The sequence below is a fragment of the Acanthochromis polyacanthus genome, chromosome 2 (genome assembly GCF_021347895.1).
Source record: "Acanthochromis polyacanthus isolate Apoly-LR-REF ecotype Palm Island chromosome 2, KAUST_Apoly_ChrSc, whole genome shotgun sequence".
Taxonomy (NCBI): Eukaryota; Metazoa; Chordata; class Actinopteri; family Pomacentridae; genus Acanthochromis; species Acanthochromis polyacanthus.
In genome coordinates, this window is record NC_067114.1 from 47,723,728 (window position 1) to 47,794,196 (window position 70,469).

At 42.4% G+C, this 70,469-nt stretch overlaps 2 protein-coding genes and 1 long non-coding RNA gene across 11 annotated transcripts; 2 read left to right on the forward strand and 1 right to left on the reverse strand.

The window, feature by feature from the left end:
• The first annotated feature begins 34,783 nt into the window (after positions 1 to 34,783).
• Positions 34,784 to 36,642, forward strand: LOC127531342 (uncharacterized). Of its 9 annotated transcripts, XR_007938408.1 has the most exons (5): positions 34,810 to 34,874; positions 34,943 to 35,010; positions 35,045 to 35,180; positions 35,215 to 35,350; positions 36,450 to 36,642. It is a non-coding gene; the product is annotated as an uncharacterized LOC127531342 (long non-coding RNA). The 9 variants fall into 9 exon arrangements; XR_007938405.1 differs by lacking the exon at positions 34,943 to 35,010 and having other exon boundaries at positions 34,784 to 34,874; XR_007938412.1 differs by lacking the exon at positions 34,943 to 35,010 and having other exon boundaries at positions 34,784 to 34,874; positions 35,249 to 35,350.
• A 3,859-nt stretch (positions 36,643 to 40,501) lies between these two features.
• Positions 40,502 to 42,590, reverse strand: cebpa (CCAAT enhancer binding protein alpha). The gene has a single exon (XM_022207634.2). The coding sequence runs from the start codon at positions 42,436 to 42,438 to the stop codon at positions 41,515 to 41,517; it is 924 nt and encodes a 307-aa protein (XP_022063326.1). The 5' UTR covers positions 42,439 to 42,590; the 3' UTR covers positions 40,502 to 41,514.
• Positions 42,591 to 47,685: 5,095 nt separating this feature from the next.
• cebpg (CCAAT enhancer binding protein gamma) lies at positions 47,686 to 55,065 on the forward strand. Its single transcript, XM_022207633.2, has 2 exons — positions 47,686 to 47,857; positions 50,889 to 55,065. Exon 2 carries the CDS (start codon positions 50,983 to 50,985, stop codon positions 51,469 to 51,471), a length of 489 nt encoding a protein of 162 aa, XP_022063325.1. The 5' UTR covers positions 47,686 to 47,857; positions 50,889 to 50,982; the 3' UTR covers positions 51,472 to 55,065.
• The last annotated feature ends 15,404 nt before the right edge of the window (positions 55,066 to 70,469 follow it).

Consider the following 70,469-nt stretch of genomic DNA (forward strand, 5'->3'; position numbering starts at 1 on the left):
GATGGAGACATTAGAAGAAGAACTGAAGAAAAGCATTTTGGTGGATTTATTTTTCACTGTAATGAAGTGGAGACAGAACAACCATAAGTATAGTACAAGTACAAGAGACACAAAGGAGACAACGTCCAAAACAACAGCTGACCACAGAGACACAGAACTTTACCAAGATGAGAACAATGAGGCCCAGAACAACAGAGAGCAGATAAACCTGCCTCAGAGCTAGTAGAAATGTAAATAGATAAACATCTACAGGATGTTCCCAGAGCTGCAAACACCTGTGGAGACTTTTGCAGAACCAGTTTTCTAACTTATAATTTGCTGCAATATGCATATTATGGAAAAAATAAAAGTGATGTAAGTAGTGTCTGTAATGAAATGTAGCTGTTTGACAGCACTGAGCTGTTCAGGTGTTTCTCTGTGGGCGGAGCTTTCTGCTAAAACCACCTGAAGCTCTGTTACTGTCAGAATAATTTCACATTTAGTTCAGTTTAAAAGGAAATGTGTTTAAAATGGTTTGACTGTTTGTGTCATCGTCCTCATCCGTCCTCCTTATGACTCTGATCACTTGACTTCACACTAGAGCGGCGTTTTAAATGCAGAAAATGTGCTGTAAACAGTCAAACTGCCTCAGTCTGACTGAATGTCTGTTTCTGCCTTCGTCCTCCTCCTGACTCTCCACACTCCCAGTCATGGATGGAAACTGGTCCGGTTCAGCCTCAGGACGTTCTGACAGCATGTGGTTTCTTTGTCAGCCACAAACACTGCAGAGACGTGAAGCAGCTCAGCGGGTCACATGACACGAGTGTTTGTGGTCAACATCTCCGTCCTGATTGGTCACAGCCAACAGAAACTGGTCTGGTTTACATTGCTGCTGCTGACCTCTGACCTGCTGACAACCACACCTGAGATGTCAGGTGCAGCAGGTGGAGTCTGAAGCTGCTGGTCTCTAACCGAGTGGACCAGTTCAGAGTAACACGGTGCAGGACAAAGACAAGACAAAGACAGGCCAAAGACAGGACAATGACAAGACAAAGACGGGACAATGACAAGACAAAGACAGGACAAAGACGGGACAAAGACAAGACAAAGACAGGACAAAGACGGGACAAAGACAGGCCAAAGACAGGACAAAGACGGGCCAAAGACAGGCCAAAGACAAGACAAAGATGGGACAAAGACAAGACAAAGACGGGACAAAGGCGGGACAAAGACAAGACAAAGACGGGACAAAGACGGGCCAAAGACAAGACAAAGATGGGACAAAGACAAGACAAAGGCGGGACAAAGACAAGACAAAGACGGGACAAAGACGGGACAAAGGCAGGACAAAGACGGGACAAAGACAAGGCAAAGACAGGACAAAGAGGGGACAAAGGCGGGACAAAGACTGGACAAAGACGGGACAAAGACGAGACAAAGACAAGACAAAGACAGATCAAAGATGGGACAAAGGCGGGACAAACACAAGACAAAGACGGGACAAAGACGATACAAAGACAAGACAAAGACAGATCAAAGACGGGACAAAGGCGGGACAAAGACAAGACAAAGACGGGACAAAGACGCGACAAAGACAGAGAAAGACAAGACAAAGATGGGAAAAAAGACGGGACAAAGACGGGAAAAAAGACGGAACAAAGACAGGCCAAAGATGGGCCAAAGACAAGACAAAGATGGACAAAGAGAGGACAAAGACAAGAAAAAGACGGGACAAAGACGGGACAAAGGCGGGACAAAGACAGGCCAAAGACAGGACAAAGACAGGACAAAGACAAGACAAAGACAGGCCAAAGACAGGACAATGACAAGAGAAAGACGGGCCAAAGACAGGAGAAAGACGGGCCAAAGACTGGCCAAAGATTAAGCTCACACATAAAGCAAGTCTGTAGGACTTCCTTTTTTCACCTGCGTAATATTGTAAAAATCAGGAACATTCTGTCTCAGAGTGATGCAGAAAAATTAGTTCATGCTTTTGTTACTTCCAGGCTTGACTATTGCAATTCCTTATTATCGGGTTGTCCAAATAGCTCTCTCAAACATCTACAGTTGATCCAAAACGCTGCTGCGAGAGTACTGACAGGAGTTAGCAAAAGAGATCATATTTCCCCTATACTTGCTTCTCTTCACTGGCTTCCTGTTAAATCCAGAATAGAATTTAAAATCCTTCTTCTGACATATAAAGCTCTTAATAACCAATCTCCATCATATCTTAAAGATCTGATAGTACCTTATTATCCTAGTAGAACTCTTCGCTCTCAAACTGCAGGCTTACTTGTTGTTCCTAGAATTTCTAAAAGTAGAATGGGAGGCAGAGCCTTCAGTTATCAGGCGCCTCTCCTGTGGAACCTGCTCCCAGTTTGGGTTCGGGAGGCAGACACCCTCTCTATTTTTAAGACCAGGCTTAAAGCGTTCCTTTTTGACAAATCTTATAGTTGGGGCTGACTGGGTGACCCACAGAGGTTCGGCTTGTGTCTTCATTGTACAGCTGACTCCTTCTTGGACGTCCCTTCGTTCTGCCCCTAGTCATGCTGCTATAGGCCTAGGCTGCTGGGGGACTTTTCTTGACGCACTGAGCCCTTCTCTATCTACCTTTACATTTAATATGTATACCGTTATTGCAGTACATTCACTCTGTTTCCCCCTGTGCTATTTCTCCGAGTGTCCCTGGTCCCAGAGCTGGATGCTTCAGATCTGCGGTCGATGTTCCACCAGCTGGTCCAGTCTCCACCATGTCCACTGTGGGATGCTGCTACTGACCTTCCACCAGCCCTCTGCTTCCAATTCCCTTTTTCCACGAGTCAACTCTGCATCGCCTTCAATATACTGTTATGCTAACTTACATACTGTTTGAATTTTACTGCTAGCTATATAAGGAGTATGTTTAATGTCAGAGCCGTACATCATAAGAGTAAACTATGAGTCAGTTTTCAATGTTAGCTTATACTTTGTCTGTGTCACATATCCTGTCATGCATGTATTCAAATGTGTGTTGTGTTTTCCTTGCTTTCTCACCCCTCCCTCTTCTCCCATCCCTCCCCCTTGCCCTCTTCTGTCCTTCTCAACCCGCCCGGCCAGCAGGCAGATGGGTCCCCCCTATTTAGAGCCGGGTTCTGCTCGAGGTTTCTTCCCTGTTAAAAGGGTGTTTTTCCTTGCCACTGTCGCCTTTGGGCTTGCTCTGGGGGTCAGGCATATGGGTTCTGTAAAGCGTCTTGAGACGATTTGACTGTAATTGACGCTATATAAATAAAATTGAATTGAATTGAATTGAATTCAAAGACAGGACAAAGACTGGACAAAGACGGGAGAAAGATGGGCCAAAGACTGGCCAAAGACAGGACAAAGACTGGACAAAGACGGGACAAAGACGGGACAAATAACTTAAAAACAAGGGCCTTCTTTTGCAAAGAGGAGACATTTTTGAACTAGTGAGGACTTTGTTTGAAAAGTGAGGATATTCTTGGAAAATAGGTACATTATTTGGGAATTATGGACAGTTGTGGCAAATTTACTCTTTTAGAGGGTGTGGGCACAGAATATGGGGACATTTCTGCCTGGCCAGCCTTGTGGATAGACAATGTTGGTCCTCACTGGGGGTCCTCACTTAGGGACAAATACAGGGGTCCTTCGTTGGATGTCATACACCATGGGTCCTTACATGGAGGCAAACATTGGGGGTCCTCACTCAAAAACAGACCATAGGGGTCCTCACTTGGATATCATACCATGTGGTTCCTCACATGGGACAGATACTTGGGGCCCAAACTCTAAAACAGAAAGTCAGGGTCTTCATTTGGATATCATTCTATATGTGTCCCCACTTGAGGACATATACTGGGGGTTTTCACATGATGAAAGACACTACCAGGGGTCCTCACTTGGGACAAACATTGGGGGTCCATACATGATGAAAGACACTACTAGGGGTCCTCACTTCGGAGAAAACCTTTAAGGTTCTCACTTGTTGACAGATGCCGGGGATCCTCACTCAAAAACAGACTGAAGGGGTCCTCACATGGAGACAAATGCTGGCATCCTCACTTGGTAGCAAACACTAGTGGTGCTCACTTACTTACAATATTATGGCCCCACATGGCGAAAGACACTGGGGTCCTCATATGGTGGAAGACACTACTGGGGGTCCTCACTTGGACATCGTACAATGTGGGTCCTCAGTTGGGATAAACACTGGGTTTGAACACTTTCTATAATATTGGGGGTGCTCACATTGGGACAAACACTGGGGGTCCTCACTTGGGGCAAACACTGCGGGTCCTCACTTGGATATCATACAGTGTGGGTCCTTACTTGGGACAGATGTTGGGGTCCTTAAATGGGGACAGTATTGAGGGTTCTCACTCAAGAACAGACTGTGGGGGTTCTCAATTGGGAGAGATGTAGGAGGTCCTTCCTTGGACATCATACATTCTGGGTCTTCACTAGAGGTCCTCACATGGTAACAGAGACTAGAGGTCCTCACATGGGGACATAAAGTGGGGTCCTTGTTGGGTTTCAGGGTCCTGATAATCCTCTCATCGGTGGTGGTCCTCCCACAGATGGCACTACAAAGACCTGAATGTTTGTGACTCTCTCTGTAGGAATGTAAATGTGGTGTGTGAAGGTGTGTTCACGCCCCCGTCCCTTAGCCCCGCCCACCTCTCAGGTACCAGGTAATACTTAGAGGATGACACACAGTGTGGAGTGTTTTCATTCAGTCATTCAGAGGCATGTGAGGAATGTTTGTGCGTGTGTGTGTGTGTGTGTGTGTGTGTGTGTGTGTGTGTGTGTGTGTGTGTGTGTGTGTGTGTGTGTGTGTGTGTGTGTGTTGTGTGTGTGTTAACACTAATTGACCAACTCCCCTCATTATCTGTCTGGAACTGATCCTCACTAATACCCCGATACCTCCACCACTCCAATATTTACTCCACTAATGCCCTGATACCTCCACCACCAGATTAATTACCCCCCAGACTCCTCACACCTTCCGCTGTTGGATAAATATGCATGAATGCTGGTATTGATTACATTCTGCTGTATTGATTATCAGCTGTCCAATCAGTGGCACAGACATAAACAAAGCATTCAGTCAACTAGCAGTAATGGAAAGTAATTTATTCAAGTATATTACTTCATCACAGTTCTGAATTATTTATACGTAACAGCATTTCATAATAATAATATAAAACTAGTTTTATGATAGCTTTACTTTCTTCATTGTGCTACTTTATATTTCTCCGTTTTTCACAGTTTAAAAGGGAATTCTTGTATTTCTTAATGTTCATTTGACAGATACAACTTTTTCAAGATTTAAAAGTAACATTAAGATTTGTGTTGTTTAGATTGTGAGTTTCTTTGTGTCATTTTATCTCTTGGTAGTTGTTTTGTTTCTTTGTAGTTGTTTTGTTTCTTTGTAGTTGTTTTGTTTCTTTGTAGTTGTTTCTTTGTAGTTGTTTGTTTCTTTGTAGTTGTTTGTTTCTTTGTAGTTGTTTTGTTTCTTTGTAGTTGTTTTGTTTCTTTGTAGTTGTTTCTTTGTAGTTGTTTGTTTCTTTGTAGTTGTTTGTTTCTTTGTAGTTGTTTTGTTTCTTTGTAGTTGTTTGTTTCTTTGTAGTTGTTTGTTTCTTTGCCGTAGTTTTTCAGTGCTTTAGTAGAAGGTAAATGAACTCATTCTGTTTCTTTTCATCCACACACAGTAACAGCGGTGGTGTGTGTTCTGTGTTGCTGTCTTTGTGATTTGCTGATTGCGTTGTTTCCTAAATCGTGTAAATACTGTAGTTTTATGGCACCTTAAGACTTTAAACATGCTGATTATCTTGTGGATCCAGAGCTTCAGATGAATGTTTACACGTTTATTCAGCAGAAGATTTGTGTCTCTTTGCGTCTATTTGAGGTTGTTTTGTGTTTGTAGTTATTTTGTGTCTGTAAGTGGTGGTTTTGTGTCTCGTTGTGGTTTGGAGTCTCGTTGTGGTCATCTTTTAGTCTCTCTGTTTCTCTTTCAGACACATTTTGCTGCTAAATTTCTGTTTTATTTCTGTGCAATAAGCTGGATTTGACCCGTCGGGCCCTCAGTGTTCTGCTGATGATCTCATGTTGTGCGACTTAAACAGAAGTGTGATAACAACAAACATGCAGCTGATATTATTGTTGTGATGGGTGTGAGTCAGCAGCCCTGTTGTTGGCTGCGATGCTCAGGTGTTGTCTGATTGTGTGTTTTTGTAAACACTGAGTATGTTGAAAGGTGAGTCTGTCAGCAGCAGATCCTGTCCTGTCATGCAGCAGTGTGTGGGTGTGTGATGAATGAAGCTGTGGTGTGTGGTTAGTTCCACATTATTACAGTGACGCTGCATCTGTGTGTGTGTGTGCATCTACACAACATTCAGAGAAACATTCCTGCTCACAGTCACATGTTCCAGCTTCATATCTGACATCTTCCTGCTGTTTCAGGGCTTTTTTCTTCTGTCACATTTTCAGTGGATTGTTGCTCTGCAGCCTCGGTTTGTGTCGGCTCACATTCAGACCACAGAGGTGACAAACCTGAACAACAGACGAGTTTTTTTTAGCGTAGTGGATCATAGTAGAGGAAAAGTGATGCTGCAGACACCAGAGGCCCTGAGCCAACAGCCGCTGCAGGAAGGGGCTTCATAATGTGTTTAAAAGTCACAGAGCCGCGTTAAAAACACGTTTAGAATCCTCTGTGTCTGCAGACGGAGGAGCACCACAACACAAAAAACATCCAATTTAAACCCTGAACAACAAGAGACACAAAACAACCACAATGACAACCACAAAAAGACACAAAACAATCGATAAAGATTCAAAACAATCATAAAGACACACAGAACTAACACAAAGTGACACAAAACAACAGCAGAGACACAAAACGACCACAAAGATACACAATCCTACCATAAAAAACACAAAACAGGCACTAGGACAGACAAAGAATGACTAAAAGACATAAAATGCAACTTAAAGAGACAGAAACAACCACAAAAAGACTCAAAATGACCAAAAAAGATGCAAAACAATCCCAAATGATGTATAGTGTTGTTACCCCGCTTTTTGTCGTCCTGATATGTTAGCGTGCCACTCGTCACACTGTATGAGTCTTAATCACAGTTAGCTCCAATGCTAACAGATGCTAACACAGAGTCATAAAAAACATCGTAAACTTTAAACAGATATTCTCTCTGTTAGCTTAGCTGCTAACAGCTCGTATGTACTTATTTTGGCCTTAATGCTAAGCTAAGCTAGTGGTGAAACCCTCCATGTTTGTGCTGTTGTGTAGCTGCTCTGTCAGGATGCCGTTTCTGTGTTGTTGTTTGTGTTAGTTTATGTTTGTTTGTGTTTGTTTATGTCTGCGTGAAAACTGGATGAAAAAGGAGAAATTCCTCAATTCCTGATCCCATCTGTGAGCCGAGCTGCAGACTCAACTGTTGTTCTCCACAGTTTACAGTGTGTGTGTGTGTGTGTGTGTGTGTGTGTGTGTGTGTGTGTGTGTGTGTGTGTGTGTGTGTGTGTGTGTGTGTCTGACAGCAGCTCCATCATGTTTGGTCACTTTGAGGAAAAATCTTCAGACACTTGCTGTGTTTCTCAGACTTCCCTGTAGAGCTGACTGTGATTCAGTTCAACTCTAATTTTATTCTTCCTTTAAATCACAAGAAACATTTAAATGCTTTAATCCACAGCGATACGTCTGAGAGCAGAAACAACACAAGCAACGATCTAGTCAGGAGAAAATGGATCCTTCCAGACCTGGAGGACGTCTGGGCTTCAACCTTCTGTGTTCCACTTTTCTGCTCCATGTTGCCCCATAGGCATGGATCAGTGGGTAGAGTGTCCGTCTTGTAACTGGAGAGTTGCTGGTTCAATCCTTGGCCTGTCAAGTTCATGTTGAGGTGTTCCTGAGTAAGACACCTAACCCTAACTGCTCCTGGTGGGGTGTGGTTAGTGCCTTGCATGGCTGCTTCCACCATCAGTGTGTGAATGTGATGCATCATGTAAAGCGCTTTGGGTACCTGATTGTCTCATTTTTATTCCATGTTTCTGTGTTGTTGCTAACCCTACTCTAATCCATGCTAATGTGATCTTTTTCTCAGCAGTAGAAGCTAGATATTTAGCTAGCTGTTACTGCTGACCACTGATGGAAAACAGTCCAAAGAATGAGTCTGATCCTGATAATATGAGGTAGAGAGAGACATTCAATCAAGGCTGACAATGGATGAAAAGATGGAAAATAGAAGAGAGGACATAGCTTTGATCTACACATTCTGTAGGAACACTGATGGAGGATGGAAACGACAAAAACAAGGCAGAAAATGACAAAAACATCAACAGGTTCTGCTAGCATGTTGTGGAAAACATTCCATGTATAATAATTATTATTTAAAATATTATGTTGATTAAAAACGTTCCCACAATTACAGAGACATCAATTAAAGTCAGAAAACCAAAAAAAAAAAAAAAGATTTAAATGAGATTCTAACTGTTTTATCAGAGATCCAGTTTGGTCATCAGGTGGACAAGAGGAAAATGGGATTTTAGGGGAACTCCAGACTTATTTGGTACTTAAAATATTTTAAACATTCTTTTCTCCCCCTGCCTTCACCAGAGTCAGCTGGGATAGACTCCAGCACCCCCCATGACCCTAGTGAGGATAAAACGGTGTACAGAGAATGAATGGATTCTTTTCTCCTTGTTTTTTTAGATTTGGTCTCAGGACAAGAACATTTACACACTACTGCAGGTTTTAGGATTTAAAACATGGATTATTGGACATATGACAAACACTCAACAAAGATATAAACCAACACTTTTGTTGTTGCTCCCATTTTTTATGAGATGAACTCAAAGATCTAAAACTTTTTCCACATACACAATGTCAGCATTTCTCTCAAATGTTCACAAATCTGTCTAAATGTGTGATAGTGAGCACTTCTCCTTTGCTGAGATAATCCATCCACCTCACAGGTGTGCCATACCAAGATGCTGATTAGACACCATGATTAGTGCACAGGTGTACCTTAGACTGCCCACAATAAAAGGACACTGTGGGGCCGTTTACACGAGGACCATCCTAACAGAAAACGCAAAAGTGGCGTCTTGTCATTTCACGTTTAGACGAGCGGTTTTGAAGGAAATCTGCGTATATACGGTGACTCTATAGTGTGTGGAATTCGATTGGATATGCATGCCAGGCAGCTGGGTGGCGCTGTGATAAAACTCTGCCATGTCTACACGCATGCGTACTATCTCCCTTTTCGGATCTCCGCCGCGGTAAATGTTCATGAATGGAATCTGTACAGATTCTGTACATTTGTTGGTACGACTCCTGTAGTGTACATAGAGCTGCCAGAGTTGCTTGAAGGTAGGAAGGATGGAAATAATCACATCTTTGTTTACGTCCTTGTACCGGCTGGCAAACCAAAGCACGTCTGTGACGTAATCGCGTACGCGACGTGGTCAGATCTCGGCAAAGTTTTGCGTTTTGCTGTTTAGACGGAAACGTAACGGCGGAGCGTTTTCTACTTTTCCACTCTGGAGGCCGGTTTCAAATTTTTGCGTTTTCAAGCCCCCAAAACGCCGTCCTGGTAGCAGAAACACAGGTTTTAATGTGGTTATTCATAAAAATGAAGTATTTTTCATGTCATTTAAAGGGGGTTTATTTCTGTTTTGTATTTAGTCCTTCTAACTGTGATCTCCACACAGACTTTGTACACCTCATGCACATTCTGTTCACTCCCATGCTTCCATGCTTCTGCCTTGTTTACTCTGCTTCTTTGTTGTGTTTCTGTGTCTATTTGTGTCTGTGGTTTCATGTTATTTGTTCCTGCTGGCGCCTCTTGGCCAGGTCATGTTTGCAAATGAGAACTGCTTCTCAAACATTTCTACCTGCTAAAATAAAGGTCAATAAATATCTAAAACAGAGCTGATAAATCAGTGAAATGGCAGCGCTCCAATAGGTGGAGGAGGAGATCATTTCCTTCAACTCCTGCAGAAACTTCTCCACTCAGTTATGCCAACCTTCAAAATAACGTTTGAAGGTTAAAAAGTTCATCTGAATCAATAAAGCTGATCATTTTAATGCTGCGTTCATGTGTTTACTGACAGTTACCTTTTACTGTGTTTCTTATTGTTCGTCTGAGCCGTGGTTCTTTATCATCACAAACACACACAGAGCTCAGTGAATGATCTCTGCTGATGGATCTGATGCGGTTAAAGCCTCCTGCTCCTTGTTTTGTTGCTTAGCGACCGTCTGACAGTCTGACACAGGCCTCGGCGGTAATGCAGCGTGGCCGGGATAAGCCTAAACACACCGCGGGGGTATTTATGTGTGTAATGAGCAGGTAATCACACTTAGCTTGATTCCTCCACGCCCAGCCAATCCAGACGGAGGGCGGCGCCTTAATCCACCAATTATTCACCTGTCTCCAATTAGATCGTCTGCACACACATCAGAGCCGGACCAGGATCTTCTCAGAGATCTGAATCACTTCTGGTTCCTCAGCTGGAACCAGAGCTGAGCTGTAGGAGGGTGACTCACCGAGATAAACGGCTCGAAAACGATTCTGACAGCAGAAAATACGGTAAAAAACAGTAAAACGACAAACAAGAAGAACCTGAGCAACAGTTCATTATTTACATGAAGATGAAACGTTTTCTCCTGTTTCTAAAAGTGATTCGATGGAGCACTTTGTGACCAAACCAGCCCTATTCTGTCTACTTTATTTATTTTATTCTTATTTATGAAGAACTGTTTAAACACAATCAGGTCAGAGCAGGTAATTAAAATAAACACGAAATGAAAATAAGTTCAATGAATAATTAGATTAGCAGACAAACAAAGGAACAGAGCCGTTTACAAATTAAACAATCAAATGGAGGGTTAAAGTTCAAAACTAAAAACAAAAACCAGAATTAGAGAAGACATCCTGTTCTACTTCTAGTGGCACACATCACTGCAAACACACAAAACTAGACTCTCAATGTGTCTACAACCAGATAAATGTGGTCAACAATTACCCAGAAATAGTCCCAAATGACCTTAACTTTTCTAAAATCCCTCAAATTTGTCTAAATTGTGTCCAGAATGAGGTGAAAGGCGTCCAAAATGACTGAAGGTTGACAAAATGACAGAAACTTTGCTAAAAACATTTTTCTTCGTGTCCTAAATGACCAAAACTTCACATCAGTTCACATCAGAGAAAGCCTTTAAAAGTGGGTTTAAAGGAGTTTCTGACTGCAGGTTTGATCTCCATGAACTGAATGCTTCATAAACACTGAAGACGTTTTGGTGTTTCTATTATTTGTCTGCATTTACATTTTTATTGGTATTTATTGATGACTGCCTTTAATAAATGCAGAACGTTATTGGAAAGTGTTGAGCTTCATATTCTGCTGTAATCTGTGACGCTGTCAGAGGATTTTAACAGACCTTTCCTCATCACTTCAGTAAATGCACGTCTGCAGGACAGAAAAACATCACATTTACTAACAGAAACCTTTAAGCTGCAAACATCCTTTCTCTGGTAGATCATTTAAACTGTTCAGGGGGCACAGCTCTCTCCTCGCTCGGCCCTGCTCTCTCTCTCCTCGCTCGGCCCTGCTCTCTCTCTCCTCGCTCGGCCCTGCCTGCTCTCTCTCTCCTCGCTCGGCCCTGCTCTCTCTCTCCTACAGGTGTGTGTCATCTGTCATCAGCAGATCATGTGCAGGTGGAGGCCAGCTGATCAGGTCCTGGTGTCCTATAAGAACCATCATGTCTGTTTCCATGCAACCACTAACTCTGTTTTGTGTCTGGTGCTGACCTCGGCCTCATTTTGGTTCCCTGACTCCTCCAGCTCGGTCTGCTCCTGGTCCTCTGTGGATTCAAGGAAAATCATGTGTTGTCATCTGTCACCAAAACAAAACCCCAACCACACCGACAGTGTCTAAAGCCATCTGGTCTTCCCTTCCTCTGCTTTCTGTCCAGATGATGAACTTCCATCACTGAATCCATCTGCTGGAGAGAGGACACCACCAGGGCCAAGAGGAGGTTCATTCCCCCCCCCCAGCCCTGGTGTCATCAGATACAGGTTATACTGACCTCATTAGGTTAGCATAGCCGCTGTGTTAGCATAGCCGCTGTGTTAGCTTAGCGGCTGTGTTAGCATATCGGCTGTGTTAGCTTAGCGGCTGTGTTAGCATATCGGCTGTGTTAGCTTAGCGGCTGTGTTAGCTTAGCGGCTGTGTTAGCATAGCGGCTGTGTTAGCTTAGCGGCTGTGTTAGCATAGCTGCTGTGTTAGCATAGCGGCTGTGTTAGCTTAGCGGCTGTGTTAGCATAGCTGCTGTGTTAGCTTAGCGGCTGTGTTAGCTTAGCATCTGTGTTAGCATAGCGGCTGTTAGCTACCTGTAGTTAGAGCAGTTTGTTTTGAGCTTCTGGGTTTTAGTGCAGAGTTCTGGTTGATTAGTTTCTGTTACTTAGATTTGTTATTTTGTTGTCCTGCCTTAGTGTTACCAGCAGTGGGTTAACCTTAGCTGTTGGGTTTGTTTTATTAGTCTTCCCTGGGTCATACAGCTGGTTCTGGTTCTGGATTCTTCCTGGTTCTGTAAATGAATTCATTCTGGTTGTAAATCTGTCTACTTGTTCATTTCCTGCCTCTGGTACCCGCCGTAACAAATTAAATTCAAGTTGAGGTGACTTAATGAAACTGGTCTGACAACATTTTTCTTCATCTTGATCTCAGATTCCATTCTCCTCTGTCTGCATACGCCTGGAGGGTTTTAGACGGTTGATTAAAAACTAATCGCTCAAACTCTGTAGTTTGTTACATAGAAACACATCAGAAGTTCTCCAAGGAAAACTGTTACGTTTTTAAATGTAAGCCTAAACATTAATATGTATAAAATTATTTTAATTGAGTTACAGCAGTAATCCAGTAAAATGTTTACAGTATTAAAGCATTAAACACTTTAGAAACACTGTAAAATAACAGCAGCTGTGGTCTCATTTTATAGGTAGAGTTGTTTTAGTGAGCATGAAAGCTGCACATCGACCAATCAGATCCATTGAAGCTTTACTTCAGTCTGCAGGAATCGGACAGCAGGTAGAAACGGCTCTGTGTTTGCTGCTGAAGGTTCCAGTTAAAGCAGGTTTTCCAGTTTGAGCTTCGAGCCAAAAACCTCAGTAAGGACTTCAGTTTAATAAGGAAGTTCTGCCAGGCGCTGTCTTTAAATAAACACAAACCAGTGGAGCAGCTGTCAGGTAACGAGCTGACATCATCATGATGTCACAACAGGAAGTTAGGGTCTTCAGTTCTTTCTGTAGGACGATAAAGCCATGGGCTGTGTCTGAAATGTCATACTAATGTACTACATACTACATTCTCAATGAGTATATACTGTATACTACGTACTATAAGTATGATTAGAATGCCGACCGTTCACACTGTAGTATACTACTACGTTTCCCATAATGCATTTCAAACCTCCGACGACAAAAACCGGAAGTACGGCTATCAAATATCTCGGCTGAATGCCGGCTTCAGGTCGATTTTAAGCAAACAAACAGTCGCATAATTAATGTGGTAATTTCAAGCCGGCACTCCTCATGCAGTTATTAGCCAGATTATGCGAATCGTTTCAATTGTAGCTGCAGGCTACTGGAGGTAGCTGCTACTTGTTCTGTATGCAAAGCGAGCTGCTGCAATTAGCTGCTAGCATTCAGTAGCACGTTTTGAGGCGTCTGACAAATTTAAAACATTGATCAGAAAACGCCTATTTCTCAAATCTGTGGGGTGATTAGGATGACTACTTAACCACATAAAATAAAATAAAAATCGCCGCGGTCCGGCCACAGATCCCGCGGAGGCTTGCATTTTGGTGGATAGCTCGCAAAGCATTATGGGGCGGTTGAGTATGACTAGTGTGGTCACCGCGCATACTTAAATTTTTTCCGGATATAGTATACATCCGGGTATTTCTCACGTACTCAGTCTATTCATACTATCCAATGTGAACGCACTACATACTTATTTTGACGTCACATTTAGTATGAGTAGTACGTTAGGATGCCATTTCGGACACAGCCATGGAGAAGCAGAAGACTTGATTGGACAGTTAACGAGCACATGTGGTTAAACTCGTTAACAGAATGAGCAGATAATGTGACTGAAGCTGTTAACGAGGAGCAGATCATGTGATCAACTCACTAATTATTATTATTAAGCTGTAAAACTGTCCATGAGTAGGAGATGGAACTAATAACAAGCAGAAGATTAAAGTCCTGACTGAGAAGGAGATGTAATTAAACTAATTAACGAGCCAGAACTGTGAGTAAAGTCATTAAGGAGAAGCAGCAGACATGATTAAACAAATTAATCACATTATGATCGAGTAAATGTGAATAAACGGGTTAATGTTAATAAAACAATCTAATCAATGATCAGACATGATTGAACCGATAACGGGGAGGAAAACTCGTTAATGATTAGATGTGATTAAACTCGTTAATGAATCCTGAATGTTTCCAGACTGGTTCTAGTTCCTGGAGGTTAATGTTCTCTGGCTGCATCAACACGTCTCTTCCCTCCAGGGGCGGTGCTGATGAGGCCCCTGGGGCCCCTGGGGGCCGGTGGGCCTCAAAGTTGTGCTTGCTGGGCTCCAGTGGACCACCAGCCGAGCCCTACGGCGCTGAGTTTTCACAAACATCCTAGAGGCTCGGTGGTGGGGGCCGGTGGGGGCCAGTGGGGGTCCTGCGGTTCTGTCGGGCCCCTAACATGCTGTAAAGAATAACAGAGGGGCTGAGTGCTGGGCGGACGCCGTGTTTGTGTGTTGGTACATTCCTGGGGTGTGTTTTCGTTCTCCTGCACTGGTGGGGTGGGTTGGGGTGGGATCGGTGGGGGTGGGGGGCAGATAGCTGTGGTCGGGTCGGTGGGGGTGGGGGGTGGGGTGTTTTTGGAGTTTGGAGGAATCCCAGCGGGCGGCTATCAGATGGAGCAGCTCGGACTCTTAGTGAAGACAACTCTTGTTTTGTTTTCTGACCCTCCTCCCCCAGCCTGTTTTTCTAGAAGCCTCCCTGCCAAGAGCTGAAACAATAGCAGAGCTTTCCAAAGCCTCCCTGGCTTTAAACAATGCCATCAATCACAGCGAGCAGCCGACACAAGAGCAGCGCCGCAGTTAACTCTTCAGGAGGACCGAGGAGAGCAACGCCTGGGAGTCAGAGCGCAGGGAAAAATACCAGCAGAGCCACAGGAAAGGATTTAATCATGAAGTGTGAGTGTGAGTGTGAGTGTGTGTGTGTGTGTGTGTGCTGATCATCTTCATTTCTAAATCCCGCTCATTAAAACCTTCAGTCTCTTCACTACATGAGTAGCTGCAGGTTTTCTGTGTGGAAACGACATAAAACGACCACAATGAGACAAAAACACACACAAAGAAAAACCAAACGATAACAAAGAGATGCAAAACGCCCACAGATTCACAAAACCACTCCAAAATGACGGCTGAAGACAAACCAACAGACCGACTGTTAATGTGACTCCTTTACAAGCAGATAAAACAACCACAAGACACAGAAAACCACAGAGACACAAATCAGCAGCAAAGAGACACAAAATGACCACAAAGCACCATTTTCCTAAATTCCAACTGTGTCTAGAAGTACAAGAATACTTTGAGTTTTTGAGACGGGAAACAACTTGTGTTTGAAAAGAGAATGAGGGGCCAGAGGAGGTTCTACACCGACCGAACAACGTCAGCATGGAAACGAGAATCGCTCCACGAAAGTCCTCAACTCTGGAGCCGAGTCCTTTACCCCCAGTAACAGGCTGTACACATTTCTTTTTCTGGGTAGATCCTAGATGGTTCCTGGTAGGTTCCTGGTAGGTTCCTGGGTAGATCCTAGATGGTTCCTGGTAGGTTCCTGGTAGGTTCCTGGTAGGTTCCTGGGTAGATCCTAGATGGTTCCTGGTAGGTTCCTGGGTAGATCCTAGATGGTTCCTGGTAGGTTCCTGGTAGGTTCCTGGTAGGTTCCTGGGTAGATCCTAGATGGTTCCTGGTAGGTTCCTGGTAGGTTCCTGGTAGGTTCCTGGGTAGATCCTAGATGGTTCCTGGTAGGTTCCTGGGTAGATCCTAGATGGTTCCTGGTAGGTTTCTGGGTAGCTCCACAAAACAGAAGATAAACACAAACACAAAAAGACCAAACTGATCCAACGACACATAAAATCACCAAAATCAAACACACAGCAGCAGTGTGGACACACCTTCTCATCCAGTGGTTCTTAATTTATTTTAAGTATTTTCTACACTGTAGATTAATACTGAAGTCATCCAAACTATGATTGAACACACATGGAATTATGTAGTAAACTAAGAAGTGTTGAACAAACCAGAACATGTTTGATATTTTAGAAGTTATAGAACTGTGAACACTTTAATATCTGTAGCATGTGGAGACATTAGTTAGCATGTTGGACATGATGCTTCCAGGTTTTCACACGTTTATAAAATAAATAATACAGAAAAGTGTCTTAATTCTGGTTTCCATCATTCTAACTGAGTCTGAGTTCTCTCTTCATGTCGTTGTGGTTCCTCAGAGCTGCAGGACTTTACCTGAACCTCAGTGAGTTAAAATGAGACCAGCTGCTGGAAGGATTAACCAGCTTTAGCTCCAACCCGCTAACGGAGAGCTAACGGGTCACCTGGCTCCGCCCACATCCCCATCAGGTCAGAACACCTGGACTCTGCCCCCCTGCCTCGGCTCTATCTGCCCTGAGCAAACACAGCAGCAGGACTTTATCCTGACAGGCTCCGCCCTCCACAAACTGCAGGTGAACTCTGACCGCCTCACCTGTTCTGTCAGACCTGCTCATCCACCACCGGTCCTGGTTCTGGTCCTGGTCCTGGTCCTGGTCCCAGAGATTCGTTTAACATCCAACATTAAATTACTTTGATATTATTTAGATTTTTTATAAAATAATTAGTTAATAAGTTTTAAAATAATATATTATAAAGAACATTTTTCCTAATTGTAAAATAAAAGAAATTATTGTAGCATTTTTTGTTCAATTTAAAGTTTAATCAACAAGTAAAAAATATTTTATTATTATTAATTATCACAGGTTTTCCTCTCTATTTCATAGTTTTTCAAATAAAAATGTGTTGAAGCAGAAAGAGACGTGAGAAAATGTTGTTGTTCAGTGTTGTTGTTCAGTGTGTTGTTGTTCAGTGTTTTTGTTGTTCAGTGTGTTGTTGTTCAGTGTTTTTGTTGTTCAGTGTTATTGTTGTTCAGTGTGTTGTTGTTCAGTGTTTTTGTTGTTCAGTGTTATTGTTGTTCAGTGTGTTGTTGTTCAGTGTTTTTGTTGTTCAGTGTTATTGTTGTTCAGTGTGTTGTTGTTCAGTGTTGTTGTTGTTCCGTGTGTTGTTGTTCAGTGTTGTTGTTGTTCAGTGTGTTGTTGTTCAGTGTGTTGTTGTTCAGTGTGTTGTTGTTCAGTGTTTTTGTTGTTCAGTGTTTTGTTGTTCAGTGTTGTTGTTGTTCAGTGTGTTGTTGTTCAGTGTTTTTGTTGTTCAGTGTTATTGTTGTTCAGTGTGTTGTTGTTCAGTGTTATTGTTGTTCAGTGTTATTGTTGTTCAGTGTGTTGTTGTTCAGTGTTGTTGTTGTTCCGTGTGTTGTTGTTCAGTGTTGTTGTTGTTCAGTGTTGTTGTTGTTCAGTGTTTTTGTTGTTCAGTGTTATTGTTGTTCAGTGTGTTGTTGTTCAGTGTTGTTGTTGTTCCGTGTGTTGTTGTTCAGTGTTGTTGTTGTTCAGTGTGTTGTTGTTCAGTGTGTTGTTGTTCAGTGTGTTGTTGTTCAGTGTTTTTGTTGTTCAGTGTTGTTGTTGTTCAGTGTGTTGTTGTTCAGTGTGTTGTTGTTCCGTGTGTTGTTGTTCAGTGTGTTGTTGTTCAGTGTTTTTGTTGTTCAGTGTGTTGTTGTTCAGTGTTGTTGTTGTTCAGTGTTTTTGTTGTTCAGTGTTGTTGTTGTTCAGTGTGTTGTTGTTCAGTGTGTTGTTGTTCCGTGTGTTGTTGTTCAGTGTGTTGTTGTTCAGTGTTTTTGTTGTTCAGTGTGTTGTTGTTCAGTGTGTTGTTGTTCAGTGTGTTGTTCAGTGTTTTTGTTGTTCAGTGTGTTGTTGTTCAGTGTTTTTGTTGTTCAGTGTGTTGTTGTTCAGTGTTGTTGTTGTTCAGTGTGTTGTTGTTCAGTGTTGTTGTTGTTCAGTGTTTTTGTTGTTCAGTGTTGTTGTTGTTCAGTGTGTTGTTGTTCAGTGTGTTGTTGTTCAGTGTTGTTGTTCAGTGTTATTGTTGTTCAGTGTGTTGTTGTTCAGTGTGTTGTTGTTCCGTGTGTTGTTGTTCAGTGTGTTGTTGTTCAGTGTGTTGTTGTTCAGTGTTGTTGTTGTTCAGTGTGTTGTTGTTCAGTGTGTTGTTGTTCAGTGTGTTGTTGTTCAGTGTGTTGTTGTTCAGTGTGTTGTTGTTCAGTGTTATTGTTGTTCAGTGTGTTGTTGTTCAGTGTGTTGTTGTTCCGTGTGTTGTTGTTCAGTGTTGTTGTTGTTCAGTGTGTTGTTGTTCAGTGTTATTGTTGTTCAGTGTGTTGTTGTTCAGTGTGTTGTTGTTCAGTGTTATTGTTGTTCAGTGTTTTTGTTGTTCAGTGTGTTGTTGTTCAGTGTGTTGTTGTTCAGTGTTGTTGTTGTTCAGTGTGTTGTTGTTCAGTGTGTTGTTGTTCAGTGTGTTGTTGTTCAGTGTTATTGTTGTTCAGTGTGTTGTTGTTCAGTGTGTTGTTGTTCAGTGTGTTGTTGTTCAGTGTGTTGTTGTTCAGTGTTGTTGTTGTTCAGTGTGTTGTTGTTCAGTGTGTTGTTGTTCAGTGTTATTGTTGTTCCGTGTGTTGTTGTTCAGTGTTTTTGTTGTTCAGTGTGTTGTTGTTCAGTGTTATTGTTGTTCAGTGTGTTGTTGTTCAGTGTTGTTGTTGTTCAGTGTGTTGTTGTTCAGTGTGTTGTTCAGTGTTATTGTTGTTCAGTGTGTTGTTGTTCAGTGTTATTGTTGTTCAGTGTGTTGTTGTTCAGTGTTGTTGTTGTTCAGTGTGTTGTTGTTCAGTGTGTTGTTCAGTGTTATTGTTGTTCAGTGTTTTTGTTGTTCAGTGTGTTGTTGTTCAGTGTTATTGTTGTTCAGTGTGTTGTTGTTCAGTGTGTTGTTGTTCAGTGTTGTTGTTGTTCAGTGTTTTTGTTGTTCAGTGTGTTGTTGTTCAGTGTTATTGTTGTTCAGTGTGTTGTTGTTCAGTGTTATTGTTGTTCAGTGTGTTGTTGTTCAGTGTGTTGTTGTTCAGTGTTGTTGTTGTTCAGTGTTTTTGTTGTTCAGTGTGTTGTTGTTCAGTGTGTTGTTGTTCAGTGTTGTTGTTGTTCAGTGTTGTTGTTGTTCAGTGTGTTGTTGTTCAGTGTTATTGTTGTTCAGTGTGTTGTTGTTCAGTGTTATTGTTGTTCAGTGTTATTGTTGTTCAGTGTTATTGTTGTTGTTGTTCAGTGTGTTGTTGTTCAGTGTGTTGTTGTTCAGTGTTATTGTTGTTCAGTGTGTTGTTGTTCAGTGTGTTGTTGTTCAGTGTTGTTGTTGTTCAGTGTGTTGTTGTTCAGTGTTTTTGTTGTTCAGTGTGTTGTTGTTCAGTGTTGTTGTTGTTCAGTGTTTTTGTTGTTCAGTGTGTTGTTGTTCAGTGTTATTGTTGTTCAGTGTGTTGTTGTTCAGTGTTGTTGTTGTTCAGTGTTATTGTTGTTCAGTGTGTTGTTGTTCAGTGTTATTGTTGTTCAGTGTTTTTGTTGTTCAGTGTTATTGTTGTTCAATGTGTTGTTGTTCAGTGTTATTGTTGTTCAGTGTGTTGTTGTTCAGTGTTGTTGTTGTTCAGTGTTACTGTTGTTCAGTGTGATTGTTGTTCAGTGTGTTGTTGTTCAGTGTTGTTGTTGTTCAGTGTTGTTGTTGTTCAGTGTGTTGTTGTTCAGTGTGATTGTTGTTCAGTGTGTTGTTGTTCAGTGTTATTGTTGTTCAGTGTGTTGTTGTTCAGTGTGTTGTTGTTCAGTGTTGTTGTTGTTCAGTGTTATTGTTGTTCAGTGTGTTGTTGTTCAGTGTTGTTGTTGTTCAGTGTTTTTGTTGTTCAGTGTTGTTGTTCAGTGTTTTTGTTGTTCAGTGTGTTGTTGTTCAGTGTTTTTGTTGTTCAGTGTGTTGTTGTTCAGTGTTATTGTTGTTCAGTGTTATTGTTGTTCAGTGTGTTGTTGTTCAGTGTGTTGTTGTTCAGTGTTTTTGTTGTTCAGTGTGTTGTTGTTCAGTGTTTTTGTTGTTCAGTGTGTTTTTGTTGTCCAGTGTTATTGTTGTTGAGTGTTATTGTTGTTCAGTGGTGTTGTTGTTCAGTGTTGTTGTTGTTCAGTGTGGTTGTTGTTCAGTGTGTTGTTGTTCAGTGTTATTGTTGTTCAGTGTGTTGTTGTTCAGTGTTTTTGTTGTTCAGTGTGTTTTTGTTCAGTGTGTTGTTGTTCAGTGTGTTGTTGTTCAGTGTTATTGTTGTTCAGTGTGTTGTTGTTCAGTGTTTTTGTTGTTCAGTGTGTTTTGTTCAGTGTTATTGTTGTTCAGTGTGTTGTTGTTCAGTGTTATTGTTGTTCAGTGTTATTGTTGTTCAGTGTTATTGTTGTTCAGTGTGTTGTTGTTCAGTGTTATTGTTGTTCAGTGTGTTGTTGTTCAGTGTGTTGTTGTTCAGTGTTTTTGTTGTTCAGTGTGTTGTTGTTCAGTGTTTTTGTTGTTCAGTGTGTTGTTGTTCAGTGTTTTTGTTGTTCAGTGTGTTGTTGTTCAGTGTGTTGTTGTTCAGTGTTGTTGTTGTTCAGTGTGTTGTTGTTCAGTGTTATTGTTGTTCAGTGTGTTGTTGTTCAGTGTTGTTGTTGTTCAGTGTTTTTGTTGTTCAGTGTGTTGTTGTTCAGTGTGTTGTTGTTCAGTGTTGTTGTTGTTCAGTGTGTTGTTGTTCAGTGTTATTGTTGTTCAGTGTTGTTGTTGTTCAGTGTGTTGTTGTTCAGTGTTATTGTTGTTCAGTGTGTTGTTGTTCAGTGTGTTGTTGTTCAGTGTTATTGTTGTTCAGTGTTGTTGTTGTTCAGTGTGTTGTTGTTCAGTGTGTTGTTGTTCAGTGTGTTGTTGTTCAGTGTTGTTGTTGTTCAGTGTGTTGTTGTTCAGTGTTATTGTTGTTCAGTGTTATTGTTGTTCAGTGTGTTGTTGTTCAGTGTTGTTGTTGTTCAGTGTTTTTGTTGTTCAGTGTTGTTGTTCAGTGTTTTTGTTGTTCAGTGTGTTGTTGTTCAGTGTTTTTGTTGTTCAGTGTTGTTGTTGTTCAGTGTTATTGTTGTTCAGTGTGTTGTTGTTCAGTGTTGTTGTTGTTCAGTGTGTTGTTGTTCAGTGTGTTGTTGTTCAGTGTGTTGTTGTTCAGTGTGTTGTTGTTCAGTGTTGTTGTTGTTCAGTGTTATTGTTGTTCAGTGTTATTGTTGCTCAGTGTTGTTGTTGTTCAGTGTTGTTGTTGTTCAGTGTTTTGTTGTTCAGTGTGTTGTTGTTCAGTGTTTTTGTTGTTCAGTGTGTTGTTGTTCAGTGTTATTGTTGTTCAGTGTTATTGTTGTTCAGTGTGTTGTTGTTCAGTGTGTTGTTGTTCAGTGTTTTTGTTGTTCAGTGTGTTGTTGTTCAGTGTTTTGTTGTTCAGTGTGTTTTTGTTGTCCAGTGTTATTGTTGTTCAGTGTTATTGTTGTTCAGTGGTGTTGTTGTTCAGTGTTGTTGTTGTTCAGTGTGGTTGTTGTTCAGTGTGTTGTTGTTCAGTGTTATTGTTGTTCAGTGTGTTGTTGTTCAGTGTTTTTGTTGTTCAGTGTGTTTTTGTTCAGTGTGTTGTTGTTCAGTGTGTTGTTGTTCAGTGTTATTGTTGTTCAGTGTGTTGTTGTTCAGTGTTTTTGTTGTTCAGTGTGTTTTTGTTCAGTGTTATTGTTGTTCAGTGTGTTGTTGTTCAGTGTTATTGTTGTTCAGTGTTATTGTTGTTCAGTGTTATTGTTGTTCAGTGTGTTGTTGTTCAGTGTTATTGTTGTTCAGTGTGTTGTTGTTCAGTGTGTTGTTGTTCAGTGTGTTGTTGTTCAGTGTTGTTGTTGTTCAGTGTGTTGTTGTTCAGTGTTATTGTTGTTCAGTGTGTTGTTGTTCAGTGTTGTTGTTGTTCAGTGTTTTTGTTGTTCAGTGTGTTGTTGTTCAGTGTGTTGTTGTTCAGTGTTGTTGTTGTTCAGTGTGTTGTTGTTCAGTGTTATTGTTGTTCAGTGTTATTGTTGTTCAGTGTTGTTGTTGTTCAGTGTGTTGTTCAGTGTTATTGTTGTTCAGTGTGTTGTTGTTCAGTGTGTTGTTGTTCAGTGTTATTGTTGTTCAGTGTGTTGTTGTTCAGTGTTATTGTTGTTCAGTGTTTTTGTTGTTCAGTGTGTTGTTGTTCAGTGTTGTTGTTGTTCAGTGTGTTGTTGTTCAGTGTTATTGTTGTTCAGTGTGTTGTTGTTCAGTGTTATTGTTGTTCAGTGTTTTTGTTGTTCAGTGTGTTGTTGTTCAGTGTTATTGTTGTTCAGTGTGTTGTTGTTCAGTGTTATTGTTGTTCAGTGTTATTGTTGTTCAGTGTTGTTGTTGTTCAGTGTTATTGTTGTTCAGTGTGTTGTTGTTCAGTGTTATTGTTGTTCAGTGTTTTTGTTGTTCAGTGTGTTGTTGTTCAGTGTGTTGTTGTTCAGTGTTATTGTTGTTCAGTGTGTTGTTGTTCAGTGTTGTTGTTGTTCAGTGTGTTGTTGTTCAGTGTTATTGTTGTTCAGTGTGTTGTTGTTCAGTGTTGTTGTTGTTCAGTGTTATTGTTGTTCAGTGTTTTTGTTGTTCAGTGTTATTGTTGTTCAGTGTTTTTGTTGTTCAGTGTGTTGTTGTTCAGTGTTATTGTTGTTCAGTGTGTTGTTGTTCAGTGTTATTGTTGTTCAGTGTGTTGTTGTTCAGTGTTATTGTTGTTCAGTGTTTTTGTTGTTCAGTGTGTTGTTGTTCAGTGTTATTGTTGTTCAGTGTGTTGTTGTTCAGTGTGTTGTTGTTCACTGTGTTGTTGTTCAGTGTGTTGTTGTTCAGTGTTTTTGTTGTTCAGTGTGTTGTTGTTCAGTGTGTTGTTGTTCAGTGTTATTGTTGTTCAGTGTGTTGTTGTTCAGTGTTATTGTTGTTCAGTGTTTTTGTTGTTCAGTGTGTTGTTGTTCAGTGTGTTGTTGTTCACTGTGTTGTTGTTCAGTGTTTTTGTTGTTCAGTGTGTTGTTGTTCAGTGTTGTTGTTGTTCAGTGTTGTTGTTGTTCAGTGTGTTGTTGTTCAGTGTGTTGTTGTTCAGTGTTGTTGTTGTTCAGTGTTTTTGTTGTTCAGTGTGTTGTTGTTCACTGTGTTGTTGTTCAGTGTTTTTGTTGTTCAGTGTTGTTGTTGTTCAGTGTGTTGTTGTTCAGTGTGTTGTTGTTCAGTGTTGTTGTTGTTCAGTGTTTGTTGTTCACTGTGTTGTTGTTCAGTGTTATTGTTGTTCAGTGTGTTGTTGTTCAGTGTTGTTGTTGTTCACTGTGTTGTTGTTCAGTGTTATTGTTGTTCAGTGTGTTGTTGTTCACTGTGTTGTTGTTCAGTGTTGTTGTTGTTCATTGTTTTTGTTGTTCAGTGTTATTGTTGTTCAGTGTGTTGTTGTTCAGTGTTATTGTTGTTCAGTGTGTTGTTGTTCAGTGTGTTGTTGTTCAGTGTTATTGTTGTTCAGTGTGTTGTTGTTCAGTGTTATTGTTGTTCAGTGTTTTTGTTGTTCAGTGTGTTGTTGTTCAGTGTTGTTGTTGTTCAGTGTTATTGTTGTTCAGTGTTTTTGTTGTTCAGTGTGTTGTTGTTCAGTGTTGTTGTTGTTCAGTGTGTTGTTGTTCAGTGTTGTTGTTGTTCAGTGTTGTTGTTGTTCAGTGTGTTGTTGTTCAGTGTTGTTGTTGTTCAGTGTTATTGTTGTTCAGTGTTTTTGTTGTTCAGTGTTGTTGTTGTTCAGTGTTTTTGTTGTTCAGTGTGTTGTTGTTCAGTGTTGTTGTTGTTCAGTGTTGTTGTTGTTCAGTGTGTTGTTGTTCAGTGTTGTTGTTGTTCAGTGTTATTGTTGTTCAGTGTGTTGTTGTTCAGTGTTATTGTTGTTCAGTGTGTTGTTGTTCAGTGTTGTTGTTGTTCAGTGTTTTTGTTGTTCAGTGTGTTGTTGTTCAGTGTTGTTGTTGTTCAGTGTTTTTGTTGTTCAGTGTGTTGTTGTTCAGTGTTGTTGTTGTTCAGTGTGTTGTTGTTCAGTGTTGTTGTTGTTCAGTGTGTTGTTGTTCAGTGTGTTGTTGTTCAGTGTTATTGTTGTTCAGTGTGTTGTTGTTCAGTGTGTTGTTGTTCAGTGTGTTGTTGTTCAGTGTTATTGTTGTTCAGTGTTTTTGTTGTTCAGTGTGTTGTTGTTCAGTGTGTTGTTGTTCAGTGTTGTTGTTGTTCAGTGTTGTTGTTGTTCAGTGTGTTGTTGTTCAGTGTTGTTGTTGTTCAGTGTGTTGCTGTTCAGTGTGTTGTTGTTCAGTGTTGTTGTTGTTCAGTGTTTGTGTTCAGTGTGTTGTTGTTCAGTGTGTTGTTGTTCAGTGTTATTGTTGTTCAGTGTTATTGTTGTTCAGTGTTTTTGTTGTTCAGTGTGTTGTTGTTCAGTGTGTTGTTGTTCAGTGTTGTTGTTGTTCAGTGTTGTTGTTGTTCAGTGTGTTGTTGTTCAGTGTTGTTGTTGTTCAGTGTTGTTGTGGTTCAGTGTGTTGTTGTTCAGTGTTGTTGTTGTTCAGTGTTGTTGTTCAGTGTGTTGTTGTTCAGTGTTGTTGTTGTTCAGTGTGTTGTTGTTCAGTGTGTTGTTGTTCAGTGTTGTTGTTGTTCAGTGTTGTTGTTGTTCAGTGTGTTGTTGTTCAGTGTTGTTGTTGTTCAGTGTTGTTGTTGTTCAGTGTTGTTGTTGTTCAGTGTGTTGCTGTTCAGTGTGTTGTTGTTCAGTGTTGTTGTTGTTCAGTGTTTGTGTTCAGTGTGTTGTTGTTCAGTGTGTTGTTGTTCAGTGTTATTGTTGTTCAGTGTTATTGTTGTTCAGTGTTTTTGTTGTTCAGTGTGTTGTTGTTCAGTGTTGTTGTGGTTCAGTGTTATTGTTGTTCAGTGTGTTGTTGTTCAGTGTTGTTGTTGTTCAGTGTGTTGTTGTTCAGTGTTATTGTTGTTCAGTGTGTTGTTGTTCAGTGTTGTTGTTGTTCAGTGTTGTTGTTGTTCAGTGTTGTTGTTGTTCAGTGTTATTGTTGTTCAGTGTTATTGTTGTTCAGTGGTATTGTTGTTCAGTGTTATTGTTGTTCAGTGTTTTTGTTGTTCAGTGTGTTGTTGTTCAGTGTGTTGTTGTTCAGTGTTGTTGTTGTTCAGTGTTGTTGTTGTTCAGTGTGTTGTTGTTCAGTGTGTTGTTGTTCAGTGTTGTTGTTGTTCAGTGTTTTTGTTGTTCAGTGTGTTGTTGTTCAGTGTGTTGTTGTTCAGTGTTGTTGTTGTTCAGTGTTGTTGTTGTTCAGTGTGTTGTTGTTCAGTGTTGTTGTTGTTCAGTGTGTTGCTGTTCAGCGTGTTGTTGTTCAGTGTTTGTGTTCAGTGTGTTGTTGTTCAGTGTGTTGTTGTTCAGTGTTATTGTTGTTCAGTGTTATTGTTGTTCAGTGTTTTTGTTGTTCAGTGTGTTGTTGTTCAGTGTTGTTGTTGTTCAGTGTTGTTGTTGTTCAGTGTTATTGTTGTTCAGTGTTATTGTTGTTCAGTGGTATTGTTCTTCAGTGTGTTGTTGTTCAGTGTGTTGTTGTTCAGTGTTGTTGTTGTTCAGTGTTGTTGTTCAGTGTGTTGTTGTTCAGTGTGTTGTTGTTCAGTGTTGTTGTTGTTCAGTGTTTTTGTTGTTCAGTGTGTTGTTGTTCAGTGTTGTTGTTGTTCAGTGTTGTTGTTCAGTGTGTTGTTGTTCAGTGTTGTTGTTGTTCAGTGTTGTTGTTGTTCAGTGTGTTGTTGTTCAGTGTTGTTGTTGTTCAATGTGTTGCTGTTCAGTGTGTTGCTGTTCAGTGTGTTGTTGTTCAGTGTTGTTGTTGTTCAGTGTTTGTGTTCAGTGTGTTGTGGTTTGTAACGTCACTGCAGATTCCTGTTTCTTCAGAACTTGTTTGTTTGTTTGTTTGTTTGTTTGAGCAGAATAAAATGAGGAAGAAGTCCTAAAACAGATCAGATCAGAGGAAACGTTCTGTCTTCATGACAGAGCTCTGCACGGTTTATTTTTACCCTCTGATCTGTGAGAGAAAGTAAAAGTTTTGATCAGGTCCTTCCTGTGATGTTTGTTATTTAGCTGAAGAATAAAACTATAAATATTTACATATCATAAATCTCTCATTTATTGTTTTTACATTTGACTGTAAATGACAGTTTTAATTCTGTTTAAATTAAAAATCATTTATTTTATTTGCTGCAGCTTTAATAAAAAAGTTATGATTATTGAGCATTTCACATTTTTCAAATTTTATTTTTCCTTTTTGTTAAACTACAGATAAAAAAACACAGAAATAGTAAAATCCCAGAAAAAATACATCTTAACAGTAAAAGAAAGACAGAAAGCAGGAAAAACTGTCAATACTGTCCACATTTATTCTGTTTTATAAACATTATAGATATTTTCTATTCCTTAGACATAAAATTATGCATATTAAAGATTGAGAAATGATTTTGTCTGTGTTGCTAACGATAACCAGTAAAATCACAGGAAAACTCTTTATTTTTCATTCTTTATTTTACCAGGTAGGATCAGTTGAGAACAGTTTCTCATTTCCAGTGATGACCTGGCAAGAAGAAAGACAGCAAATAAACAGTGCATGTAGAAAAACAGAGAATAAAAACAGCCTACATTAAGGCTAGCAACGTACTCATTTACACGATAACTTTAACTGTTTTACTGGTTTTTAATCTGTTAATCTTTATGTAATTTCTGCCATTTCTACAGTTGTTAGTATTCTGCTTTTCCAGTGTTTCTGCTCGTCTGATTCTCTCCTGTTTTTTACTGGACGGTTTTTATTGTTGAGTCTTTTCTTTTCGTTTGACTCTTCACATCGAGCCGTTCTTCTTCCTTCCTGTGTTTTTTCGTGGGAACTCACAGTTTGGTTTTCTGACAAACTGCCGACTCACCGTCCATCCACCGCAGCGACCCGCCGCCCCAGTGCATGCTGGGAGAACTCACGTCTAACTTCCTCTTTTCTGTGGAGGAAAGCTGCTGCGTCACTTTTCTTCCTGTTCAGCAGCAGAGAAACTCTGATGCTGAGGAGCAGCCGAGGCCACGCCCTCTATGATGTCATCCAGGTGAGGGGCGGGGCTACAGGTGAATGACAATTTACCGAAAGACAGGGACTCGATGTCCTGACTTGTGACTGGTCTTAACTGAAGACTTGTTATTGACTCGTCTGTTTTCTTTGACTAGTCATTCTGACCAGAGACTCGTTGGTCGAGACTTGGGACTTCTTTCACTTCCTCACCTCACTTTTGCTCTTGACTCGACTTTCACTTGATGGTCTGTACTTAAAACTTGTCTGTCTTGACTCGTGATTCGTTGATTTTGACTAGTGACCTGTCAGCCTTGACCAGGGACTTGTTGGTCTTGACTTGGAACTTGTCTAGACTTTTATCTTGAGTTTCACTCACATGTCCTGATTACAACTTGTTAGTCTCGACTCAGGACTCAGGACTCGTTTCTCTCGACTTCTTGGTTGATCTTGACTCTGGACTAGTAGTAAATCTTAACTTGGGACTTGTTTCTTGACTCTTACTTGCTGGTCTTGCTGTAGAACTTTTGTTCTTGACTCAGGACTCTTGGATCTTGACTAGTGACCTGTCAGTATTCTGTCTGGACTCGCTGGTCCTGACTAGGACTTGTTTACTGTGACTCAGCTGCAGAAAATGCTTCGTCCAATCAGAGAGTTTCTATGCAGCGAATCCTGATGACACCTTCAGAAGCTACAGGAAGTTTAGGGGTAACAGGTTCTCCTGGACCAGAACCTGGACCCTGGTTCCTCGTAGGTTCCTGGGTAGTTCCAAGATTGTTGCTGGATAGTTCCTGGTAGGTTGCTGGTAGGTTGCTGGATAGTTCCTGGTAGGTTGCTGGCAGGTTGCTGGTAGGTTGCTGGATAGTTCCTGGTAGGTTGCTGGATAGTTCCTGGTAGGTTGCTGGTAGGTTGCTGGATAGTTCCTGGTAGGTTGCTGGCAGGTTGCTGGTAGGTTGCTGGATAGTTCCTGGGAGGTTGCTGGATAGTTCCTGGTAGGTTGCTGGTAGGTTGCTGGATAGTTCCTGGTAGGTTGCTGGCAGGTTGCTGGATAGTTCCTGGTAGGTTGCTGGATAGTTCCTGGTAGGTTGCTGGTAGGTTGCTGGATAGTTCCTGGTAGGTTGCTGGCAGGTTGCTGGATAGTTCCTGGTAGGTTGCTGACAGGTTGCTGGATAGTTCCTGGTAGGTTGCTGGCAGGTTGCTGGATAGTTCCTGGTAGGTTGCTGGCAGGTTGCTGGCAGGTTGCTGGTAGGTTGCTGGATAGTTCCTGGTAGGTTGCTGGATAGTTCCTGGTAGGTTGCTGGTAGGTTGCTGGATAGTTCCTGGTAGGTTGCTGGCAGGTTGCTGGATAGTTCCTGGTAGGTTGCTGGCAGGTTGCTGGATAGTTCCTGGTAGGTTGCTGGTAGGTTGCTGGCAGGTTGCTGGTAGGTTGCTGGCAGGTTGCTAGCAGGTTGCTGGTAGGTTGCTGGTAGGTTGCTGGATAGTTCCTGGTAGGTTGCTGGCAGGTTGCTGGATAGTTCCTGGTAGGTTGCTGGCAGGTTGCTGGCAGGTTGCTGGTAGGTTGCTGGCAGGTTCCTGGCAGGTTGCTGGTAGGTTGCTGGATAGTTCCTGGTAGGTTGCTGGCAGGTTGCTGGCAGGTTGCTGGTAGGTTGCTGGCAGGTTGCTGGTAGGTTGCTGGATAGTTCCTGGTAGGTTGCTGGCAGGTTGCTGGATAGTTCCTGGTAGGTTGCTGGCAGGTTGCTGGTAGGTTGCTGGCAGGTTGCTGGCAGGTTGCTGGTAGGTTGCTGGTAGGTTGCTGGATAGTTCCTGGTAGGTTGCTGGCAGGTTGCTGGTAGGTTGCTGGCAGGTTGCTGGCAGGTTGCTGGCAGGTTGCTGACAGGTTGCTGGATAGTTCCTGGTAGGTTGCTGGCAGGTTGCTGGATAGTTCCTGGTAGGTTGCTGGCAGGTTGCTGGTAGGTTGCTGGTAGGTTGCTGGATAGTTCCTTGTAGGTTGCTGGATAGTTCCTTGTAGGTTGCTGGCAGGTTGCTGGTAGGTTGCTGGCAGGTTGCTGGTAGGTTGCTGGATAGTTCCTTGTAGGTTGCTGGCAGGTTGCTGGATAGTTCCTGGTAGGTTGCTGGCAGGTTGCTGGATCGTGTATCAGGAGACACTACAGTGCAGCACTTTTATTTCAGCTTCAGCAGCAGTGGAACCTGAATGCCTCGTGGTGCATTCAGGTTCCATCGCTGGTCTCATTAAACAGAGTCTCCGCTGGTTCTTCCCACACTCTGCTCTCCCAGAGGATTCTGGGTATTTTCCTGCCTGAGGCCTCCCAGCAGCGGAGCGCCGAGGGACCAGAACCAGAACCTGGAAGCAGCAGCAGCAGTTATCTCACATTCTAGACATCAGCTCACCCGTGCAGCTACAGTTTGTTCTGGAAACGTTCCAAACACGTTCTGAGCAGCTTCAGGCTGTTTGTTTAATGTGAAGAACAACAGAACCAGAGAACCCACTAGAACTTCATCTGCTGCTCAGTCAGAACTGTTTGTGGTCTTTTGGTTTAAAGATGTTTGTTGGAATCAGCTGGAAGGTAGAAAGCTGTGTAAATATAATAATAATTTAATACATACATGCTAAAAATGATGTGTTTTCATGTTACAGCCCCAAAGAAGCTCTAAAACTGGATTTAACTGGACTTCTATTAATTTTTTTTGCATGTTTATATTTTGGGCTGCACAGTGCAGTAGTGGTTAGCACTTTGGCCTTGCAGCAAGAAGATCCCCGGTTCAAATCCCGGCCTGGGATCTTTCTGCATGGAGTTTGCATGTTCTCCCTGTGCATGCGTGGGTTTTCTCCGGGTACTCCGGCTTCCTCCCACAGTCCAAAAATATGCTGAGGTTAATTGGTTACTCTAAATTGTCCGTAGGTGTGAATGTGAGTGTGATTGTGTGTCTGTATATGTAGCCCTGTAACAGACTGGTGACCTGTCCAGGGTGTCCCCTGCCTTCAGCTGGGATAGACTCCAGCACCCCCCATGACCCAAGTGAGGATAAAGTGGTGTATAGAGGATGGATGGATGTTTATATTTATTTTTTGTGAGTTTTTTCCTTATTATTATTGTTATTATTTCAACTTTTGTGTTTTTTAAGGAATTTATTTGTTTCTTTATGTTTGTATGTAGATTTTATGCTTAGGTAAAATTTTTGGTTTGTTTTCGGTCAGTTAAGTTTATCTTATCATTTTATTTTTTGATTTATTTATTTATTTACATATTTTAAGAGTCCTTTTTGGTTTCTACTTGTGGACTGTGATTGGACGGTCAGTCACACCTGTCCTGCTGCTCTCTGATTGGACGGTCAGTCACACCTGTCCTGCTGCTCTCTGATTGGACGGTCAGTCACACCTGTCCTGCTGCTCTCTGATTGGTCACGTGTCCTCAGCAGGTGTAGAAAAGCGAGTGGAGGCGTCTCAGAGTAGATTCCTGTTCCTGGAGCTGATGGATGGAATGCTGTGTTTGTCTTGGTTCTGCCATAAACGTGGAATGTGGAGTTTTATTGGAGACGCTGCAGATGTTGAGTTTCTGTGTTTACACTCAGCTTCATGTCAGTGGAGGTCTGAGGGGGGCAGGAAGCAGAGAAATGATTGTTTAGAGACGTTTTATCACAAACTGCTTTCTCTGCTGACTCCACACTTCTTCTCTTTGTGGAGTTAAACGTAGAAACCTCAGAGAGCAGCTGGAGCTCTGAGACCACAGAAATAAACTGTTAAACGTAAGGACTTTAATGTTAACACACAAACAAAAGTTCTTTCACCAAACGGGTTCACTTATGAAGATCTGAATGTGGTTTAATTTGTAAATACTGACCTTCAGGCCGGAAATGCAGCAAATTAAAGCTTTGTGAAGGATTAAAATCATTTACAGCGTTTAACTGAGATAAATGAAACATAAATAAAATAAATAAGGATAAAACAATAATGTGGTCTTCTGAAAGAAAGCAGCTAAAGCTCTGAGGAACATGAAGGACAGGCTGAAGATCACACTCAGGTTCTGGATGAACATTACCAGAAGGAACCGAACACAGACCTCCATGATCCAGAGCTGATGGAGGAAGCAGCAGAAGGTCACAGGGTTTACATCTGCATGAGCCAAGAGGATCCATGAAGGAGGAAGTTCTTAACCTTAAAGCTCCACTGAAGTCTGCTGCTTTCACCCCAGAAGCACCAAACCTACCATCAAGCATGGAGGTGGCAGTGTCATGCTTTGAGGATTTACACAAAAAACAACTAAAGACAAAAACAAAAATAACCAAATATGGGCACAAAGCAGGCAAAATAAGCAAGAAAATTATTAAAACAAGACACAAACAACCAAAATGATTCATTAAATGACCCAAATCAGACACAAAACAGCAAAAATGAGACAAAAAACAAAACAAAACAAAATGAAACACAAAAGCACCGAATTGAGAAACTACACAACAATTTTTTTTACTCTAATTTATCAACTAGAAATTGCAAAACTAGAATGAATCCACAGATTTTCAACTTTCTGACACTCCTTAAACATGTTCAGTTTGCTGCTGATCACATGGACGAAGAAAAGGTTCTGGAGGAAAGTTCTGTGGTCAGATGGAACAAAACCTGAAGGTGAGGCCTTCAAGCCCAAGAACACCAAACCTACCACCAGGCATGGAGGAGGCAGTATCATGCTCTGTGGAGCCAGAGCTTTCCACAAAGTAAATGGAATAATGAAGAAGGAGGATCACCTCCATGTTCTTCAGGAGAACCTAAAACCATCAGCAGAAGGTTGATCTTGGACACAGTTGGATGTTTCAACAAGACAATGAGTCCAAACACACATCAGACGTGGTAAAGAAATGGTTCCATCAGGATAGAATGAAGGTTCTAGAATGAAGGTTCCAGACTGGTCTCCCCAAAGTCCTGACTTAGACCCATCAAGAACCTGAAGAACCAAGTCTGAAAGACGACAAATTTAGTGGACCTGAACCAGTTCTGGTGCTGTTCCACTACATTTGTGGTCATTCTTCCTCAGACTTCAGTCAGTTAGATTGATAGTATAATGATACCGCCACCTCCATGCTTGGTGGTAGATACAGAGTCCAGAGGAGTCAAAGATAAACCAGAAGATTGAAACCAGAAGAAACTGACAAATTTAACCAAATATTAACATTTCTGTTTGTATATTTATGACCCAACAGATTTGGTCACATTTCTAGAAGATCCAAAATGCATCGTTCTAACTATCAACAAAAGGGGCTTCAAATCCCATTCAACCTTTTTTCTGCGTGTCTTTATTAAAAACAGTTGATCAGAAACTATCACTGATTATCAACTGAAGCTTTTTGTCTTGATTTTTATGATAATGATAATCTTTTTAGTTTGTTTCAGGTGTTTAATAAAAAATTCTGTCAGAGCTTCACCTCCAGTTATGGAACAAAGAAATCAAACCTGGCAGGAATTCTGCTCCATAAATCAGGAAAACAAACAGCAGCTTTATCTTCTCTCAGCTGTCAGGGTGATTGGAGGCGTGGCGGCAGCAGAAAGCTGAACGTGTTGAGGCCGACGGCAGCATCCTGGACCGTAGCTGACGGCGCTTCCACATCAATCTGCTCGTAAATCGCTGCAGAAATGTTCCTCCAGAAGACACCAGAACAAATATTTCTGCTGCTCTAATGATCCTCATTCAGAGCCAATAAAGCGACTGAACAAACAGCAGAACGTTTCCCTGCTGGGACTCGCCGTTCTGTAGCCCGACAGCCAGGCCTCCAGCAGCAGCAGAACGACTGCGGTATCAGACGGGATTACGATCTGCAGGGAAAATATGTTAAGAAGCTGCTTCCAGATCTGAGATGCAGCGACGAGTTTTCTCTTGTTTAAACTCCACGGTGTGATAAAGAGCTCTGAGGTTTTAAAGAGGAGCAACTCAGAGTCTCTGCCGCTTAATTACAAGAAGAATCTAATGAACTGATCTAGAGAAAGCATTTGGGTTGTAAACGTTATTTCAGCGTTGACGTGAAAATGTTGCATCAACTTAATAAACTCAGCTGATTTAAAACTAATTTAGGTTGAGGGAACTTAGTAAAATCAACTCGATCAGCAACAGTGGCGATGCAGTGGATGAAAATGTTGTTCTGTTGCATGTAGCTAATGCTAATGCTAATGCTAATGCTAATGCCATATTTAGCAGAACAATCTGTTTATCAAACCAGTGACTCAGAATAAACAACAAACACTTCAAGACACGTTTACCTAAAGTTACAGCAGAAATTTACGACATGTTCACCAGCTTAGTTTAGCATGTTAGCATGCTAACATTAGCAGTAAAATCTCACACAGACAAGAAGAGTATTTGGTCAAAAACCATAAACTGCTGTTACATAACATTTATTTCCTTGATGATTATTTTCGGTTTTAATTGATCAGATGTTTGGTTTAAAATGTCAGAAAATAATTTAAAATGTGGATCAGAGTTTCCTCAAATGTCTGGTGTAGTCCAGAGATCTTCAGTTTACTGTCACAGGAAAGAAACCAGAAAATATTCACTGAAATCACAGAATTTAGACAGTTTGGATTTAAAGTGACTCCAGCTGATGAGCTGATGATCAGAGTAGTTGGTGGTTGAATTATTAGCAGCTCACTAGTGGGCAGAGCTGCAGCAATTAACTGATTAATCAATTGGAGCAAATCAAACAAGAGCTAACTGATGAACTGCTGCAGCTCTAAATGACCTGATAGCAGAGAAGTTTGCAGCATCTGAGAAAGTGTTTCTGCTGTTTGTCATTCAGAGAGAAACGTCTCCACAAGCTCAAGAAGGAAGACTTCAGTTTAATTTGTGTAAATTCTGAATGAAAACCAACTGATGAGGTTTGTTCAGAGTGAAACCATCAAACATCAGCAGGTTTTGGTTCTTCACCAGACTGGGAGGACTGGTCCATAGTCTGAGTGAAAGTCAGAGTCCATGTGAGTCTGAGAACAAACAGTGGAGAACCTGCTGTCCTTTAGCTGTTCGCTGGACTCAATGAAAGGAGCCGGTTAAAGTTTAACAGAGGCCAAATATTAGAAGTGGAGGCCAAACAGAGCAGATAGATGGATCGGGCCGCTGACACACTCTCCACACAGCCTGTCAATGAAGCCAAAGCACTTTGAGACTGCAAACACTGGAGATCTGAAAATAACCACATGTTCTCCTGCATCTGACCACGGAGCAGAGGAAGCTTCATTCAGCAGCTCAAACACCAGAGATACGATCCACATACAGCTGATGTTTCCACCAATAAAAGGTTCAACACAGATAAAACCAAGGCATAATTTCTGTAGGAGGAAACCAAATAAGTCACTAAAATAATGGTTAAACACAAAGTATTCAACTGTCCAGTACTGACAGATGATAGAAGTCAAAAGACAAACCAGCAAAAAGACTGATTCCACCAACCAGAGTCATAGTTCCACTAATCAGGAGGTCTAGAAGGAGTCATAGTTCCACTAACCAGGAGGTCTAGAAGGAGTCATAGTTCCACTAATCAGGAGGTCTAGAAGGAGTCATAGTTCCACTAATCAGGAGGTCTAGAAGGAGTCATAGTTCCACTAACCAGGAGGTCTAGAAGGAGTCATAGTACCACTAATCAGGAGGTCTAGAAGGAGTCATAGTTCCACTAACCAGGAGGTCTAGAAGGAGTCATAGTTCCACTAATCAGGAGGTCTAGAAGGAGTCATAGTTCCACTAACCAGGAGGTCTAGAAGGAGTCATAGTACCACTAATCAGGAGGTCCAGAAGGAGTCATAGTTCCACTAATCAGGAGGTCTAGAAGGAGTCATAGTTCCACTAATCAGGAGGTCTAGAAGGAGTCATAGTACCACTAATCAGGAGGTCTAGAAGGAGTAATAGTACCACTAATCAGGAGGTCCAGAAGGAGTCATAGTTCCACTAATCAGGAGGTCTAGAAGGAGTCATAGTTCCACTAATCAGGAGGTCTAGAAGGAGTCATAGTTCCACTAATCAGGAGGTCTAGAAGGAGTCATAGTACCACTAATCAGGAGGTCCAGAAGGAGTCATAGTTCCACTAATCAGGAGGTCTAGAAGGAGTCACAGTTCCACTAATCAGAGCTGGTTTTATCTGTGTAAACTTAATGATCATAATAATTCTGTTTCAAAGTTGTCTGTTAATGTAAATGAAATATACTGGATTCATGATGTTCTCATAAGAAGTTTTTCAGCTTTAAATAAAGTCAGATAAAAAGTGACCCATTCCTGATCCCTGACATGACAAGTATGAACAGTAGAGTGGATTCATTGTCAGGTTACTGGAGGTAAAGTTCAGTTTCATCCATCCTAAACATGAAACTGGCAGCTTTTTATCAGGAGTAGAGCTGAAGATCAGCTCAGCAAACCGTGTGAGAGGATTATCACCACTGAGGCCTGGACTTTGGATTTCTGGACATACTGGAAATAATGCAGAGGAGAGTTCCAGTCGCTAACAGGCTAATGTCTTCCATCCACAGGAAGAGTCTGAGGCCAACATCTGATCCTCTCCTCCGTCCAAAACCCAAATCAATGCCGGTGTGTCAGAACACACTGAGAGATGCCTGCAGCCAAAACCACAGAGCTGAAGCTAAGGAGATCAGATCAGCTACCAGAACAGGTCTGAAACTCACTGATAGCATCAAAGATTAGCTAAAAAAAACTGTGAAAGAACAGCTGATGAAGAAGGACTGAGGAAAGAAAAGAACAGATGAAAAACGGTGGAAGAAAAAGAGAATTTAACTCCTGCATTAGCGATTCACTTTTTAGATAGAAAACAGAGTTAAGCTAACAGTTTCCCCCTGCTTCTAGTCTTTATACTAAGCTAAGCTAAGCACCTCCAGGAGCTAAACCTTAAACATGCATGAACATGGTTCTAAATGAGCTGAGAACAGCAGAACGTCCTCAGTCCTGGACCTATGGACTGGGTCTATCTATGTCTGCATCATGACTCCACATGGAGAAGAACTGCACAGAGGAAGAGAAACATCTGACTGAGAGACTCAACAAAGATGGAAAAAGATCCAGGAAGATCAGTGAGCAACTGAAAACCAGTGAAGCACAGAGTCAGCAGGAACCAGGAGGTCTGGAAGGAGTCATAGTTCCACTAATCAGGAGGTCTAGAAGGAGTCATAGTTCCACTAATCAGAGCTCCTAAAATGACTCCACAGACAGTGAACTACTTTCTCCATCCAGCTGTAAAAACAGACATCAGCTGCTTCAGACTTGGTTCAGGGGTTCTCCATGGAAACCAGAGTTAGTGTGAAGCTCAGACAGTGTGAAGGAACCTTCAGAACATCAACCTCTATGGATGGAGGACCAGAACTAAACTTCCATGTGAAAGTTTGCTGAAGAACATGAAAAGAAGCCTGATGGATGCTGGAGAACATTCTTTGGTCAGATGAAGATCAATGAGTTGGACTCAGATGGAGTCCAGATGTTTGGTAGAACCAGACCAGGACTACCACAGTGGATGCATGGTCCTGACTGATGACAGATGATGTTTCTAGCATGAATACCTGAGGATAAACCAAAACACAAAAAAACACAAAATTACACAAAATGTATAAAAACCACTTCTCTTGTTGTTCCATTTATTCATGTTCATGTAGACGTGTTCCTGCTTCATGTTCTGCTGATATTTTACACATTGAAGTCATTTAGTCCGTGAACTCTGTGCACTGTCTGCTTGTTTGTGTGTTGAGATCTGTGCACATCAATATATATAGATAGCTCTATCTGTCTAGAAGTGATCTGATTACTGAAAGCCGCTGAGTCATTTTAACTCTTATTTACTGCAGGTCCTGATTCCTGCACTGAGGATCAGACAGAGACACAAAGAGACGCAAAGAGACACTAAACAACCTCAAAGAGATGCAAAGAGACACTAAACAAAGCATTCACAGCATGTGAAGGTAATCCTAATCCTTGGTTATTCCACTGATTTTGTGTGAAGTTTCAGGTCCACAGAGCATGATACTGCCACCTCCATGCTTGGTGGTAGGTTTGGTGTTTGTGGGGTTAAATAAATGTTTAAAATCTTCACAAGACAGTCTGAAACCAGTCCTAAACCAGTCGTAAAGCTCACTAGCTGACGTTTAAATTCTGTTGAAGCTAAGCTACGCTAACAGGACCAGGTTTAAAGGGAAACTTTAGACTTCAGCAGAAACTTCACTGTTTAAACCATAAAACCTCTCATAAAGTGAAAGTTTCAGCGTGTCAGTGACCCTGTTCAGGACACGGATCCACCCAGAACATTCCTGCAGGCGGTTCTGATGTCAGGATGATGCATGTTTTCAGGAACATATTTCATGTTGGATCAGTCGTATTTCAGTCAGAACATGTGGAAGCCATCAGCCGCTCTGCCAGCTGCATGTTTCTATCAACCTGTTCTCACATGGTTCTGTTCCCAGGCTCAGCGCGGCGATCGGGTCCAGTTCACCTGGTTCTAATAGCGCTGCAGCCCTGCATGAAGTTTATTCCTCCAGCTGGTTCCTCTGCCTGTTCCTCAGCACCTAAAACACACAAACACTTACCGGTTCTGTTCTGGCTCCGGCTGGGTTGAAGGTTCCACTTTGTTTCAGATCATTACAGCAGTAAAGTATCCCCAGTCCGTTAATTCATTTTAATTAGAGGCGTCCCGGGCCGGTTCTGTCGGTATCAGCAGAGGTTCATCATCAGTCACAGCTTCTCTGGAGACGCTTTCATGCTTCATTTCTGCTTTTAAATCTGATTAATGAACAGAGCAAAAGTTCATGATGAATGTTCCATTTTCTGCTGCTATCAGAGCCCAGATCTGCTCTGTGTCTGCAGACGCACACAAAGAGACACAAAGAGACACAATGAGATGCAAAGAGACACAAGGAGACACAACAGGACTCAAAGAGACACAAAGAGATGCAAAGAGATGCAAAGAGACACAAAGAGACACAATGAGACGCAGCAAGAGACGCAAAGAGACACATGGAGACACAAAGAGACACAAAGAGACACAATGAGATGCAAAGAGACACAAGGAGACACAACAGGACTCAAAGAGACGCAAAGGGACAAAAGGAGACACAAAGAGACACAATGAGACGCAGCAAGAGACGCAAAGAGACACATGGAGACACAAAGAGACACAATGAGATGCAAAGAGACACAATGAGATGCAACATGACTCAAAGAGACACAAGGAGACACAAAGAGAGGCAAAGAGACACAAGGAGACACAAAGAGACAAAATACACACCAAGAGATGCAAAGAGTTGCAAAACAACCACAAAGACACAAACAGACACAACAAGACACCAAGAGAGACAAAGAGACACCAAGAGACATAAAACAGCCACAAAGAGACACAAAGCAAAACATTCCCAGGACATGGAGCTGATCCTTCTTCTCCATTGTTCCGCTGACTTTGTATGAAGCTTCAGGTCCACAGAGCATGATGCTGCCACCTCCATGCTGGTGGTAGCTTTGGTATTTCTGGGGTTAAAAAAGTCTAAAGCATCTTAAGACAGTCTGAAACCAGTTCTAAACTTATTCATTGTAGTAATTGTGATTATAGCTGTCATAAATATTCCACCATTAGTCCGTTATCAACGCTGATCCAAACTGTAGTTTTTACATGAAATAAATGAAAAAATCACCATTAATATAACAGAATGTTTCCGTTCTCAGTTCATATATTTAACTGTGAAAACTGTGCTCTTTTAGAGAAATAAATACAATAATTACAGTATTTTATACATTATACAGCATTTTTCAATCTAATAACTCTACAAGAGCAGAGAAGTGTATTATTTCAAGAGAATAAATGTAAAAAAACACTATTTTTTCTCCTGATGAACTTATTTATGGTGATTCAGTGTTAAATAAACAGCATCAAACTGTTTCTATCATCATGGTTTGACAGCGTGTTAAGAACTGCAGCAGAAGGGAGGAGTGTGGAGCTTTCAGTCCCTGAGTTTAACCTCTCAGGTAGCATCAGCATCCTGCAGTCCTGAATCTTCCTAAAATAAGACATTTTTTGACAAAAATCATTGTTTTGCCTGAATCATCTCCTCATGCTGCCTCTGGTAAAACACCTCCATCCTCATGTGAACCGGTCATGTGATTCTGCAGTGTGATCCAATAGGTCAGGGTTCAGTGTTTTCTGAAAAGCCTGAAAAACAACTTAGACCAGCATTAAGAGGGTGTCTATATTGGTTCTTCTTCCTTCAAACACGTTCCATCCAGTCAGACCTGAAGCTGCTCAGACGTCTGAACTCACCTGAGCAGCTTCAGGTGTCGTCCTGCTGAACAGATGAAGAAGGTCCAGATGTTCTGAGACCCTGTGGAGAGTTTTAGTGTTTTAATAACCGCTAGGAGACAGACATGCAGGTTTTACACCACCGTTCAAACGTTTAGGGTCACTTAGAAATGTCCTTATTTCTGAAAGAAAAACAGCTTCTGTTCAATGATCACATTAAATGATTATTGATGATAAATGCTACATTGTGTTAGCTAATGGTGCTGAAAGGCTCATTGATGATCAGAAAACCCTTGTTCAGTTATGTTAGCACATGGATAGAAGTGGGAGTTTAATGGATGAGCCCAGACTTCTGAACAGCAGTGTAGATGTGCAGACTGTAGATTCTTGGTAAAGAGTGTTTTTCAGTCTTTTTGAACAGAATTGTAAATGAAAACATTCGGCAGCTTCGTCTGGTTAAACTTTATCTGCTTCCTTTCAGGTTTTAATCCTGAACTCAGAGACGCTGCAGCTGTTTGTCCTTCTTGTTTTTACTTTTTAATATTTTTAACAGAACAGTTCCACATGTTCTGCCTTCTGACTGAACCTGAGCTTACTTCTGTGACTGACTGATTTAGGAATAAACTTTAGATCCAAACAGTGGAATTTAAAGAGACTCAGCTTCTCTGAAACTCACCAGAATAAATCAGGAGGCGGATTTTATTTGTGTGATTTTATCTACAGGAGCCTGTAAGGACAAAGTCAGGGAACAGAAGTCACCAAACACCAGCAGAAGAATAAAAACTGATCTGACTCTTAATAAACTGCTGTCATCAAACCTGTCAGACAAACATCTGATCATTTATCTGGAACTTTCTCGTCCTGTGTGAGAATAAAACTCAGAAATGAGCTGAAGGGAGATCAGCAGGAGAATAAATCCAAAACCACCAACAGATTCTGTTAAAACAAGCTTCTTTTATTATAATACTTCAGATTTTTTGGTATTTTATATATATATTTATTCATATATATTTATATATAGGCTTATTTTACAATTGAGACGTAAAGTTTGAAACAACATCAGAGTTTGTAAAAATAAAAAACAACAGCAAAGTGCTTCCTTCTTCCTCGCTGACTCCGATCTGTGGAATCTGTTAAATCAGGAGGTCAAAGGTGGATCAGAAGGCACCACGAGTCCAGAGAGGAAGAGTCACGTTGCATAGAACCCTGTTCACATTCAGAACATCGACGTTCTGTCAGAACCTCTTTAGTGCATCCAGGAGCTGCTGCAGAACCACACACAGGGTCCACAGCTTCATTCCAGTTGAACTCACTCAGCTTTAATCTTTGACTTTGGCATGAAAGACTCCAGCTTCAGAGGAGGAGTTCCTCTCAGAGCTCATGTTTCTACTGATCAGATGTTTGGAGTCTTTGAGGGGAACAAGTGCTGCTGAGGAGCACCGCCTTCATGTTCTACAGAAAACTCTTCACAAAGTCCACATTTAGCTGCAACTCATTACTGAGTCCACATTGAAACATTTCAGGTGATCAGGTTGGAGCTCCAGCACCGAGGTTCAGCTTTAAAAACACTGGAATGATTCTGACACTGGAACACACACAGGTGAAGGTAAGAAGAGACTCTAACTGTATAAAACACAAGAATAAGAAACATGCACAACAGGCTGGGGCGCGCTCCCCGTGCGCGCTCCCCGTGCCCTACCTTAGCTGCTCTGATATGTCTGGTGGGAAAAAGGCACAAATACGAGTCCGCTGTGGAACCAGCTTATTCTGCACAGTCCAAAGGCACATGATCACTGCAACAACACGAGCCCTGGGCGGGTCTGGATCAGTCCTCACCTCAGTCCACCTAAAGTCCGGCTGTGCACGCGCTCAGCCTCGTGTGTTTGCAGTGAACAGCAGCTCCTCCGTGCGTAAATCCAGCTGCGTCCAGCTGCGGGTCGGAGTCTCTCAGCTGCCCAGAGGTTTGAAGGATCCGTCGGGCAGCTGCCTGAAGATGCCCCGTAACGTGTCCAGCTCCCGGGTCAGGTGCTCCACCCTCCGCCTCAGTCTGTCGTTGTCGGTGGTCAGCTCCACCACCTTCTGCTGCGTCTCCATGTTGCGCATCTTGGCCTTGTCCCTGCTCTTGCGCACGGCCACGTTGTTGCGCTCCCGCCGCAGCCGGTACTCCGGGCTGCTCTTGTCCACGTGCTTCTTGGGCTTCCCGCCGCCCCGCTGCGGGTCCAGCAGCTTCAGGCCGCCCTGCTGCGGGTGCTGGTGCTGGTGCGGGTGCTGGTGGTGGTGCTGGTGCGGGCTGGGCACCGGGGTCGGCGGGGGCGTCGGGTGACCCGGCTGGAGGTGCATGGTGGTCTGGGCGCAGTGCGCGATCTGGTACTGGAGGTGCGGCATCTGCGGCTGCTGCGGGGGGTGCTGGTACTGCTGGGAGTGCGCGTGCGGGTGGTGGTAGGTGGGAGGCAGACCGGGGTTCAGGTCCTCGTCGTCCCGCGGCTCCTGCTTGATGGCCACCGGGCGCAGGCGCGGCGGGTTGTGCTCGTAGAGGGGCTCCAGCTTGGACTCCATGTAGTTGGACATGTAGAGCTGCTGGGGCCCCGGGCCGCACGGAACCGGGTCGTACTCCCCGTTCATCATCTTCAGCTTGTCTTGCCGGGAGCTGTGGTGGAACAGGTCGGCAAGGAAGTCGTCGTTGAACGCCGATGGGTCGATGTAGGCGCTCAGGTCGATGGACGTCTCGCTGTCTCCGATCTCACCGCCGAGCTCTGCCGGGTCTCTGTAGCCGGAGGAGGGCTGCTGGCCGTGGGTCAGGCTGCTCATCAGGGGCCGGGGCGCGACCTCGTACAGGTTAGAGAGCTCCATGGAGAATCTAAAGCCGGGCATGCATGGCGAGGAGCTCCGGGAATCCAGTTTGGAAAGTCTCAGGTGGCGGAGCTCCGGAGCCGCAGCTCGGTAAGAACGGACGGTTTACCGGAGAGGAGGAGGCTGCGGAGCGACGGCTGCTTCTCCTGATCAGGACACGGAGAGCTGTCAAAGAGCCGTTATATAGCAGGAGGAGAGGGGCGGGAACACACACACACACACACACACACACACACACACACACACACACACACACACACACACACACAGACACAGACACAGACACAGACACAGACACACACACACACACACACACACACACACACACACACACACACACACACACACAGACACACACACACACACACACACACACACACACACACAGACACACACACACACACACACACACACACACACACACACACACACACACACACACACACAGACACACACACACACACACACACACACACACACACACTCTGAGTCTTGACTTCAACCCTCCGTTTCTGATCAGGGACGTTTCTTCAGAGCAAAACTTGGATCTGAGCTCCTCAAAACTCGGTTCTGGTTCTGGAGGAACCCAGAGTCCTTCAGAGACCCAGATCGGTCCGGACCTGCTGCGTCTTTAACTTCCTCCATGAGACGCGCTGCGGTTCTGATCCAGATCAAAGAGTTTAAACTGATGTTCTGTCTTTATTATTATTATTATTATTATCATTATTATTATTAAACTTCCAGCTGTCTGAGGTTCGGTTCTGTCTGCAGCTCTGCAGTTTGTGATAAAAATCAGAACTTCTGAAGCTGCTTCAGTCCGATGGTCAAATATTAAACTGATGTCGGGTCAGTTCTGATAATTAATTTTATTTCATTAATAAACTTCTTTTCTTACCTGGAGCTTCACCTGTCAGCAGCTGGAGCTGAGCGGCGGCCTGCAGCGCCATCTGTCGGCAACCAGAGAACCTGCAGCTGGTTCCTCAGCATTCATCCGTGTCTTTATTCCAGCTGATGTTTGCTGCTGCAGCTCGTTTTAAAAGTTGAGGACACAGAGGATCCTCCAGGTTCCTACAGGTTCCTCCAGGCACCTTCAGGTTTTATGGCAAGATCTTCAAGGCTTCCTTGACAACATTTGTGAACCTGGAGTTTGGTCCTGGTGGACTTAAGTATCACAGTTTCAGCAGCAGATGAGACGTTTGAACCTGGAGGAGGTTCATCCAGGTCCTTGAAAATATTTAAGATGTCCTGGAACCAAGTCCAGGAGTCCTTGAAGACGCTCCAGGGGTCATTGAAGAGGCTCCAGGGGTCCTTGAAGATGTTCCAGGGATCCTTAAAGAGGCTCTAGGGGCCCTTGAAGAGGCTCCAAAAGTTCTTGAAGAGGCTCCAGAAGTCCTTGAAAAGGCTCCAGAGGTCCTTAAAGAGGCTCCAAAAGTTCTTGAAAATGCTCCAGAAGTCCTTGAAGAGGCTCCAGAGGTCCTTGAAGACGCTCCAAGGGTCCTTTAAGAGGCTCCATAAGTCCTTGAAGAGGCTCCAGGGGCCCTTGAAGAGGTTTTTGAAGTCTATAAGGAAGCTAGAATGCTTTGTGGAAGTTAAAGATATATGTAGAGGTTCTTGAGGAGGTTCAAGGAACAGGTCAGAGACTCTCTGAGGAGGTTCCAGTGGTCCTTAGAAGGTTTTCAAGGATCATGGGAGAGGATGCATTGGTCTTTGAGGAGACCCAAGGGGTCCTCAGAGAGGTTCTTGGAGTCCTTGAAGAGGGTCCGGAGGACAAAAAGGAAGTTCTAAAGGATCCTTGAAGAGGTTTTTGTGGATCTTACATCTTCTTCTAAAGTAGATTCTGAAGTTCAAGGGGTCCTTTGGACGTTTCCAGGTGTCCTGAAGTTGATTTAAGGGTCCATAAAAAGGTAATGATACTCTATGGGTCCTGGAAATATAGATCACAGTTTAGGAGGAAGTTCTAGTGGTCATTGAAGCAGTTCAAGGGGTTCTCCAGGAGGTTCTAATGATCCTAAAGATGCTTGAAAAGTGTTCAAAGATGACTGAGGAGTGTTTAATGAGGTTATGCAGGTCCTTGAATAGGTTTTAGAAACCCATAAGGAGGTTATGACATTTGACAGGATGTTAAAGATACAAACAGGTCCTTGAGGAGGTTCAAGGAATCATTGGACCAGGTTCAGGTCCTTCAAAATGTTCTTTTAGTCCTGAAGACATGTTAAAGCTCTTTGAAGAACATCTGCTAGTCTTTAGGTTGGTCCTGTGCATCACTGAAGAGGTTCTTGGGATCCTTGAAAAGGGTCTGGGGAGCAATAATGAGGTCCTAAAGAAGGTTCTGTATCCATCAGGAAGTTCAGAGGGTCCGAGAGGTTTCCAAGGGTCCTTGAAGAGGATTTCCAAGTCTCTAAGGAGGTTCAGACATTTTACAAGTGTTAAAGATTCGTATTAAGGATCTGTAGAAGATTCTAGTGTTCTGGTCCACTGGTCCTTAAAGGTTCTAGTGTTCTGGTTTACTGGTCCTCAGAGGTTCTTGAAGATGTTCTCGGGTCCATCACAGGTCAGACATAAACAAGTTATTTTTCAGGTCCTTAAAGGGTTTCAAGTGTCAGGAGAAGATGCAGGATCTGAGATCATCATGAATATATTTTTCATTCTGTGCATATTTTTAATTGTTTTGTGTCTCAGAATGTTCCAGATATCTGAGGAAATTCTGATGGTCCTGGAGGAAACCTGAGGAGATTCTGAGGGAGCAACTCGATAAAAATCAGAGAAAGTCGCCTCGAAACTCTGACGGTGGTAAAACTAGAGTCTAAAGTTTGACTTTAGCTTCCAGGAAATAAAACATCTGATCTGCAGGTCGTGTTCTTCATGTTGACCTTTGACCTCTGATCTGCTAAAGTTTATTGTAATGACATCACTGTGACATCATCAGGGTGACCTCAGGCATCACAGTGTGGAGAACAAACTCAGAGACCAAAGAAGAAGAAGAAGGAGTGACGTGTTGATGACAGTCATAAAGACTTTTAATAAGAGGATAAAAACAGAGGAACAGAGGCTGGTGGAGCTCCTCATTGGAGGATCTTTGCTCCTCATTGGAGGATCTTTGCTCCTCATTGGAGGATCTTTGCTTCTCAGAGGAGTAACTTTGCTCCTCTGTTGGTTCTACAGCATCAGATCACTTTTAGCTGCCATGTTTCAAACATTCTGTCTGTTTTCATTAAGAGATTAATCAAAAGTCAGGATCTGAGATGAAGAAACGTTCATCTGTTCACTGGAGTAAAATACTAGGAGGAGCTGACCTCACTGTTAGTAACACTGGGACAACTGGGAATACTGGGAACACTGGGAATAGTGGAAACACTGGGAATAGTGGAAACACTGGGAATAGTGGGAATTGAACTCATTAAATTAATCAGAGTTCACATCAGACGTGCTTTAAAGGTCTCTTTGTGTCTCTTTGTGATGTTTTTGTGTGTGTCTGGTCCTTTTGTGGTTGTTTTGTGTCTTTTTTCCATCATTGTGAGGTCGTTGTGTGTTTGTTTGGTCTTTTCAGTTGTTTTGTGTCTCCATGGTAATTTTACATTTGATGGTAGTTGTGTGTCTCTTTGTGTTGATTTTGTCTCTTTTTTGTGTTTCTTTTTAACCATTTTGTGGTTGTTTTGAGGGTTTAATATAATTATGTGTGTCATTGTGGCCACTTTGTGTCTATTTGTGGTCGTTTTTTTGTCCATGTTTGGTGTATTTTTGGGATCCTTTGGCTTGTTTTGTACATTTTTGTATGTTTTGGGGATCATTTTGTTGTTTTTGTGAATGTTTTGTGTATTGTTCTGGTCATCTTGTCTTTTTTGTACACATTTTGTATATTTTGTGTTCATTTTGCTGTTTTTGTGCATGTTTAGTGTATTTTTGTTGTCATTGTGTGTCTCTGTGTGGGCCTGTTGTGTATTTCTGTGGTTATTATGTGTCTTCACTTTGTTCCTAAAACATCTTCAGAACGTTCTTACTGTATTTTAATGGAACGTCATCTGTGTTGATGACAACACCCAGACGTCCTCTGAATGTTGACGTCACATCATTTAGTCTTAGTTTCACTTTTAACCTCATCGGAACATTACTGGAAACCATAAATATACTAAAAATATTGTCAGAACTGTGTAAATCCTCCGGTTGCAGCCTCTTCAGTGTGAATATCTCCTGGTTTCTTTCCTCTGTGACAGCAATCTCAAGATCTTTAGGATGTTTGAGGAAACTGATCCATATTTTTCACCATTTTAGACCAAACAGCTGATAGACTCTGTCAGAAATAACCAACAGATTAATTAAAGTGAACATAATCTTCATTTGCAGCTTGTGTCAGTATTGCCTCCAGACATCAATGATAGTATTTAGTGTTTGTGATGTGTTCTAGTAGAGACTGATAGTGTGATGTAACTCTGCTGTGACCGTTTAAAACCTGCTTTTAGGTATTTAAGGGGACTTCCTCGTCTGACAGGCTGCCATAGTTATTCTTCTATCAGCGATGGAAGTAGCAGCTCACACAAACAAACTGTCATTATTCAGCTGTGACTGAATCCCAGATGAAGTCATGCATGTTTTCTTGTCTTTTGGTGGTCTTTCGGGTGAATTTCTGTCTGTTACTGCTCACTTATTGGTCATTTTGTGTCTTAATTTGGTCGTTTTGTGTCTATTTTGAGACATTTATGATATTTTTTCATTAATTTTGTGTCTTTATTTGGTCGTTCTGTCTTTTATTTTGGTGGGTTTGTGTCTCAGATGAAATCATGTATGTTTTATTGTCTTTTAGTGGTCTTTCATGTGATTCTCTGTCTGTTACTGGTCATTTATTGGTTGTGTCTATTTTAAGACCTTTTGTATTTTTTAAATTAATTTTGTGCCTTTATTTGGTCGTTTTGAGGTTTTTGGTGGTTTTGTGTCCCAGATGAAGTCATCCGTGTGTTTTCAGGTGATTTTCTGTTTGTTACTGGTCATTTATTGGTCGTTTTGTGTCTATTTTAAGACATTTTGTATTTTTAAAATGAATTTTGTGCCTTTCTTAGGTCGTTTTGTCTTTTTTTTGGTGGTTTTGTGTCTCGGATGAAGTCATGCATGTTTGAACTCATCTGACCAACCTCACATTACATAAACAAGCCCACAGCAAACAGCCGCGCCCCACTGGCCCACTGACGCGTCAATCACAGGGGACATTGCATCACTCTGCCGCGCTCTCCTTTGTGATTGGCTGAGCGCCCCTTTCGCTGCCGCCTCATCGCCTGTGATTGGCTGAGCGGGGAAATTGCCGTACATGGTAAAAGAGATTTCGCAATCCGCTGCTCTCCATGTTACAAACAAAAACACTCCGAGCTCCGACACACGGAATAAACTCGAACTTTCTGCGGGAACTTTCTCCACTTTGACGGATGGTCGTTTCCTCCGCCGCCCACTGAAGGTAAACCGAGTTTCAGCGTATAAAATCGGCGTCAACAGCGAACTGACGGCGGGTTAGCAGCGGGAGCTAACGGCTAGCTGGCTACCTGCCCGGTAAACGGTGGCGGTTTGGGGAAAGTGTCCCCGGTAGAAACGTGTCTCCGGTAGAAACGAGTCTCTGGTGGTGTTGAAGTCTGACCGGGACTCATGTGAAGCTTTAACGGGGACTCGGTGTTCGGTCTTTATCACGGGAATCTGATTGTACGGGACTAAAAGTTGTCAAAGTGGCTGTAAATTCAGACTTCACGGAGTCGGAGCTCCGGTTCCGGTCTAAATCCTCTGTGTCGGAGGGTTTCGGGTGTTTCTGGGGTTCACCTGGCCGCCCAGGGTAGCACTGAGCCCCGCGTGACTCCGGAGTTCCCCTCCGACGGCACAAAGAGCCGCTCGTGATGATGCAACAGCGGGCAACATCTCCGCTGTTTGCACCCGGAGCGCTTTTCCCTGCGCACAGCTGACTGGCTGCATAGCAACGCCTCGGCCAATCACAGCCGCGCTGCTAATTAACCGTAGAGGGGAATAATCTGGCCAATCAGAGAGCCGCAGGGCCGCTGGAGGAGGAGGAGGAAGAGAAGAAGGTGGATGATGATGGATCAGGGAGGAGATATAAAAGGTGATGGAGGAGCCTTCCTCTACCACTGCCTTCTCAAACCTCCTCCATCATCATCCACCTTCTCCTCCTCCACCACCTCCTGCTTCACCTAGGTGGATGAAAGAGGATGTTGGAGGAGAAGGTAAAGCAGGAGAAGATATAGGAAGGTGGTGGAGGAGCCGTCCTCGACCATCACCTCCTTCTCCATCATCCACCTGCTTCTCCGTCCTCCTCTATCACCTCCTCTTGTTCAAAGATGTTTGAGGAGGAGGTGAATCCTGACTGATGGATTGAGGTCATCAGAGACTCTGCAGCTTAGAGCAAACATTTTCTTGGTTCTGGAGGTGGAGAACCTCAGATCTGATGGAACCAGAACCCTTCGGAGATGGTGGCAGATTTTTATTTGCGATAAATTTATTAAAGCTTCAGTTTAACGTCGTGGTAATCTAAAGATTCTGAAATGATGAAAAGAAAAATCGTCAAACCTCCAGAAAAGTAATAATAAATGACAGCTGTGAATGTAGATTAGTTTGTAGCTCATTAAATATAAATATTATGTGCATCAATAAAACATCCTATTGGCTCATTATGTCAGGAACTAAATACAGCTTTAGTTGTTTTTCTGATGGTAGTTTAGATGTTCACAGTTAAATAATTATATTTTATAAAACATGAACAACCTGAAGTTTATTCAGAAAAATAAGTTCAGTTTCATCAACATTCATCCTCAGTTTATCATTTCCTCATTACAACTTCCAGATCAGTTTCTACAAAGGAACACAACATTTAGTCACCTGGAGCTGAACCATGGAGGATTTTAATGACAAAAGTCAGGCAAAAAAACAACAAAAATAAGACAAAATATTTAAAAAACAACAAGATCCAAAATGAGACAAATGACAAGTCAGACAAAAAAAAAAAAATTACAAAACTGAGACAAAACGACAAAAAAATGAGGCAAACGACACAAAAAAGTCAGAAATGAGAAACAAGGCCACAAAAACACGAGACAAACATCACAAGTCAGAAAAAACAACAAAAACAAACAAAATACTACAAAAAAATGAGACACAAAACGACAAAGAACAATCCAGTATTTTACTTTCTGATCCAAACAACTTGTCATGGTCTAGAAATGATTTTAAATTTATAGTTTTACTAATTTACAATCTGCAGTTAATGTCTTCTCTGGAATTTTTCCACTTTGAGGGCCGGATTGGACCCTCTGGAGGACCACTTTTGGCCCACGGGCCTCATGTTGGACACCCCTGGACTAAATCTTGTCCTGTTTCTGCTCAGATTGTCCCAGATGTTCTCTGATCAGATGGAACTATCAGCTGATGTTCTCTGTCAGAATATTCTGAAGCTTCTGGACGTTTGATCGGTTTAAACAGGTGAAGTCGTCTGCAGAGCTTCTGCTGATGAAACGTCCAGAAAACCATCAGTGTCTGTAATCCTCCACCTGTTAGCAGGTAATCGATCAGTTTATCGATCGATCAGATGTTGACAGGGAGTCTGGAGAAACTGACAGCAGATCAGATTTATGGTTTTATCCAGTTGTAGTCTGAATAATCAATTTATTGATTGATGGATTTTAAACACAGAAACGCAGATTTCAAACGTGAATTTTTATAAAATAAGGTAAATCTGTGAAGATGTCTTTATGTAATGTATTAATAATAAAATAACCCTGTTTCATTCTGAAAACAGAATAATTGGTTAACAGACTCTTCTGTTAATCTGTTTACGACAAAACAGCTTCCAATTCTTGAGGTTTTTATGTGTTGATCAATCATACGGCTGTGAACTGATCACATCCAGAAAGGAAGTGCTGTGAAGTATTGATCAGAAACTAGACGTCTAATGGTGCCATGGTGATGCTGGTGTCCATGAAGGTCTAGGTGCTCATAGAGTTCTAGGTGTCCATAGAGGTCTACATGTTGGTGTCGATAGAGGTCTAGGTGTCGATAGAGGTCTAGGTGTCGATAGAGGTCTAGGTGTCGATAGAGGTCTAGGTGTCGATAGAGGTCTAGGTGTCGATAGAGGTCTAGGTGTCGATAGAGGTCTAGGTGTCCATGGAGGTCTAGGTGTCCATGGAGGTCTAGGTGTCCATGGAGGTCTAGGTGTCCATGGAGGTCTAGGTGTCCATGGAGGTCTAGGTGTCCATGGAGGTCTAGGTGTTCATAGAGGTCTAGGTGTTCATGGTAGATGTTCATGTTTAGATTTAACAGATGACGCTGGTTTTCCTGAATGTTCTCATCAAATCTTGAGATGATCTCTGATCTGATGAGGTTCTTTTGTATCTTCAGCACGTTTCAGTTGTATTTCTGCAGATGTTGAACCTGTTCTAGAGTCGATGCTGCAGCATTCTCAAAGTGAACCTGAATGTCTGTGTGTCCTCCAGGTCGTCCAGCGTTTCTTCTCCACTTGGTGTCTCGGATTCTCTACAGCTGAGGAGACTCCGGTCAGAGATCACTTCCTGCAGGCATCACATCCAAATGAGCCGGCCGTCCCAGCCGAAACTAACAGCTGACCACAACGGCGTGAGCGTCATCCAGAGCCAGGCCCACGCCTCCTCTTCCTCATCCCTGCCGGCCGTCGCCGGGCTGCAGCAGGTCCCTCAGCTCGTCCCCGCCAACTCGTCCTCCACAGGAGGTAAAGCCCTGCCCCCTAGCAAGATGAAGAAGCCCCCCGCAGACAAGGACAGCGAGGAGTACCGCCAGCGCCGCGAGCGCAACAACCTGGCGGTGAAGAAGAGCCGCATGCGCAGCAAGCAGAAGGCCATGGACACGCAGCAGCGCGTCAACGAGCTGAAGGAGGAGAACGAGCGGCTGGAGGCCAAGATCAAACTGCTGAGCAAGGAGCTGAGCGTGCTCAAAGACCTGTTCCTGGAGCACGCCCACAACCTGGCCGACAACGTGCAGCCGCCCGCCGGCCCAGAGGGCTCCAGCCCCGCCCCCAACAGCTCCTCCACCAACGGGCAGTGAGGGGCGGGGCCTCGTCTTCACTGCTTCTGATTGGTTTATTGATCATTAATTAATCCATCAGTTACCTTTAACCCCGCCTCCAAAACCTCCCAGAATCCTCCTGGAAAACTTTTATCCACGGAGGAAAACAACTACTAAACTCAGTCTGTGACTTCTTCACATTTATTCAGATGTTACCTAAAGACTTTTAAAGTGAGCAGCAGTCGGTCCAACAGCAGTTATTGATTCTCTGATCGATCGATCAGGACCAACTGAAGTCTGACAGACTGAGTCTTTCTGGTTCGACCCGACCGGCTGCTGCAGGACCGACATGTAAATGTTCAGATTCCCTTTTCTAAGATGTGTATTTTCTGTTCCAGAGTTTTTAAGTATTTCACTACATGTTGATGTCTGAAGGAGGGTTCTGTCTTTTAAACATCAGAGACCAACAGATCAGTTAGAGACAGAACCGTTCTCAACCGTGTTTATTACCTAAGTGTTTGAGTTGCACATGTTAATGTTTGAACAGTCGAGTCTTTCCTGCCGAGTCGAGTTAAACCTTCATCTGCTGTTGGATCAGAGGCTGGAATAGAGAAAACTACTGGAATCTTCTCAAATCAGAGATCCATAATGTCCACATTTACCTCCAGAACTGTCTGCAGGGTCCAAGTTTCACACAAAAATTGTCCTAAAAGTCTAGATTCTGCAGAATAATGCTTAGACTCTAACAGAGTTCTAATCACTTTAACGTTTAAAGTAAATTTTACCATGAAGCAGGAAAATCCTCTGGTTTGCTGCAGCCTCTGATCTAACAGCAGCTCCAGGTTTAAACTCCAGGAAGCTGTGCAGGTAGAACTCCCAGCCTCACCTTACAGGTGAGGGCCCTCATCTGTAAGGCCTCACCTGTAGGAGTTAACCTGTAGGGCTCTACAGGTGAACCCCTACAGGTGAGCGCCCTCACCTGTCGGCCTCCAGACAGGTGTGTCTGTGTTCGGTGGGCGGGTCCAGACACCACAGACTCTGCTGGCGTGCCGCAGCTTTAATTAAATCCACTTTAACCCGGCCGGATCGTTAGCCGTCTGCTAACGAGGTCAGAGCAGATCGGGACAGGTACCTGTGGTGACCCCGCCCACCACAGGCCACGCCCACCCATGTCAGACTCTGTAATTACAGGAGCTTTGTGTGGGATTGGAGAGTTTCTCCACAGGGTTTGTCTGTCAGGAGCTTCACCTCCTGCAGGAAAGGTGTCGACTGAATCTGAGCTGCAGCAGCCCAACGTTCCCACAACGTTCTCCTCACGTTCCTTCAGATCTTCTCTCAGGATGTTTTAACCAAAAATGAAAACAAACGTACTGTTCATCAGTCAGAACTGGATGCTTGTTACTGAGGTTTTAAACGTCCTCCAGATGAACTCAGAGCTGCAGCTGATGATCACTTCCTCATCACTGATCATTTTCTGGATCAATCAGTCAGCTACACACGTGGACAAAATTGTTGGTACCCCTCAGTTAAAGAAGGAAAAACCCACAATTCTCACTGAAATCACTTGAAACTCACAAAAGTAACAATAAATAAAAATTTATTGAAAATTAAATAATCAAAATCAGCCATCACTTTTGAATTGTTGATTAACATAATTATTTAAAAAAACAAACTAATGAAATAGGGCTGGACAAAAATGATGGTACCCATAACTTAATATTTTGTTGCACAACCTTTTGAGGCAATCACTGCAATTAAACGATTTCTGTATTTGTCAATGAGCGTTCTGCAGCTGTCAACAGGTATTTTGGCCCACTCCTCATGAGCAAACAGCTCCAATTGTCTCAGGTTTGATGGGTGTCTTCTCCAAATGGCATGTTTCAGCTCCTTCCACATATGTTCAATGGGATTCAGATCTGGGCTCATAGAAGGCCACTTTAGAATAGTCCAACGCTTTTCTCTCAGCCATTCTTGGGTGTTTTTGGCTGTGTGTTTTGGATCGTTGTCCTGTTGGAAGACCCATGACCTGCGACTGAGACCAAGCTTTCTGACACTAGGCAGCACATTTCTCTCCAGAATGCCTTGATAGTCTTCAGATTTCATCGTACCTTGCACACTTTCAAGACACCCTGTGCCAGATGCAGCAAAGCAGCCCCAAAACATTACTGAGCCTCCTCCATGTTTCACCGTAGGGACAGTGTTCTTTTCTTCGTATGCTTGGTTTTTGAGTCTATGAACATAGAGTTGATGTGCCTTACCAAAAAGCTCCAGTTTGGTCTCATCTGTCCAAAGGACATTCTCCCAGAAGCTTTGTGGCTTGTCAACATGCATTTTTGCAAATTCCAGTCTGGCTTTTTTATGAGTTTTTTTCAGCAGTGGTGTCCTCCTTGGTCGTCTCCCATGAAGTCCACTTTGGCTCAAACAACGACGAATGGTGCGATCTGACACTGATGTACCTTGGCCTTGGAGTTCACCTTTAATTTCTTTGGAGGTTGCTCTGGGCTCTTTGGATACAATTCCAACGATCCGTCTCTTCAATTTGTCATCAATTTTCCTCTTGCGGCCACGTCCAGGGAGGTTGGCTACTGTCCCGTGGGTCTTGAACTTCTGAATAATATGAGCCACTGTTGTCACAGGAACTTCAAGCTGTTTAGAGATGGTCTTATAGCCTTTACCTTTAAGATGTTTGTCTATCATTTTTTTCGGATGTCCTGGGACAATTCTCTCCTTCGCTTTCTGTTGTCCATGTTCAGTGTGGTACACACCTTTTCACCAAACAGCAGGGTGACTACTTGTCTCCCTTTAAATAGGCAGACTGACTGATTATGAGTTTGGAAACACCTGTGATGTCAATTAAATGACACACCTGAGTTAATCATGTCACTCTGGTCAAATAGTTTTCAATCTTTTATAGAGGTACCATCATTTTTGTCCAGGCCTGTTTCATTAGTTTGTTTTTTTTAAATAATTATGTTAATCAACAATTCAAAAGTGATGGCTGTTTTTGATTATTTAATTTTCAATAAATTTTTATTTATTGTTACTTTTGTGAGTTTCAAGTGATTTCAGTGAGAATTGTGGGTTTTTCCTTCTTTAACTGAGGGGTACCAACAATTTTGTCCACGTGTGTATTTGTCTCTAAAACGTGGATCAGAGTTTCCTCAAACGTCTCGTTTAGTCCAAAGACCTTCAGTTTACTGTCAGAAAAGAAACCAGAGAATATTATTTAAAATTAAAAACGATGAATCAGTTATCAGACTAGCTTCAGATTAACAGCTGATTGATGAACGGCTGCAGCTCCAGAGATGTTCCAGATGTTCCACATGTTCCAGAGCTGAAGTTGTGGGAACGTCCGTCTGTCTGTCGCCTCCATCTGTTTCACTTTTCTATCGTTGGTTTTCTACTTTTCTTGCAGCATGTTATCATGTTTCTAGGGAGGTTTGCATGAGGGTCTGAATCGTTCCTGCACTCAGAGGAAACCCAACCTTCTGGTCTTCATGGATCTGGATGTGATCGTCGTGATGTCTGCTTTGGTCTGAATGTTGCTGGGCAGCATTTCTGTGTCACTCAGCTTTTTTATATCAGAACCGGGGCTCATGTGCATTCTAAATTAAAATTGACTATAAAAGTTGATCTGAGTTTGTGATTCATGTTTCTGTCTCTGCTTCATTTTTACCGTCATTCAGGACGTTTGTTCCATTAACGCTCAAACCAAACAGTTCCTCAGAAGAAAAGATCAGCTGGTTTCACTCAGAAGAAGGTTCAGGGTTCTGGTTTAGTTTAAAAGTTTTTCTGTTTGACTGAACTTCGGGTTCACAGACTGATCGATACGACGGCTTCTTCACTGCAGGAACTTTTAGGTTGTTTTACAGAAGCCTGAACCTTTGTTCTGACTGCAGGAACCGTTCCTGTAGAACCTCTTTCAGGGAGAACAAGGTTCCTACTCCAGGGTAGGGTCCTGTAGAACGCTGCTGTGATTGGCTCATCTCAAAGAGGACAATGACTAAAAGCTCCAGGTTTCTCCTCTCATCATCAACAGCGTATGTTTCCATATATTCATAACGATCCTCATCGTTCTACCAGTAGGTCCTGCATAGATCAGGAGTAGTCCCTAACTCTGTTATGTTCTGGTGGATTTAGAGTTAACGCTGGAATCTACAACACAGTGGAAGCAAAGGATGAAACCTGGCCGAGATGACACAAGATCGTCCACACAGAATCAGAAATTGATTAAAATGACTCAAAATCTGTCCAGCATGGTTAGCAAATGTCCAAAAGAACTCAAAATGTCCAAAATGATTTAAAAATAGTGCCCACTACAGGATCTAGTATTAGATGGGTTGATGCTGTTGGGTTCTTTACCGCAATACACAAAACATAAAGGCTGAAACTGTTAAAGTTACTCAGAAATTCTCCACAGTGACTCAATGATCAGCCAAAAGGACAAAAAAGTCACTTTGCTTTAACATCACATTAAGGCTGTTTAATTCTTTACTGCAACAGAAACACAAAGTCAAAGCGTTTCTCAACAGTCGACCAGAAAGACCCAAGAGCTGTCTACAACCACTCAGAAACTGTGACCTCTACAGTATCTGCTATTTGTCTGTGTTCTGGTGAACTCTGAGTTAACATCGTGGTTGAAGCTGTTGGATCCTGAAACAGAAGCAGAAAAGCTGAAACCAGAGCCAACTTGTCCAAAAGGCCTTTAAATTCTAACTTTATTATCTGTAGTAGCAGTCGGAGTTAACATGTTAGCTCCTGTTGGATTGTACTCCTCTGTGGAAACAAAGACTGAAATCTGTGAAAACTGTCTGAGAAGTCTTTGTTTTGGTGGCCTGGTGTTGGAGCTGTTGGATCCTAGGATGGAAACCGGTCAGCTGTCTGTCCAAACCTCTGTAGGGCCTGAAGCAGCTCTCTGAACTGTAACAAGCTGGAATAGGAAACTTCAGACTGACTTTCATGGTTCTCGGTGCAGTGAAGCTGAAGCTGAACCTTAAACTCTGAAACTTGACTGAACTTGTCCAAAATGACTCAAAAATGGTAGCTTTCCCACTAAGTGCTGTTTGTTTTGGTGCTCTGGGAGTTCACGCTGTGGTTGAAACTGTTGAATCCAACAATGAAAAGACTGAAAAGGCCGATTAGGTGACGGATCCTGGAGACGTCACCTGGTACCCGAACGAAGTAGAATCAGAGCAGAAACACCTTCAGCTGCACCTGTGAGGGCGTCGCTGATTATTATTCTGATTGGCCTCGCATAAACCTGCAGATTAATGCTCAGAGGAAGCAGGTTTAAGGGTAATTCTTGTTGAAATAAACCAGATTTATCCTTAATGCTTTTTGCTCAGTCTTTTGGTTTGTCTTAATGAACAGAACCTTCAGGTGAGTCGATGCTTCCTACCTGCAGTTTTTAGTGACTGTCACAGGATGAGCAGAACCAGGATCATGATTCTGTTCAGGATGAGCCAAAAGTCTGTCCTCCCCCAGTTTATCAGCCCTCAGAGGGGAGGCAGCCGGTACCACGACCCGCCTCCCTCCCTCCGTCAGACAGAACTCGTCAGGTTCTGGACTCTTTGGGTCTGAAGACTGAACTGACAAGAGTTCATCTGGAACAGAAGCTGCAGCGTCACAACATTTAACACATTCAGTTACTGAACACTTCTCTGATTTAGTTAGTTTAGTCAACAGAGACAAATCATTTCATGATCCTGTATGAATTCTGCCATATAATGTCTGTTAAGATCATTTGAACTTCTCCAAGGGGATGAATAAAGTCTCTAGTTATTGTTTGAGTCCAAAAGTCACCGCTTGTGCATTAAAATTCATGTTTTTATTGTTTTGGGCATTAATATTCAAGTGTTCGACATTTTATTGTGCTAATATTCACGTTTTTGTTGTTTTAGTGCACTAATATCCAGGTTTTTGATTTTTACAATCTTACACTACAATGTTTTGTGGACTTTTTTGGTCTAAAATAATCTTTAATACTGATTAACATCATATATCTAATTCAGGCACAGCTTCAACAGGATCAATCAATAAATATGTCCTATATTCTCACTACACTGCAGGAGCCAGTGCTACATCGTGATTGGCTGGATATTTCCTGCTCTGGCTGTCACAAAGCACGTGATTGGCTGTTGGGAGGAAGAGGCGGGGCATATGTCGCTTTTAAAATGGCGCCTCTGCCTTTAACAGAACAGTTAGCCTCTTCGCTACACCTGTTAGCATCGATTCACCTGCTGGTGTGGCCGTCCTGCTCGGTGAGAACTAAACATGTTAGCACTGCCTTCCTCACGATGACAGGTGGTCACAACGAAAATACAACAGCCCAGTTAATGCTATTAGCATGCTAACTGCTAAACGCAAGTTAGCTAAGGGCTGAGGCTGGGGTTGTTGCTGAGGCAAAATCTGACTTTCTTTAAGTTGGCGCAATTTCCATGGTCGACTTTGACTGACAGAGGCCTACTGGTGACAGCTCTCAGTGTTCATATCCAGATTTTTGTTGTTTTGAGGTGTTATTATCCAGTTTTCTGTTGTTTTTGTGTATTCATGTCCAGGTTTTTATTGTTTCATTGCGTTAGTGCACAGTTTTTGTTGTTTTGGTATGTTAATATCCATGTTTTTCTTGTTTTGGTGCGTTAATATCAAATTTCAGCATGCAACCCGCCAAGCTAATTAGCCCCAGGTTAGCCATCATGCTAATCTGTACATCTATGGCATCAAATTTGGGTCAAAAGTTGCACGCGCGCAACACTCTCGCGCGCGAAACACGTACCCCGCGGGAGCGGAAAAGAGTCTCCACGGGCGCAAAAAACACTCTGGGCACGCGTGGCAATGTCTCCGTGCGCGAGGAGCCTCTTATGCGCGTGGAGACATTGCTACTCCTCCGTGTATGGTGCCATAATTATCCGTGGAGCTCTGATTTACGAGCGCGGGGAGAAGACTTTTGACCCTTTGTGGGCGGATACCAGTGCTCGCCACAGTCTCCCTATGATTGGCTGTCTGCGACAGCAAGAACTGACCCCCCGTATGGGCACAGTCGGCTGGAGCCCCTTTGATGCTGCTGCCGCTGTTCTGCAGCTCTGCCGAACACACACAGAACCGAGCCCGGATCTCCAACTGCCGGTGGGTGAGTGTCTCCACGTATTTCTGGATCTAAACGGGGGGGCTGTCAGCCTTTAGTACAGCGATTAGACGTTAGTTAGCTCCATTGCTAACGGCAGTTACCCAGGTGGACTGACCGGAATCGGCCCAGAAGCCCAGCATGTCTACTCCAGTGATTCTGACAGGGAGTTTAAGAGTGATTCTATAATTAGGGGTACATTTCAAGTCCATGGGGTGTAGACACGCTGGGCTTCTGGGCCGATTCCGGTCAGTCCACCTGGGTAACTGCTGTTAGCAATGGAGCTAACTAACGTCTACTCACTGTACTAAAGGCTGACAGCCCCCCCGTTTAGAGCCAGAAATACGTGGAGACACTCACCCACCGGCAGTTGGAGATCCGGGCTCGGTTCTGTGTGTGTTCGGCGGAGCTGCAGAACAGCGGCAGCAGCATCAAAGGGGCTCCAGCGGACTGTGTCATTTCCTCTCTTGTATACAGTGGCATCCCGGGTGGGGGGTGAGTTCTTGCTGTCGCAGACAGCCAATCATAGGGAGGTTGTGGCGAGCACTGGTATCCGCCCACAAAGGGTCAAAAGTCTTCTCCCCGTGCGTAGATCAGAGCTCCACGCACGCAGGAGGACAGTTTGGTGAGACACTGGACACACAGAGCTTGGTCTGCACACACCCAGACGTTGCCACGCACGCGCAGAGTGTTTTTTGCGCCCGTGGAGACTTTTTTCCGCTCGTGCGGGGTACGTGTGGACAACACTCTCTCGCGCGCGCGACTTTTGACCCAAATTAGCCGCCATATACATCAGCGTTGAGAATATGAACTTGTGTGGTTTATACAGTTATGCAGGACCTGTTTATAGAAAGTTTACGTCATGATTCAGTAAATAATGTGTGTTTAAAGGGTAATTTACTGTAAGTTATTGTTTGTTCTCCACATTTAAGGAGCTAACAGCAGCTAGTTTTTATTTTATTCTCATACGGAGCTCTCCACAGGTTTCTGCTGGCCACCTATTACACTTTTCTGTTCCAGGGATCATTATGAGACCCTGCTGGACATTTAGTCAAAGACACATTTATTTGCTTTGGCCTCTGGAAACACGCACATGTTTTCAGGAGTAAACCGTAAAATTCACTGATATTTCACGTTAAACAGCTGGAATCTGGGACATAAAATGTTTTCTTTCCTTCTAAACTTTACCGTCACTCACACGAGGTACAGCAGATTATTTTCATCCTGGTCCGCTTTGTTTCCTTTAAGTTTCCTGTAATCTTATGCTCAGAGCAGATAAAGGTGTTGGACTTTCCCAGAACTGTGTTTCAGGTCCAGTCAGCTGGTGTCACCCTGAATTACTTCCCCGTGTTCTTCCACATGTTCTTCATTAGACTGGTTCCACCTTCATGCCTCAGTTTTGTTCTTTACCATTTTTAAAACTGAAAAATAACAAAAATGAAGGTTTTTCATTTTGAATTTCTATTTTACAGAATTTGTGAATTTTGGGTGATTTTTGTGAAGTTTGACATCATTTTGGACAATTTGTTGAACCATTTTAAAGATTTTTTGAGTCACTTTTGAAAAGTTTTTAAGCATTTTTTGTTAAATTTTGAATCATATTGGAAATATTCTGAGTCATTTTTTGGTCAAATTTTAGGTAATTTTGGAGAATCATGTAACTGTTTTGAAAAAAAATTCAATCACTTTGGAAAAGTTTTGAATAATTTTAGAGAATTTTAAGTCATTTTGAAAATTGTTTTGAGTCACTTTGGAATATTTGGACAATTTTAAGCCTGTTTGGAAACATTTTTTTATAACCATTCTTAAAATTAACAGTCATTTTGGGAAAGTTTTAATGTGGATTCACTTTGGAAACACAGTGAGTCATTTTTTTGTCAGATTTCTGGTCATTTTAGAGAATTATTTAACCATTTGGGGGAAAAAATAATCACTTTGGAAACATTTTGAGTAATTTTAGAGAATTGTGTCAGATTTAACGTTTTTTGTAGAATTATTTAACCACTTCCAAGATTGTTGAGTCACTTTGGAATATTTGGCCAATTTTACGTCCTTTTAGAAACATTTTTGTCAATTTTTACATCATATTTGTCCATTTTTTAAAACCACTTTGAACATTAATTGGACTATTTGGGGAATTTAAAAAATTTTGTCCACTTTGGAAACATATTGAGTGTGTTGTTTTTTCAAATTTTACATAATTTTGGATGATTTCTTGAACCATTTTGAAGATGTCATTTCAGTCCTCCACACTGACATCAGGTGTGTTTAACCCTCCGTGGATCTCCCTGTGAACCTCTCTGATTGGCTGAATGACTCCAGGGTCCTGATTGGCTGAATGACTCCAGGGTCCTGATTGGCTGCGGTGTGACAGGTACAGATGAGGCCTGTCAGTGAATCTCTGCTTTCTCCTCCTGTTCCTCCGTGGTGTTTCTGTTTTAGTCCTGAGCAGACGTTCAGAGGTGCTGAAGGCTTTATGGTCTGTCTGACGTGACTCAGCAGCAGTCATGTGATGATCAGTGTGTGGACGGATAAGACTGATTGATAAGAAGCTGATTGATAAGCGGTTATCAGCTGGATGAATGATTGACGCGGTGACATCATGATGGCCTGAGCCGGCTGAACTAGCCGGGACAGGTTTTTTTGTTTCTGTTCCATCCAAAGGTCGCAGCCATCATGTCAGCGGGTTGTAAAGGTCTAGTGGTGAGCAGTGGAGCGTCTCCGGCTGATACTGAACCAGTCCTCCCACCTCCTCCTCCCATTGTTCCCATAATTACCGTCAGCGTCTAAAAATAGACCCGTGGGTGTGTGGACGACCAATCATCCGTCTGCTGAGAAACCTGAACATCAGCTTTTATCCTCAACACGCTGCCTGTCAGACGTGTTGCTTTAAACATACGTGTCCTTTAACCCTCGTGCTTCCTGTGGGTCAGATCGAGCTGTTTAAAGTTTGAAAATGTGGAAAAAAATATTTTCACAGGGAATCTTCTGATGTCCACATTCTCAATATTTCTGGGAATTTTATGGCGGAAAAAAATAAATGTTAAAAATGTTTCTTGAAGAACATTCACATAAAAATCAACTAAAATCCATCGAATTTCACTGGACTTTGGTAGATTTTTATGTGAATGTTCTTAAAGGAAATATTACAGGTTTTACTGATATATGTGTGATCACTTTAGATATTTTGGGGTTTTTTTTGAAAGATTTTCACCAATTTCTTAAAAACATTTACAAGAATTTTCTTGTCAAATTTAGAGGATTTTTTTTTTAAATAAAACTTTTAGGGGAGAATTTTAAGGAACTATTGGAGTTTTCTTGCTGAAGGTTTTGCAAATTTAAAGTTTAAAAATGTAGAAAAAAATATATTGTCACAGGGAAACTTCTGATTTCCACATTTTCAACATTTTTGGAAAATCTTTGAACATTTTTTGGTGGAAAAAAAATGTCAGTGTTTCTTAAGAACATTTGGTTTATTTTTATACGAATGTTCTAAAGAAATCATCATTTTTGTCCAGCCCTATTTCATTAGTTTGTTTTTTTAAATAATTATGTTAATCAACAATTCAAAAGTGATGGCTGTTTTTGATTATTTAATTTTCAATAAATTTTTATTTATTGTTACTTTTGTGAGTTTCAAGTGATTTCAGTGAGAATTGTGGGTTTTTCCTTCTTCAACTGAGGGGTACCAACAATTTTGTCCACGTGTGTATATATCTGGGTAAAGTGTGATTTATGGTTGAAAAGCAAACGTTGACTCAACATTTTATCAACCTTGCGCTTTCTGTATAATTTCGACGTTAGGTCTCAACATAGATTCAACATTGATTCACCCATAGTTTGCTATCTGGGCGGTCTTCTGAATCTCTGGTAGTCTTACAGCTGTCTGTGGTTGTTTTGTGTCTCTTTGTGTCGTTTTGTGTCTCTTTGTGGTTCTTTTGTGTCTCTTTGTGTCTCTTTGTGTCGTTTTGTGTCTATTTGTGTCGTTTTGTGTCTCCTTGTGGTCGTTTTGTGTCTCTTTGTAGCTGTTTTGTGTCTCTTTGTGGTTGTTTGTGGCTGTTTTGTGTCTCTGTGGTTGTTTTGTGTCTCTGTGGTTGTTTTGTGTGTCTGTTGTTGTTTTGTGTCTCTTTGCGGCTGTTTTGTGTCTCTTTGTGGCTGTTTTGTGTCTCTTTGTGGTTGTTTTGTGTCCATTTGTGGTTCTTTTGTGTCTCCTTGTGGTCGTTTTGTGTCTCTTTGTGTTGTTTTGTGTCTCTTTGTGGTTGTTTTGTGTCTCTTTGTAGCTGTTTTGTGTCTCTTTGTGGTTGTTTGTGGCTGTTTTGTGTCTCTGTGGTTGTTTTGTGTGTCTGTTGTTGTTTTGTGTCCCTTTGTAGCTGTTTTGTGTCTCTTTGTGGTCATTATGCGTCTTGTTTTCTGCTCCCATCAGATGATTGATGATGTGTTACTAGGAGATGTATTGATGTAAATATTGGGTTGTTTTTAGTGCTCATATTTATAGCTGGTGTCCAGGACTGATACTCGTTAAAAACAGGGTCTGTCTGTTCAGACAAGAGAACTTTTATTCTGAAGGAGACAGAAGCTAAAACTAGGATCTAAAAGATGCTGAAAAGCTTCGTCTTGGCCTCCACACACCTCCTCCCATCCTGCTCTCTGATTGGCTGCTCTGTGGTACCTGTGGGAGGTGAGGTCAACCTGAGGGCGTGCGAGGCTGTTTCTGGCCAGGACAGCGAGCCGAGCGCCGAGGAGTTATCAGGATCATCAGTCAGTCTAATGGATGTTTTCATTTCTCCACACCAGTTTATCACTAACAGCAAGACGTTCAGCAGCCAGACGGGTTCTTCTGCTGCGTCTCCAGCCTCTGGAGACCGAAAAGTCTCATGATGATGTTTGCTCAGCTAACCTGATGTTCACTTATTGATTATTACAGTCGCTCTCTGATGAGAGGTCATTCACTCCTCACTGGTCTCACTGTTCATGCAGCATTGACAGAAAGCTCAACCAGATCCATCAGAAAGCTCCACCAGGTCCATCAGAAAGCTCAACCAGATCCATCAGAAAGCTCCATCAGATCCATCAGAAAGCTCCACCAGGTCCATCAGAAAGCTCCACCAGATCCATCAGAAAGCTCCACCAGATCCATCAGAAAGCTCCACCAGATCCATCAGAAAGCTCCATCAGATCCATCAGAAAGCTCCACCAGATCCATCAGAAAGCTCCACCAGGTCCATCAGAAAGCTCCACCAGGTCCATCAGAAAGCTCCATCAGGTCCATCAGAAAGCTCCATCAGATCCATCAGAAAGCTCCATCAGGTCCATCAGAAAGCTCCATCAGATCCATCAGAAAGCTCCATCAGATCCATCAGAAAGCTCCACCAGGTCCATCAGAAAGCTCCATCAGGTCCATCAGAAAGCTCCATCAGATCCATCAGAAAGCTCCACCAGGTCCATCAGAAAGCTCCATCAGGTCCATCAGAAAGCTCCATCAGATCCATCAGAAAGCTCCATCAGATCCATCAGAAAGCTCCATCAGATCCATCAGAAAGCTCCACCAGGTCCATCAGAAAGCTCCACCAGGTCCATCAGAAAGCTCCATCAGATCCATCAGAAAGCTCCACCAGGTCCATCAGAAAGCTCCATCAGGTCCATCAGAAAGCTCCATCAGATCCATCAGAAAGCTCCATCAGATCCATCAGAAAGCTCCATCAGATCCATCAGAAAGCTCCACCAGGTCCATCAGAAAGCTCCACCAGGTCCATCAGAAAGCTCCATCAGGTCCATCAGAAAGCTCCATCAGATCCATCAGAAAGCTCCATCAGATCCATCAGAAAGCTCCACCAGGTCCATCAGAAAGCTCCATCAGGTCCATCAGAAAGCTCCATCAGATCCATCAGAAAGCTCCATCAGATCCATCAGAAAGCTCCATCAGATCCATCAGAAAGCTCCATCAGATCCATCAGAAAGCTCCACCAGATCCATCAGAAAGCTCCATCAGATCCATCAGAAAGCTCCACCAGGTCCATCAGAAAGCTCCACCAGGTCCATCAGAAAGCTCCACCAGGTCCATCAGAAAGCTCCACCAGGTCCATCAGAAAGCTCCACCAGATCCATCAGAAAGCTCCATCAGATCCATCAGAAAGCTCCACCAGGTCCATCAGAAAGCTCCACCAGGTCCATCAGAAAGCTCCACCAGGTCCATCAGAAAGCTCCACCAGGTCCATCAGAAAGCTCCATCAGGTCCATCAGAAAGCTCCATCAGATCCATCAGAAAGCTCCATCAGATCCATCAGAAAGCTCCATCAGATCCATCAGAAAGCTCCACCAGGTCCATCAGAAAGCTCCACCAGGTCCATCAGAAAGCTCCACCAGGTCCATCAGAAAGCTCCATCAGGTCCATCAGAAAGCTCCATCAGATCCATCAGAAAGCTCCATCAGATCCATCAGAAAGCTCCATCAGATCCATCAGAAAGCTCCACCAGGTCCATCAGAAAGCTCCACCAGGTCCATCAGAAAGCTCCATCAGGTCCATCAGAAAGCTCCATCAGATCCATCAGAAAGCTCCATCAGATCCATCAGAAAGCTCCACCAGGTCCATCAGAAAGCTCCATCAGGTCCATCAGAAAGCTCCATCAGATCCATCAGAAAGCTCCATCAGATCCATCAGAAAGCTCCATCAGATCCATCAGAAAGCTCCATCAGATCCATCAGAAAGCTCCACCAGATCCATCAGAAAGCTCCATCAGATCCATCAGAAAGCTCCACCAGGTCCATCAGAAAGCTCCACCAGGTCCATCAGAAAGCTCCACCAGGTCCATCAGAAAGCTCCACCAGGTCCATCAGAAAGCTCCACCAGATCCATCAGAAAGCTCCATCAGATCCATCAGAAAGCTCCACCAGGTCCATCAGAAAGCTCCACCAGGTCCATCAGAAAGCTCCACCAGGTCCATCAGAAAGCTCCACCAGGTCCATCAGAAAGCTCCATCAGGTCCATCAGAAAGCTCCATCAGATCCATCAGAAAGCTCCATCAGATCCATCAGAAAGCTCCATCAGATCCATCAGAAAGCTCCACCAGGTCCATCAGAAAGCTCCACCAGGTCCATCAGAAAGCTCCATCAGGTCCATCAGAAAGCTCCACCAGGTCCATCAGAAAGCTCCACCAGGTCCATCAGAAAGCTCCACCAGATCCATCAGAAAGCTCCACCAGGTCCATCAGAAAGCTCCACCAGGTCCATCAGAAAGCTCCACCAGATCCATCAGAAAGCTCCATCAGATCCATCAGAAAGCTCCATCAGGTCCATCAGATCAGATTCCTGCAGCCCAAGTAGCATAAAGGACTACATCATCTGTGGAGCTGTTCTAAAGATAGGATCTCTGTGGTTGGGATGGAGGTCTCATCCTTTAACCGTTGTGTCGCCCTGCAGGTCAAATTGAAACGTTTTAAAGTTCGAAAATGTGGGAAAAAAACATATTTTCACAGTGGAACGTCTGATGTCAACATTTTCAACATTTTTGGGAAATCTTTGAACATTTTTTGGTGGAAAAAAAATGTTAAAAATGTTTCTCTAAAGTCCAGTGAAATTTGATGGATTTTTGTTGATTTTTTTGTGAATGTTCTTAAAGAAAATATTAGAAGTTTCACTGATATACATGGAATCACTTTAGATAGTTTTATGATTTTTCTGGAAGATTTTACTCATTTTTTGAAAATGTTTACAAGAAATTTCTTGCCAAATTTGGGGGATTTTTTCAAATAAAAATTTAAGGGAAACTTTTAAGGAATTATTAGAATGTTCTTCCTGAAGGTTTTGCAAATTTTCAGAAATTTAGGAAATTTTTTTGCAGAATTTTTTGGATTTTTTTCAGACAAGGAAACAATATTTTTTGATGGTCGTAAATGAAGACAACAGGAGAGTTAAACCTCTTCATTAAGGTGAAATGAGTTCAACAGGGCGATGGTCCTTCAGAACAATTATGCTAGAAGTTAGTGGTAGTGTTGTGTCTTTATTGTAGTTATTCCATCTGTTAGTGGTAGTGTTGTGTCTTTATTGTAGTTATTCCATCTGTTAGTGGTAGTGTTGTGTCTTTGTTGTAGTTTCTACATCTGTTAGTGGTAGTGTTGTGTCTTTATTGTAGTTATTCCATCTGTTAGTGGTAGTGTTGTGTCTTTATTGTGGTTTCTACATCTGTTAGTGGTAGTGTTGTGTCTTTATTGTAGTTATTCCATCTGTTAGTGGTAGTGTTGTGTCTTTATTGTAGTTATTCCATCTGTTAGTGGTAGTGTTGTGTCTTTATTGTAGTTATTCCATCTGTTAGTGGTAGTGTTGTGTCTTTATTGTAGTTATTCCATCTGTTAGTGGTAGTGTTGTGTCTTTATTGTAGTTATTCCATCTGTTCGTGGTAGTGTTGTGTCTTTATTGTAGTTTCTACATCTGTTAGTGGTAGTGTTGTGTCTTTATTGTAGTTTCTACATCTGTTCGTGGTAGTGTTGTGTCTTTATTGTAGTTATTCCATCTGTTAGTGGTAGTGTTGTGTCTTTATTGTAGTTTCTACATCTGTTCGTGGTAGTGTTGTGTCTTTATTGTAGTTTCTACATCTGTTAGTGGTAGTGTTGTGTCTTTGTTGTAGTTTCTACATCTGTTAGTGGTAGTGTTGTGTCTTTATTGTAGTTATTCCATCTGTTAGTGGTAGTGTTGTGTCTTTGTTGTAGTTTCTACATCTGTTAGTGGTAGTGTTGTGTCTTTGTTGTAGTTATTCCATCTGTTAGTGGTAGTGTTGTGTCTTTGTTGTAGTTTCTACATCTGTTAGTGGTAGTGTTGTGTCTTTGTTGTAGTTATTCCATCTGTTAGTGGTAGTGTTGTGTCTTTGTTGTAGTTTCTACATCTGTTAGTGGTAGTGTTGTGTCTTTGTTGTAGTTTCTACATCTGTTAGTGGTAGTGTTGTGTCTTTGTTGTAGTTATTCCATCTGTTAGTGGTAGTGTTGTGTCTTTATTGTAGTTATTCCATCTGTTAGTGGTAGTGTTGTGTCTTTATTGTAGTTATTCCATCTGTTAGTGGTAGTGTTGTGTCTTTATTGTAGTTATTCCATCTGTTCGTGGTAGTGTTGTGTCTTTATTGTAGTTTCTACATCTGTTAGTGGTAGTGTTGTGTCTTTATTGTAGTTTCTACATCTGTTCGTGGTAGTGTTGTGTCTTTATTGTAGTTATTCCATCTGTTAGTGGTAGTGTTGTGTCTTTATTGTAGTTATTCCATCTGTTAGTGGTAGTGTTGTGTCTTTGTTGTAGTTATTCCATCTGTTAGTGGTAGTGTTGTGTCTTTGTTGTAGTTTCTACATCTGTTAGTGGTAGTGTTGTGTCTTTGTTGTAGTTATTCCATCTGTTAGTGGTAGTGTTGTGTCTTTGTTGTAGTTTCTACATCTGTTAGTGGTAGTGTTGTGTCTTTGTTGTAGTTTCTACATCTGTTAGTGGTAGTGTTGTGTCTTTGTTGTAGTTATTCCATCTGTTAGTGGTAGTGTTGTGTCTTTATTGTAGTTATTCCATCTGTTAGTGGTAGTGTTGTGTCTTTATTGTAGTTATTCCATCTGTTAGTGGTAGTGTTGTGTCTTTATTGTAGTTATTCCATCTGTTCGTGGTAGTGTTGTGTCTTTATTGTAGTTTCTACATCTGTTAGTGGTAGTGTTGTGTCTTTATTGTAGTTTCTACATCTGTTCGTGGTAGTGTTGTGTCTTTATTGTAGTTATTCCATCTGTTAGTGGTAGTGTTGTGTCTTTGTTGTAGTTTCTACATCTGTTAGTGGTAGTGTTGTGTCTTTGTTGTAGTTATTCCATCTGTTAGTGGTAGTGTTGTGTCTTTGTTGTAGTTTCTACATCTGTTAGTGGTAGTGTTGTGTCTTTGTTGTAGTTATTCCATCTGTTAGTGGTAGTGTTGTGTCTTTGTTGTAGTTTCTACATCTGTTAGTGGTAGTGTTGTGTCTTTGTTGTAGTTATTCCATCTGTTAGTGGTAGTGTTGTGTCTTTATTGTAGTTATTCCATCTGTTAGTGGTAGTGTTGTGTCTTTATTGTAGTTATTCCATCTGTTAGTGGTAGTGTTGTGTCTTTATTGTAGTTATTCCATCTGTTAGTGGTAGTGTTGTGTCTTTATTGTAGTTATTCCATCTGTTCGTGGTAGTGTTGTGTCTTTATTGTAGTTTCTACATCTGTTAGTGGTAGTGTTGTGTCTTTATTGTAGTTATTCCATCTGTTAGTGGTAGTGTTGTGTCTTTGTTGTAGTTTCTACATCTGTTAGTGGTAGTGTTGTGTCTTTGTTGTAGTTTCTACATCTGTTAGTGGTAGTGTTGTGTCTTTGTTGTAGTTTCTACATCTGCTAGTGGTAGTGTTGTGTGTCTTGATGGTAGTTGACCTTCGCGTGTTTCTGTGTTGGCGTGTTGTCGATGGGACGTGTTTGATGCTGTGAGTCTCCTGCAGGTTGTGTTCATGTTGTGTTGCTTCCAGACCAGTGATATCACTGAGGGCTCCTCCCTGCACAAACACAGAGCTGGTCCAGATAAGACTTTCTGTTGGCCTCCAGCTGAACCAGACTCTCAGCTGATCCTGGTTCAGCTCGTCCTGCTGCAGATGAATGCGTGTTCGGCGTGTTTTCCGTCTTTCTGGTTTTTCTGCGTTCTTAAGTGCAGATCTGGGCCGAGGAGCGTCGCAGCGTTCTGCGGCGAACCCGTTGTCTCTTCCCACGATGCTCTGCTCTCCTTCCTTTCCAGATGGGGAGGCATGAAAACATTTTACACTTCAAACATAAAAATGAGCAATGGCCTCGTCCTCCATCGCCAAGCTACGTTTGTTTAAAATCCACCTCCTCCGAGAATCTGGCAGCGCCTTCACACACAGACATCTGGAAAACATGTTCTCCAGTTGTTTCCTTTTTTCTCTGCATCCTGAAGCTGCTGAACAACATGAGGCTGACTCCACCAGAGGACCTCCAGGCATCCTGAAGGTTCAGACCTGGACCTACTGTTACTGACCCACCGACACGTTAAGTCAGAGCAGAACCACGGCCGGTCCTGGTACCGACTCTAGAACCAGTGGATGGACCAACAGAACCAGCTGGTACCAGATTAGATCACTGCTTATTGTCCACTGAAACAACGAGGACAGAACAGCTGCTCACATTCAGAGGATTCTGAAAATACGTCCAGAACAAATGCTGGTTACGCTTCTTTTTGTCATGACTTTGTGTTTTAATGATAGTCTTATGAGTTTTTGTGGTGATTTCACATTTTGTTGGTGATTTTGCATCTTTTTGTGGTGATTTCACATGTTTTGTTGGTGATTTAGTCTCTTTTTGTGTTAGTTTTGTGTTTTATTGACAGTTTTTGTGGTGATTTTGCATTTTTTTATTTATTTCGTCCACTGAAATAAATCAAACCCAACAGTCTCCATCAGGTTGAACCAGTTCAAAGTTGTGAAATCAGGATTTGTTCTTCTGAGAATAATGTATTAATCCTGGATGCTGCTGATGTTTGTTCTGATCAGAGATTGATGAGGTCAGATTGATCCACCAGGACAGCTGCAGGGTAAGCCTAACCCTTACAGATAGACTGCTGCTTCAGGAAGTAGTTTATTACTATGTTTATCCTGCAGCTGTAATCACATTCATGTCATCAGCTCTGGAGTCCTAAATATTAATGATGATTATTAATATTATAGCAGTGATGGAAAGTAACTAAGTACATTTACTGAAGCTGTGTTTTTGTGGAAACTGCAGGTACTTGTACTTGAATATGTCCATGTTGTGCTACCACTACAGTATACTTTACAGGAGATATTCTACGTTTATCTTTAGTTTTCACATTTAACTTGATAATCATTAATTAGACTGTGATGCTGTAAATTAAGATAAAACTTTATTGATCCTAACTTTCCCTGTGGA

Coding starts and splice junctions, on each gene's coding strand:
- cebpa (XM_022207634.2), bottom strand. CDS start 42,438: ATGCCCGGCTTTAGATTCTCCATGGAGCTCTCTAACCTGTACGAGGTC.
- cebpg (XM_022207633.2), top strand. CDS start 50,983: ATGAGCCGGCCGTCCCAGCCGAAACTAACAGCTGACCACAACGGCGTG.